General features: G+C 43.4%; 2 protein-coding genes and 10 non-coding genes across 13 annotated transcripts in view; all 12 read left to right on the top strand.

Moving 5' to 3' along the window:
* LOC139414869 (C-type natriuretic peptide 4-like) overlaps positions 1-3821 on the top strand; it is a 4971-nt gene extending 1150 nt beyond the window's left edge. Inside the window, exons 2-3 of the mRNA XM_071162462.1 lie at positions 520-812; positions 3444-3821. Coding sequence (XP_071018563.1) covers positions 520-789 — 270 coding nt within the window. The 3' untranslated portion in view covers positions 790-812; positions 3444-3821. The remainder of the gene's footprint in view (positions 1-519; positions 813-3443) is intronic.
* Positions 3822-39553: 35732 nt separating this feature from the next.
* On the top strand, positions 39554-46784 carry LOC139417062 (nucleolin). Of its 2 annotated transcripts, none has more exons than XM_071166408.1 (16): positions 39554-39690; positions 40714-40809; positions 40897-41011; positions 41203-41316; positions 41692-41787; positions 42065-42217; positions 42655-42738; positions 42923-43049; positions 43392-43528; positions 43878-44004; positions 44119-44255; positions 44450-44582; positions 44930-45075; positions 45286-45415; positions 45748-46040; positions 46245-46784. In XM_071166408.1, the coding sequence occupies exons 1-16, from the start codon at positions 39673-39675 to the stop codon at positions 46304-46306; spliced, it is 1968 nt and encodes a 655-aa protein (XP_071022509.1). In that variant the 5' UTR covers positions 39554-39672; the 3' UTR covers positions 46307-46784. The 2 variants fall into 2 exon arrangements, with proteins under 2 accessions (XP_071022509.1, XP_071022446.1); XM_071166345.1 differs by having other exon boundaries at positions 41686-41787.
* LOC139418363 (small nucleolar RNA SNORA57) lies at positions 41458-41594 on the top strand. The gene has a single exon (XR_011635312.1). It is a non-coding gene; the product is annotated as a small nucleolar RNA SNORA57 (small nucleolar RNA).
* Positions 41914-41986, top strand: LOC139418341 (small nucleolar RNA SNORD82). The gene has a single exon (XR_011635307.1). It is a non-coding gene; the product is annotated as a small nucleolar RNA SNORD82 (small nucleolar RNA).
* LOC139418353 (small nucleolar RNA SNORD82) lies at positions 42787-42859 on the top strand. Its single transcript, XR_011635310.1, has one exon. It is a non-coding gene; the product is annotated as a small nucleolar RNA SNORD82 (small nucleolar RNA).
* On the top strand, positions 43184-43320 carry LOC139418375 (small nucleolar RNA SNORA57). Its single transcript, XR_011635314.1, has one exon. It is a non-coding gene; the product is annotated as a small nucleolar RNA SNORA57 (small nucleolar RNA).
* On the top strand, positions 44720-44851 carry LOC139418330 (small nucleolar RNA SNORA75). Its single transcript, XR_011635304.1, has one exon. It is a non-coding gene; the product is annotated as a small nucleolar RNA SNORA75 (small nucleolar RNA).
* On the top strand, positions 45452-45587 carry LOC139418335 (small nucleolar RNA SNORA75). Its single transcript, XR_011635306.1, has one exon. It is a non-coding gene; the product is annotated as a small nucleolar RNA SNORA75 (small nucleolar RNA).
* A 1175-nt stretch (positions 46785-47959) lies between the features above and the next one.
* LOC139418381 (small nucleolar RNA SNORA57) lies at positions 47960-48096 on the top strand. The gene has a single exon (XR_011635315.1). It is a non-coding gene; the product is annotated as a small nucleolar RNA SNORA57 (small nucleolar RNA).
* Positions 48097-48734: 638 nt separating this feature from the next.
* On the top strand, positions 48735-48807 carry LOC139418344 (small nucleolar RNA SNORD82). The gene has a single exon (XR_011635308.1). It is a non-coding gene; the product is annotated as a small nucleolar RNA SNORD82 (small nucleolar RNA).
* Positions 48808-49522: 715 nt separating this feature from the next.
* Positions 49523-49595, top strand: LOC139418348 (small nucleolar RNA SNORD82). Its single transcript, XR_011635309.1, has one exon. It is a non-coding gene; the product is annotated as a small nucleolar RNA SNORD82 (small nucleolar RNA).
* Positions 49596-49913: 318 nt separating this feature from the next.
* LOC139418369 (small nucleolar RNA SNORA57) lies at positions 49914-50050 on the top strand. Its single transcript, XR_011635313.1, has one exon. It is a non-coding gene; the product is annotated as a small nucleolar RNA SNORA57 (small nucleolar RNA).
* Positions 50051-72089: the final 22039 nt, after the last annotated feature.

Here is a 72089-nt window from a genome sequence, read left to right as displayed (position 1 = left end):
TTTCTGACCAGTGTTTATCGCTTTATTCAACGAATGTGCAATTAGAAAGGCTATACACACCGTTTCCCATGTGTTAAAGCCCAACTGTAGCCCATGACCACACATACATTCAGGATTTGGTTTCAAAGGACGGGCCAATTAATTGCAGCATTTTATGTGAGTTCTATTCAGTAGCTAATTTAGGTCAGAACTCGTCGTGTAGCTACTGTCTTTTGGTTCTTCCCTACGCGAGTCAAGTGTAGACAGCACTGACATTCCTAGATGTAGCCTATAATTGAGCAAAGGTTTCTTATGGAACACAAATACATTTACAAGGCCAGTTGAAAACAAAGTGTTGGGAAAAGTGCAGGATAGTGAGTTTACTGCTTGCCGAAGTAGGCAATTGATGTCCCGAATACGCATATTTGTCGTTAATCAGAATCATTCCCAGATGCGCAATCTGCTGACAGGTGCTTACACAAGTCGTTTCCATAGAGAATGTATTATCTAAAGCGGGTGTCTCTTGTTTCTGTATCCCAGTCTCTCAGAAGTTTGCTGGGGGAGGAACTGTCGGAGTTCATGGCGTCGGACGAGAGAGAGCAGAGGATGGAAAAAGTGCGCTCCCGGGTACGCTTGCTGCGAGACCTGCGCATGGACACTCGCGCCAAGGCCATGTGGGCGCGACTGCTGAACGACCAGCCCAGCGCACGGAGACACAAATCAAACACCAAGAAAGGGTCCGCGGCCCGGAGCGGCTGCTTCGGACACAAAATGGACAGGATAGGCACCATTAGCGGCATGGGCTGTTAGAGAAAGCATATCAAGACTTGTTGGTAAGTAACCTAACCTCTCACGCGATCTCCCTTTCTCCATGCGCAATTACACATCATGTGATTAAATCAGGAGGAACGTACATCACCACCACTTTAGGATGGGAGACAAAAAGGCGAATGATATATATATTTTATAGACCATTGGAAAACAACCTAATTTGAGGACCGTTCTATGGGCCTACTACAAAATCCCCAATATAAATCCTGTGAGAATTTCAGATGAGTCACCCATAGACTGTAAAAGCGTTGAACAGTTTGCAGTAAATACCCATGTTTTTATTTATTTTTTTATTTAACATTTATTTAAGAATAAATGTATGCTCGTGGAGGTGATGATGTGGCCCCCTGTGAGCACGTCAGACTGGCAACATGTTGCAATTTCTCAACCTGGGGGCAGGTCCTCAAAATAAAATGAAAATACGTTCATCATTCATATCTCGATATTCATAAAACTCAAGCTAGCTCACTAGCAGAGTTACATTCATCAACATCAATGACCGCTGATAGCCCACCCTCTTGCCGATGTAAAAAATCATGCGTTTAGGAGGCACTGTAACTACCGTGCATTTGTGAGGGAGTGTGTTGCGGAAATAAATAGGCCTATGCTCAAAAATGTTAGAATGTTGTGACTTATCTTCAATGCTCTCAAATGGTTAAATAACGACTTCATAATATAGCCTAGTATTCATGCTATTTTAACTCATAGTGAGTGGCTTGTTAGGTAGAGTCCAGACTACCTGTGCTGCCGCTGCTGCACTGACACATGTGCAACTCCTGACAGAAGGGATGGAGTTGGATGGGAAGGTCGTAGATGCAGCGGCTCCTCTTTGTCTTTCTGCCTCTCTCTGTGTCGCGTAGCAGCCAACCAGATCCAATATTGATGATTATGTAAATCAAGTGCTGTTCATTGTCAATCAAATGTTATGCTGCTGTGGCAGTATTGTTGATATTTAAACTAAGTAGCTAGCTACACACGATCGACCGGTCACCGCATCTCAAGCCATGCATGTTTGGATTCTGAGCATGCGAGCTCCGTACTCGGCAGGCCACCAACGGACGGGTATGGGTGGCAAACTTGACGACGTCACGACTAATTGCGGGCAGAGCAACAGACAAAACTGAATACAAAAACTCTTATCTGTGCTTATCTGTGTAGACTCTTATCTGTGCAAGACACATGCCTGACCTCAAAATTCAGAGTAGGGATAAATCCTACAGACTAATCCTTTTGGTTTAGGCCTACTGACTAATACAAACACATCTGATTAAGACTGCATTAGGAAGAAGGATAGGGAGAGACCTACAAATGCAACTGCTTCTTGATTGAAATCATGAACAATCCACTCCAAATTGACTTTTACAAGCAGTCCATCTATGTGCTATCTGCATTTCCTGTGTGGGACAGTGGGAGAGGGCATAACGATGTGTCCCACTGATGCTGTAACAGAACATTGTGTTGACTTGTGTTGAGGACAAAAGCCCCGTAGAATGAGATCACAAATCCCATCTTGAAATGTTCCAAGTCTGTGAGAAGCGATCAAATTGGCCTTAGGAAGTCCATACACATTGTAGGACATCGTCATAAGTAATCATAGCTGTTGGCTGAAGGCCTAATGGGACATATGTGAACACGATGAGGACATAATCAATGACTTCATAATTGTCCCACACTCCAGTCTGCTTTATCAATGGCCTTTGGCCTGACAATAAGATCTACAGTAGATCTCAGTGTCAGGCCAAAGGCCGTTTGGTAATGCAGAATGGATTATGGGACAATTATGAGGTCATCGACCAGTCTCTAGTAGGTAGGAAGAGGAACACCTACAGAGAGAGAGCAGGTTCCTCTCTTTGTAGATGGACAACACTCACAGAAAACATGTAACACACACACACAGCACCCTAGGAGGAATGTTCCAGGAAACACTTCCTTTTTGCTCAGAAAAAAAAGCAGAACATTAAAGGGGCGGTATGCAGGATGAGGTAATGGGGAAACCAGGTGAAACGCGCTAAGGGGTGCTTGGCCTTCATGTGGTAGTGTGTGGCTAACAGTGAAATCCTGCCGGGGGGGGGGGGGGGGGGCTGGTGTGGTGCCTTGCGTACGCTGTGGCTCACAGACTGTCTATACAGTATGTGACTAAGTGTGTATGTTTCTTGGGCAAACACCTCTCTTCCTCCTTTTACCAACTTTAATGTGAGAAGTGAGAGATGAGCGGAGTATTGGGCAGTCAATTAAGGATTGTGTGAGAGACAAGGTCTGGACAGTGGTTGGTCGGAGCAGAGGTGTGCATTGAGACTGTTTAGTTAGATAGTTTGTTTTAGTGAGACTGACAGGTGATCGGCTATAATTTGTGTCCATATCTATTTAGAGGTTTCTGTGAACAGGTCCATCTATTTAGAGGTGTCTGTGAACAGGTCCATCTATTTAGAGGTTTCTGTGAACAGGTCCATCTATTTAGAGGTTTCTGTGAACAGGTCCATCTATTTAGAGGTTTCTGTGAACAGGTCCATCTATTTAGAGGTGTCTGTGAACAGGTCCATCTATTTAGAGGTTTCTGTGAACAAATCCATCTATTTAGAGGTTTCTGTGAACAAATCCATCTAACCAGGTCTTTTCTTATTCTTTCTTCCCAGAGCATTCAGACGATGGGTTCGGACAACTTGGGTTAAGTTGGTCCTCGCCTGAGGAAAATGACCTAAAAAGTGACCGATTTTTGGTACGAAAAGCCACCACGACCAACATATTCAAGGACTGAGACAACAATGATAAACACCAATCCATATGTATAACATAAAGACCAACACACATTACAAAATGGCGGATAAGGGTGGAAAAACTAGAAACCGCAAAGCTGTATATTGTCGCTGCTGCTGTACATTCGTGTACTTTCATTCCTGCATAAATGTATTTATGTTTTAAAAACTATTTATATGTTTATAAAAAGAGATATTTATAAATATGAGTTTTATTTATGCAACATTTTGAAATGGATGCAAACTGCAGGTCAATTCTGTTTGTAACCTTTTTTTTTTTTTGTCCTAAACAGTTGTAAATGTTTTCAAAATGATTAAAAAAAAAACATTCCATGCACTTATGAGTCTCCTTTCAGTGTCTGTATTTGAGGAAACTGTCTCTAGGGCTCTATTCAGTGGGAGTCTGAGGCTGAGGCTTTGTTCCGTGATAGTGAACCGCTTACATAGGCCAACAAATCTCTTCATTGAGTGCTGTTGTAAATTCTCTTTTTATTATTAATGAGGGGGGCAAGTGAATGGACAGAGAGATGCAAGAACACAAACTGTTAGGCAAGACCAAATGGCAAATATAGATACTGTATACATAACTTGCTTCCTCTCGACAGTTTCATCATCGGCGTCAACTGTTGTTTCTTAAGCTGCAACAGCTTTTAACATGTCAGGCTGGAGTGCTTGGATATCCTCATTAATCCTCATGTAGGGTCACGTATGTATGCAGGTTGAGCTCCTTTTTACAATCATGTGAATGTGTGTATTCATTGGAACAACTACAGCAGAGGTATCCTTAATCACCTGGATGTTGAGCATTAAGGCACACGACACCTAACGTTTTGCAATGTTTTTACAGTGGAAAATAAGCATTTCTTATTGGAGAAGGCCAGGAAGTCCCTATTTCAATCCGTTCTCTTCCATTTGGTACTTATTGAACACAACCCTGTGTAACAGTATAATTTTAGACCGTCCCCTCGCCCATACTCGGGCGCGAACCAGGGACCTTCTGCACACATCAACAGTCACCCTCGAAGCATCGTTACCCATCGCTCCACAAAAGCCGCGGCCCTTGCAGAGCAAGGGGAACTACTACTTCAAGGTCTCAGAGCAAGTGACATCACTGATTGAAACGCTATTTAGCGCCCACGCTAACTAAGCTAGCCGTTTCACATCCGTTACACCTGCAACCAGCTCTTGATAAACACAACAATTTTTGAACAAAGGCAAGTGTTCAGCAGTGTGATATATAAACACAAGAGGGCAGCAGTGAGCAAATAAATGTGGAATTCTCCCAACTGTGCAGGTGCATGAGCTGTATGCCAGTGAGCCTGAGCTAAGGCAATCAGAGACCACTGGAAATGGATAACTAACTCCCTGCAACGTCGTTAGCACAGAAGTGATTTCAGAATAGGAAGCCCATGCGGTAGCCGGAAGACAGGGTATTCATTTCAAATCAAATCAAATCAAATTTATTTATATAGCCCTTCGTACATCAGCTGATATCTCAAAGTGCTGTACAGAAACCCAGCCTAAAACCCCAAACAGCAAGCAATGCAGGTGTAGAAGCACGGTGGCTAGGAAAAACTACCTAGAAAGGCCAAAACCTAGGAAGAAACCTAGAGAGGAACCAGGCTATGTGGGGTGGCCAGTCCTCTTCTGGCTGTGCCGGGTGGAGATTATAACAAAACATGGTCAAGATGTTCAAATGTTCATAGATGACCAGCATGGTCGAATAATAATAAGGCAGAATAGTTGAAACTGGAGCAGCATTTGACAGAAACATCTTAAGGGTATGATATAGAACATGTAAAAATGGACAGCCCTTCAAAGAATATATAGCAATACATGTGATCAATTTACTGTATTTACCATAATGCTTGATGTAATCAACACCATCCGCCCATCTCATCATGGTCTCTCATCTCATGGTCCATTTATTTTAGTTACAGACTACATAGGAATCCATGTGTTGCAGAGAAGTCACTATGAAAAGACAGGAGCGTGGAGGTTCTGTGTAAGAGTGACGCTCTCCCCAAATTTGATTTGTTCCTATCTTAGAGGAAAGGGGATACATGGGGAAAGGGACATCATATTCTTGTTTAATGAGCTGCTCCTCAGTCTTTGCCATGGTCTTGTTTCTAGGGCGGTATTGGAAATTGTAAGACCTAATGCATTTAATTTCTCCACTCATAATAATATGTTGGTGGATGATCATGGGGGTTGTGTAATATACACCTAGGACACCAGTTTACTTTTATTCTAATCAGCCATCTGTTCTTTATGAGTAGTTTCTAGGGCAAGAACAACCTAATTGTGACTCAGCCTAATTGTGACTCAGCCCAATTGTGACTCAGACTAATTGTGACTCATAAGACTTGTCTGTAATGACACCTTATTCCAGTTTCCAGTTTTATTGTCACGTGCACAAGTACATTGAAATGCCTCTTTTGCAAGCTCTAAACCCAACAATGTAGTAATCAATACCAGTAATACAAATATTACACTACAAAGTAGAACAAAAACACACAAGAAATTGAAATAAGAAGAACACAAGAAAGTACGTACAGTGCCTTCGGAAATAATTCAGACCCCTTGACTCTTTCCACATTTTGTTACGTTACAGCCTTATTCTAAATTTGATTAAATAAATAAAAATCCTCAGCAATCTGCACACAAATACCCCATAATGATAAAGCAAAAACATTATTTTTATTTTTTTTATTTTAGTAAATCTATTAGATACAGTATAATAAACAAATACTTGTTCTGGCCCCTGTATTTGGGGTTGAGTTCCTTTAGGCGATCATGTAATTCCAATTTTTGACCACTTGGGGGCCACTGTCCTGTGTCGAGGTGTGTTGTTCGTTTAATGTGCTGAACCTTGTAGAAGAAGAATTGTTTACGTTCCGAAATGGTGAAAGTCACTCTGTGGAGCTGCAGACGTTATTAAACTCCATCCTTCTTGCTATCATTTTGTAGAAGCATTGTCTGTAAGTAAAATTAATCATAACATATTTAACATTCAATTCATGATGATATTTTGTACAGTTTATTGTTTTAATGAGATTTATGAATCTTGATAGCCACATGGATATATGTTCAGTGCATTTGATCTTGTCATGTTTTGGAGAATTATTTACTTCCAATTTAATGCATAATGCTGCATATTTCTGTGTTTATGAACATGTATACAAATACAATGAAGCCTAACATTCAGTCATACGCATTGTTATTTTCATTCTATATTTCAGTTTTACTCATTTCAGTCACTATTACCGTACCTACGAAGCAGTGGCAATAAGCTATCCTTCAACACAACAGTAGCTGTACCGGTTTTATCAATCTGCTAAGTTTAAGAAGGGGACTCTTTTGCAAGGGTAGAATAAATAGACAGGGTTGTGTCGAGGCACAGATCTGGGAAAGGGTACTAAAACATTTCTGCAGCATTGAAGGTCCCCAAGAACACAGTGGCCTCCATCGTTCTTAAATGGAAAAAGTTTGGAACCACCAAGGTTCTTCCTAGAGCTGGCCGCCCGGCCAAACTGAGCAATTGGGGGAGAAGGGCCTTGGTTAGGGAGGTGACCAAGAAAACGATGGTCACTCTGACAGAGCTCTAGAGTTTCTCTGTGGAGATGGGAGAAACTTCCAGAAGGACAACCATCTCTGCAGCACCAATTAGGCCTTTATGGTAGTGGCCAGACGGAAGCCACTCCTCAGTAAAACGCACATGTTTTAAGTTTGCCAAAACGCACCTAAAGGACTCTCAGACCATGAGAAACAAGATTCTCTGGTCTGATGAAACCAAGATTGAACTCTTTGGCCTGAATGCCAAACATCACATCTGGAGGAAACCTGGCACCATCCCTTCGGTGAAGCATGGTGGTGGTAGCATCATGCTATGGGGATGTTTTTTAGTGGCAGGCACTGGGAGACTAATCAGGATCGGAGCAAAGTACAGAGAGATCCTTGATGAAAACCTGCTCCAGAGCGCTCAGGACTTCAGACTAGGGCGAAGGTTCACCTTCCAACAGGAAAACAACCCTAAGCACACAGCCAAGACAATGCATGAGTGGCTTTGGGACAAGTCTCTGAATGCCCTTGAGTGACCCAGCCAAAGCCCGGACTTGAACCCAATCAAACATCTCTGGAGAGACCTGAAAATAGCTGTACACCAACGCTCCCCATCCAATCTGACAGAGCTTGAGGGGATCTGCAGAGAAGAATGGGAGAAACTCCCCAAATACAGGTGTGCCAAGCTTGTAGCGTCTTGCCCAAGAAGACTCGAGGCTGTAATTGCTGCCAAAGGTGCTTCAACAAAGTACTGAGTAAAGGGTTTGAATACTTATGTAAATGCGATATTTCTTAATTTTTTTTCATTTGCTAAAATGTTTAAAATATATTTTTGCATTGGTAGTATGTGTTGATTGATGAGGATTTTTTAAATTATTATTATTATTATTATTTTTCTTAACCCCTTTTTCTCACCAATTTTGTGGTATCCAATTGGTAGTTACAGTCCTGTCCCATCGCTGCAACTCTTGTACGGACTCAGGAGAGGCGAAGTTCAAGAGCAACCCAGCCAAGCTGCACTGCTCAGGGATGCAAATTAGACCGTTTTGAATCCAAAATAGGTGACCGACGTGATTCGTGTAGATCCAATGAGAAAGGTTTGGAGAGGGAGGTTGGATCACTACTGGCTATAAGTGAACGAGTGATGCGCATTTGGAGCAATACTGGCTGTATCCAAGGCTCAGCCAATCGTTGACATAACAACAGAATGCAGCGTAGCACGCAACTGAAGAGAGAAGAGACAACCAACTTACTAGATACAGCATCAGCGAGAGCTCTGGAAAGGCAGCTTGCCAGTTACAGCAGCGCGTCCCCTGAACGATAGTGAAGAGGTAACGTTAGGTGAGAAGCCTGACCACGGAGACGGGGGTGAGAAGGTGATGAAGCGTACTTCATGAGCTGTAACCGAAAAACAACTGGCATTTAGAAAGTTTTAGGTGAGGGCGAAAGTGGTGGAACAAGTATTAGCATTGTTATGTATCTTGCTAGCTGGATCGAATTCTCCGTTAGCTCACCAGAGAAATGTTGAGCAACATTAGCCAACTCATCTGATCAAATAATTTAGTTTATGGTGTGAAAATTAGCTTGCTAATAAAGTCAGACAGCTAAAGTTACAACATCAGATGAGCTGACATTAGTAACCTAACCAATTCGCTACAGTATCAACTGGTATACGACTCCTTGCCGTTCCTCAAGTTATAACGCGTCAGTTGCTTACTGGACCCTGGCAATCTGTGGGAAATGTTAACTAGCTAACGAACTAACCACTATCTGTTAAGTAATGTTTTCACTCTACAGTATGTGGTTAATTTTCAGAATGAGAGAATCAGGTGAAAATTATACTTATTATAATACTTATTTTCCACCATAATTTGCAAATAAATTCATAAAAAATCCTACAATGTGATTTTCTACATTTTTTCTAATTTTGTCTGTCATAGTTGAAGTGTACCTATGATGAAAATTACAGGCCTCTCTCATCTTTTTAAGTGGGAGAACTTGCACAATCGGTGGCTGACTAAATACTTTTTTGCCCCACTGTACTTGTATGCTTGTATGCTCAGGCAGATTATATGCAACGCAGGACATGCTAGATAATATCTAGTAATATCATCAACCATGTGTAGTTAACTAGATTATGATTGATTGTTTTTTATAAGATACATTTAATGCTAGCTAGAAACTTATCTTGGCTTACTGCATTCGCGTAACAGGCAGTCTCCTTGTGGAGTGCAACGAGAGAGAGGCAGGTCGTTATTGCGTTGGACTAGTTAACTGTATGGTTGCAAGTATGGATCCCCCGAGCTAACAAGGTGAAAATCTGTCGTTCTGCCCTTGAACGAGGCAGTTAACCCACCGTTCCTAGGCCGTCATTGAAAATAAGAATGTGGTCTTAACTGATTTGCCTAGTTAAATAAAGGTATAAAAAAAAATATAGAAAAAAACAAATCAGCGTCCAAAAATACAGATTTCCGATTGTTATGAAAACTTGAAATCGGCCCTAATTAATCGGCTATTCCGATTAATCGGTCGACCTCTAGAACATATGTCCACAGGCAGAAAGTGTACAATGTAATAATGTGCAGTGTCGCCCAAAGATATTGTTTTTGTTGTGTTGAACCTGACTGTAACACGTGTGTGTGTGTGTGTGTGTGTGTGTGTGTGTGTGTGTGTGAGTGAGGGGGTGTTGTAATTTTTTTTTTACTCATTGAATGTTATTTTTGCACACATGTAGCCTTGTGCACTTGATAGATGTCTATAGTGGCCACTATAATAGAGCAACAGTAGAATGCCTGTTTGTTTAATTATATTTCTACTTTAAGATGTTTTTTTTTCCCCAAATGCAATATTTATGTTTGTGGTCACAAGCGTTCTATTATAAAGGCTGTCATGGCTAACTGCAATATTAGTGTATTGTTTTTTTTTCTCAAGACTTGAGTGTCATGTGCAGTAAAGTCAAGGCAACACATAGCATTGGATTGCTTTCTTTAACATTTTTTTAGCTGTGAGTCAGGTTCACATTAACCTCTTTTTATTTTACACACAGAGACGGATCATGTAGATCATATTCTTTGTTTAATTAGTTAAAACCTGCATTTCCCTCTAGGGGTATGTCTATAAACTTGGGCACATGTAGCCACAGGGATTTTTGCCCATTCTTCAAGCAAAACTGCTCCAGCTCCTTCAAGTTGGATGGGTTCCGCTGGTGTACAGCAAACTTTAAGTCATACAACAGATCTTGGATCTTGGATTGAGGTCTGGGCTTTGACTTGGCCATTCCAAGACATTTAGGGTCATTGTCCTGCTAGAAGGTGAACCTCCATCCCAGTCTCAAATCTCTGGAAGACTGAAACGGGTTTCCCTCAAGAATTTCCCTGTATTTAGCGCTATCCATCATTCCTTCAATTCTGACCAGTTTCCCAGTCCCTGCCGATGGAAAAACATGATGGGGTTTTAGGCTGGGTTTCTGTACAGCACTTTGAGATATCAGCTGATGTACGAAGGGCTATATAAATACATTTGATTTGATTTGATGTTGTTCTCAGGGTGATGTGAGGTGTTGGGTTTGCGCCAGACATAGCGTTTTCCTTGATGGCCAAAAAGCTGCATTTTGGTCTCATCTGACCAGAGTACCTTCTTCCATATGTTTGGGGAGTCTCCCACATGTCTTCTGGAGAACACCAAACGTGTTTGCTTATTTTTTTCTTTAACCAATGGCTTTTTTTCTGGCCACTCTTCCGTAAAGCCCAGCTCTGTGGAGTATACGGCTCAAAGTGGTCCCATGGACAGATACTCCAATCTCCTCCGTGGAGCTTTGCAGCTCCTTTGGTCTCTTTGTTGCCTCTCTGATTAATGCCCTCCTTGCCTGGTCTGTGAGTTTTGGTGGGCGGCCCTCTCTTGGCAGGTTTGTTGTGGTGCCATATTCTTTCAATTTTTTAATAATGGATTTAAAGGTGATCTGTGGGATATTCAAAGTTTCTGATATTTTTTATAGCTCAATCCAGATCTGTACTTCTCCACAACTTTTTCCCTGACTTGTTTGGAGAGCTCCTTGGTCTTCATGGTGCCGCTTGCTTAGTGGTGTTGCAGACTCTGGGGGCCTTTCAGAACAGATGTGTATATATACTGAGATCATGTGACACTTAGATTGCACACAGGTGGACTTTATTTAACTAATTATGTGACTTCTGAAGGTACTTGGTTGCACCAGATCTTATTTATGGGCTTCATAGCAAAGAGGTGAATACATATACACGCACCACTTTTCCGTTTTGAATTTTTTGTAAGTCATTTTTTTAAATATCACTTCACCAATTTAGACTATTTTGTGTATGTCCATTACATGAAATCCAAATAAATATCAATTTTAAATTACAGGTTGTAATGCAACAAAATAGGAAAAACACCAAGGTGGATGAATACTTCTGCTGGGCATTGTATATACTAGGCGGCCCCAAAAAAATGTCAAAGTCTCCAGTCACCAAGGTCATAGACTGTTCTCTCTGCTACCGCACGGCAAGCTCTACTAGAGCGCCAAGTCTAGGACCAAAAGGCTCCTTAACAGCTTCTACCCCCAGGTCATAGACTGTTCTCTCTCGCACGGCAAGCTGTACTGCAAAACAGCTTCTACCCCCAAGTCATAGACTGTTCTCTCTGCTACCGCACGGCAAGCTGTACCGGAGCGCCAAGTCTAGAACCAAAAGGCTCCTTAACAGCTTTTACCGCCAAGCCATAAGACTGTTGAACAATGAATCAAATGGCCACACAGACTATTTGCATTAACTCCACCCTCCCCCATTTGTTTTTACACTGCTGCTACTCGCTGTTTATTACCTATACCTAGTCACTTTACCCCTACCTACATGTACAAATGACTTGGACTAACCTGTACCCAGGTCCTGGAGTGTGAACCCAAAGCATTGAGGTCAGCCTACATCATCCTCAGTAAATACAGAAGGCCCTGGAGTGTGAACCCAAAGCATTGAGGTTAGCCTACATCATCCTCAGTAAATACAGAAGGCCCTGGAGTGTGAACCCAAAGCATTGAGGTTAGCCTACATCATCATCAGTAAATACAGAAGGCCCTGGAGTGTGAACCCAAAGCATTGAAGTTAGCCTACATCATCCTCAGTAAATACAGAAGGCCCTGGAGTATGAACGCAAAGCATTGAGGTTAGCCTACATCATCCTCAGTAAATACAGAAGGCCCTGGAGTGTGAACCCAAAGCATTGAGGTTAGCCTACATCGTCCTCAGTAAATACAGAAGGCCCTGGAGTGTGAACCCAAAGCATTGAGGTTAGCCTACATCATCCTCAGTAAATACAGAAGGCCCTGGAGTATGAACCCAAAGCATTGAGGTTAGCCTACATCATCCTCAGTAAATACAGAAGGCCCTGGAGTGTGAACCCAAAGCATTGAGGTTAGCCTACATCGTCCTCAGTAAATACAGAAGGCCCTGGAGTGTGAACCCAAAGCATTGAGGTTAGCCTACATCGTCCTCAGTAAATACAGAAGGCCCTGGAGTGTGAACCCAAAGCATTGAGGTTAGCCTACATCATCCTCAGTAAATACAGAAGGCAGAAGTACCTGGAGTGTGAACCCAAAGCATTGAGGTTAGCCTACATCATCCTCGCTCTTAGTGATGCAGAACCTCTTTGACATGTAAACATTTTGATAGAACCAAGTGTTGCGTCTGATCTTTTAAGATATTTTCTGAGCGATGCAATGCCTTTGGAGGTAGCCGTGCTGCCATCTAGACATAACAGGAGAGGTTCGCTCAGGAGAACCTTGAAGACGTTCAAACATGTTTTCACATGTTGTTGGGGACCTTGACAAGGAGTTTCCTAGGAACGCGAAGCGAAGCGAGGCGAAGTACCAATCTGATTCCACACTCCAAGACTGCTTCCATCACGTGGACTGGGATATGTTTCGTATTGCGTCAGACAACAACATTGACGAATACGCTGATTCGGTGAGCGAGTTCATTAGAACGTGCGTTGAAAATGTTGTTCCCATAGCAATGATTAAAACATTCCCAAACCAGAAACCGTGGATTGATGGCAGCATTCGCATGAAACTGAAAGCCCGAACCACTGCTTTTAATCAGGGCAAGGTGACCGGAAGCATGACCAAATACAAACAGTGTAGCTATTCCCTCCGAAAGGCAATCAAACAAGCTAAGCGTCAGTATAGAGACAAAGTAGAATCTCAATTCAACGGCTCAGACACAAGAGGTATGTGGCAGGGTCTACAGTCAATCACGGATTACAAAAAGAAAACCAGCCCCGTCACGGACCAGGATGTCTTGCTCCCAGGCAGACTAAATAACTTTTTTGCCCGCTTTGAGGACAATACAGTGCCACTGACGAGGCCCGCAACTAAAACATGTGGACTCTCCTTCACTGCAGCCAACGTGAGGAAAACATTTAAACGTGTCAACCCTCGCAAGGCTGCAGGCCCAGACGGCATCCCCAGCCGCGCCCTCAGAGCATGCGCAGACCAGCTGGCTGGTGTGTTTACGGACATATTCAATCAATCCCTATCCCAGTCTGCTGTTCCCACATGCTTCAGGAGGGCCACCATTGTTCCTGTTCCCAAGAAAGCTAAGGTAACTGAGCTAAACGACTACCGCCCCGTAGCACTCACTTCCGTCATCATGAAGTGTTTTGAGAGACTAGTCAAGGACCATATCACCTCCACCCTACCTGACACCCTAGACCCACTCCAATTTGCTTACCGCCCAAATAGGTCCACAGACGATGCAATCTCATCCACACTGCACACTGCCCTAACCCATCCTGACAAAAGGAATACCTATGTAAGAATGCTGTTCATCGACTACAGCTCGGCATTTAACACCATAGTTCCCTCCAAGCTCGTCATCAAGCTCGAGACCCTGGGTCTCGACCCCGCCCTGTGCAACTGGGTACTGGACTTCCTGACGGGCCTCCCCAAGGTGGTGAGGGTAGGCAACAACATTTCCACCCCGCTGATCTTCAACACTGGTGCCCCACAAGGGTGAGTTCTGAGCCCTCTCCTGTACTCCCTGTTCACCCACGACTGCGTGGCCACACACGCCTCCAACTCAATCATCAAGTTTGCGGATGACACAACAGTGGTAGGCTTGATTACCAACAACGACGAGACGGCCTACAGGGAGGAGGTGAGGGCCCGCGGAGTGTGGTGTCAGGAAAATAACCTCACACTCAACGTCAACAAAACTAAGGAGACGATTGTGGACTTCAGGAAACAGCAGAGGGAACACCCCCCTATCCACATCGATGGAACAGTAGTGGAGAGGGTAGTAAGTTTTAAGTTCCTCTGCGTACACATCACAGACAAACTGAATTGGTCCACCCACACAGACAGCATCGTGAAGAAGGCGCAGCAGCGCCTCTTCAACCTCAGGAGGCTGAAGAAATTCGGCTTGTCACCAAAAGCACTCACAAACTTCTACAGATGCACAATCGAGAGCATCCTGTCGGGCTGTATCACCGCCTGGTACGGCAACTGCTCCGCCCACAACCGTAAGGCTCTCCAGAGGGTAGTGAGGTCTGTACAACGCATCCCCGGGGGCAAACTACCTGCCCTCCAGGACACCTACACCACCCGATGTCACTGGAAGGCCATAAAGATCATCAAGGACAACAACCACTGCCTGTTCACCCCACTATCATCCAGAAGGCGAGGTCAGTACAGGTGCATCAAAGCTGGGACTGAGAGACTGAAAAAAAGCTTCTATCTCAAGGCCATCAGACTGATAAACAGCCACCACTAACATTGAGTGGCTGCTGCCAACACACTGACTCAACTCCAGCCCCTTTAATAATGGGAATTGATGGGAAATTATGTAAAATATATCACTAGCCACTTTAAACAATGCTGCCTAATATAATGTTTACATACCCTACATTATTCATCTCATATGTATATGTATATACTGTACTCTATATCATCTACTGCATCTTTATGTAATACATGTATCACTAGCCACTTTAACTATGCCACTTTGTTTACATACTCATCTCATATGTATATACTGCACTCAATACCATCTACTGTATCTTGCCTATGCCGCTCTGTACCATCACTCATTCATATATCTTTATGTACATATTCTTTATCCCCTTACACTTGTGTCTATAAGGTAGTAGTTTTGGAATTGTTAGCTAGATTACTTGTTGATTATTACTGCATTGTCGGAACTAGAAGCACAAACATTTCGCTACACTCGCATTAACATCTGCTAACCATGTGTATGTGACAAATAAAATTTGATTTTGATTTGATTTGATTTGAGATGTCCTTCAGCTGAGACAGAACACAGAACCTACAAACCGATGACCTCCATGGAGGCGGCAGAGAGGAGGAAGGCTCATAATAATGGCTGGAATGGAGTCAATGGACTGGTATCAACCACATGGAAACCACGTGTTTTAATGTGTTTGATAGCATTCCATTGACTCCATTCCAGCCATTATTATGAGCCGTCCTCCTCTCAGAAGCCTCCACTGGTTGACCTCCACGTACACATCAGATACTTTGCTACTGTGGAGAAGCATGGTGCATTTCTTGGCACCAGAGCTCAAACGCTTGCCACTTATACGCATACAGCCCTCTTGTAGAGGGCACCCTTGCAGACTGAATGGTAGCAATAACATTCAGAGGTTAACCTCAAGCCATCAGATTGGCCCTCCTAGGGGCCAGGCCCATAGGAACCAAATCTCTGGCCTCACTTAACAAACCTGCCTGTGCGCCTTGGACAACAGGACCCTGCGCAACAGGGTTGCCGCTGGTTGCTGCTGGTCCCCGCCTAAAATTCGAATGATCTTCGCGAACCAATGCTGCAGGGGTCAACGAGGAGCCACCTTCTCCAACGTGGGCTGAACCAGTACCACTGACAGAAATGCGGAAAGGAGGGTCCAAGACCACTGGTGTGCCACAGCGTCCGTTCCCAACGGGGCACTCAGGTCCCTCATTGAGAAAAATAGATGACACTAGGCTTTTTCTCACGATGCACGTCGGCCCTCCCGAAAATGCACCATACCTGGGAGTCCACCCGGGGGGTGTAGCCTCCACTCCTGAAAGAGAGGGCACCACCTGAATAAAAGATCTGCACCCGAGTTGAGGCAAGCGGCGACATGCGCCGCCCAAAGAGAGCAAGCCAAGGTTAGGACGGAGAGAGACAGAGTTTTGTCGGTTCTGACCAGCACAAGCCGGCCTGACAAAAGCAGGGGGAAGTGGCTGAGGGCCCGATACACCATTAGTAGTTCCGGGTAATTGATATGCAGTGCTCTTTGTACCTATGTCCATACCCCCCGAATCGAGTTGCCTTCGTACAGTGTACCCCTACCCTCGGAGGGATGTATCTGTCATGAGGGGCGGCAGGGTAGTCTAGTGGTTAGAGCGTTGGACTAGTAACCGAAAGGTTGCAAGTTCAAATCCCCGAGCTGACAAGGTACAAATCTGTCGTTCTGCCCTTGAACAGGCAGTTAACCCACTGTTCCTAGGCTGTCATTGAAAATAATAATTTGTTCTTAACTGACTTGCCTAGTTAAATAAAGGTAAAATAAATAAAAAATGATCACCTTGTGGGATACAACTCCCATCACATGGCCATGGCCCATAGACCTGACAGGGACATCCGAAGCAACTGACTTAGGCTGTGAGATGCCCTGAAGTGCCATCTGTAGGGGTGGGATGCCACCTTGTGGATTGGTTATTTTTCCATTTTCACCACTCTATGTGTGTCTGAACGTGGAGAAGGGACACTTTTCATCCAACTCACATGCGGGAGAAACAACATTTTTGACACTCGTGAACACTGTGGAACTTGGGGTAGAAAAAAAAAAGTGTTTGTGTTACAAGGTTTGCCTAAAGCCCGTCCCACTTTGGGTACAAGGGCTCTGGCGATCAGTGATGGCAGTGCCACCTGGGGGTACTGTTGTCGAAATGAGCCTCACTTGGTTTAAGAGGTTTATTTTTATTTCACCTTTATTTAACCAGGTAGGCTAGTTGAGAACAAGTCCTCATTTGGAACTGCGACCTGGCCAAGATAAAGCAAAGCAGTTTGACACAAACAACAACACAGGAGGTAAGAGGTAAGATGAGTTCCGGTAACCCCCTGGCACCCAGCACTGGACTACACTTGTTTTTTTTTAATAACTTTGCAAAAATATATAAAAACCTGTTTTTGCTTTGTCATTATGGGGTATTGTGATGTCATTATGGGGTATTGTGATGTCATTATGGGGTATTGTGATGTCATTATGGGGTATTGTGATGTCATTATGGGGAATTATTTAATCCATTTTAGAATGAGGCTGTAACGTAACAAAATGTGGAAAAAGTCAAGGGGTCTGAATATTTTTCCAATGCACTGTATCTTTATACTCCAGACTCCGGCATTGCTCGTCCTAATATTCCTATATTTCTTCATTCCCATTCTTTTACTTTTAGATTAGTGTGTATTGTTAGATATTACTGCACCGTTGGAGCTAGGAACACAAGCATTTTGCTACACCTGCAATTACATCTGTTAAATATGTGTTTCTGCGACCAATACAATTGGATTGGATGTTCACCTGTAAAATGAAAAAGTGTACATTAGACTGGTATGTGTTTTGTTCAGTGACTCAGAATCATTGATGGGGCCTTGAGATGAGCTGTTGGCGAAGGTGTGAAAAGGTTGAGGGGGGGCCTTGACCTGTAGACAGTCTAGTTTATTGTTGTCTTAAGAAGACAAGTACTGCCAACAATAGTGTACTAACTAACAGCACCTCTCCATCATGCCAAAGAACTGACTGCAAGGGTGTGATAAGTTTGAGGAGCACTGAGCTTTGTAGACAGTTAAGTGTATTGGTGATTTCGTTTTTTTTTTTTTCTCTCAAGAGGGTATTGCACTTTTTACAAATACCTTTGGCTGTCCTAACTTGTTTCCGAGTCAGATGATGTTGAGCTTCAGCTTATTCCAGGCTGAAAGCTTTCATCCAATGGGTGTACAGGCTCTGTATTACTAAAGCGGGGTTCAAGATCATCGTCAAATCATACTTTATTTGTCACGTGCCGAATACAACATGTAGACCTTACCGTGAAATGCTTACTTACAAGCCCTTGACCAACGGGGAGGTTCAAAATAAGATTTAAGAAATCATTTCCAAATAAACTAAAGTAAAAAAAATAATAAAAAAGTAACACAATAAAATAACAATAACAAGGATATATACAGGGGGTACCGGTACCGAGTTAATGTGGAGGCTATATACAGGGGGTACCGGTACCGAGCAAATGTGTGGGGTTACAGGTTAGTCGAGGTAATTTGTACATGTAGGAAGGGGTGAAGTGACTTATGAATAGATAATAAACCGTGAGTAGCAGCAGTGTAAAAAACAAATGGAGGGAGGGGGGGGGGGGGGGGTGTCAATGTAAATAGTCCGGTGGCCATTTGATTGATTGTTCAGCAGTCTTATGGCTTGGGGGTAGAAGCTGTTAAGGAGCCTTTTGGTCCTAGACTTGGCGCTCCGGTACAGCTTGCCGTGCCGTAGCAGAGAAAATAATCTATGACTTGGGTGAGCCTGTCCTAGACTTGGCGCTCCGGTACAGCTTGCCGTGCCGTAGCAGAGAAAATAATCTATGACTTGGGTGACTGGAGTCTTTGGCAATTATTTGGGCTTTCCTCTGACACCGCCTGGTATATAGGTCCTGGATGGCAGGAAGCTTGGCCTCAGTGATGTACTGGGCCGCACGCACTACCCTCTGTAGCGCCTTATGTTCAGATGCCGAGCAGTTGCCATACCAGGCGGTGATGCAACTGGTCAAGATGCTCTCAATGGTGCAGCTGTATAACTTTTTGAGGATCTGGGAACACATGCCCAATCTTTTCAGTCTCCTGAGGGGGAAAAGGTGTTGTCGTGCCCGCTTGACGATTGTCTTGGTGTGTTTTTTGGACAATGATAGTACGTTAGTGATGTGGACACCAAGGAACTTGAAACTCTCGACCCAGCGAGCAGCAGCAGCAGGATTAGTCTGTAGGACATACACTAATCAGTGATTTGCCAACATTTTACTACTTTGTTCCCATCAATACACACTCAAACAAGGTATTTTTGTAATTCAGCTACTCTTCCTGAGGTTCAAACATATTAAAGCATTACATTACATATAAATCAAAAGATAAAACAGTCATATAACATTACACTACTACAGTTGAAGTCAGAAGTTTACATACACCTAGGTTGGAGTCATTAAAACTTGTTTTTCAACCACTCCACAAATTTTTATTAACAAACTATAGTTTTGGCAAGTCGGTTAGGACATCTACTTTGTGCAAGACACAAGTCATTTTTACAATAATTGTTTACAGACAGATTATTTCACTTACAATTCAATGTATCACAATTCCAGTGGGTCAGAAGTTTACATACACTAAGTTGACTGTGCCTTTAAACAGCTTGGAAAATTCCAGAAAATTATGTCATGACTTTAGAAGCTTCTGATAGGCTAATTGATATCATTTTAGTCAATTGGAGGTGTACCTGTGGATATATTTCAAGGCCTAGCTTCAAACTCAGTGCCTCTTTGCTTGACATCATGGGAAAAATCTAAAGAAATCAGCCAAGACCTCAGAAAAATATTACGCAAGTATATACACCATGAGACCACGCAGCCGTCATACCTCACAGGAAGGAGACGCCTTCTGTCTCCTATAGATGAACATACTTTGGTGCGACATAACCTGAAAGGCCGCTCAGCAAGGAAGAAGCCACTGCTCCAAAGCAGCCATAAAAAAGACAGACTACGGTTTGTAACTGCACATGGGGATGAAGATGGTACTTTTTGGAGAAATGTCCTCTGGTCTGATGAAACAAAAATAGAACTGTTTGGCCACAATGACCGTCGTTATGTTTGGAGGAAAAAGGGGGAGGCTTGCAAGCCGAAGAACACCATCCCAACCATGAAGCATGGCGGTGGCGGCATCATGTTGTGGGGGTGCTTTGCTGCAGGAGCACTTCACAAAATAGATGGCATCTTGAGGAAGGAATATTATGTGGATATATTGAAGCAACATCTCAAGACATCAGACAGGAAGTTAAAGCTTGGTCGCAAATGGGTCTTCCAAATGGAACAATGACCCCAAGCATACTTCCAAAGTTGTGGCAAAATGGCTTCAGGACAACAAAGTCAAGGTATTGGAGTGGCCATCACAAATCCCTGATCGCAATCCCATAGAACATTTGTGGGCAGAACTGAAGAAGCGTGTGCGAGCAAGGAGGCCTACAAACCTGACTCAGTTACACCAGCTCTGTGCTCTTAGGAGGAATGGGCCAAAATTCACCCAATTTATTGTGGAAAGCTACCCGAAACGGTTGACCCAAGTTAAACAATTTAAAGGCAATGCTACCAAGTACTAATTGAGTGTATGTAAACTTCTGACCCACTGGGAATGTGATGAAATAAATAAAAGCTGAAATAAATAATTCTCTCTACTATTATTCACATTCTTAAAATATTCACATTTCACATTCTTAAAATAAAGCGGTGATCCTAACTGACCAAAGACAGGGAATTTTTACTATAAAATTAAATGTCAGGAATTGTGAAAAACTGAGTTTAAATGTATTTGGCTAAGGTGTATGTAAACTTCCAACTTCAAATGGATATACAATACAACATGTTTGATACCACTATACAACAATATCACAAGCCGTATATGCATGTGTCTGTACCTTTGTGTGTGTCTCTTCACAGTCCCCGTTGTACCATCAGCTGTCCGGGTGGCTGGTCTCAGACAATGCCGCAGGTGAAGAAACCGGATGTGGAGGTCCTGGTTACACCTAGTCTGTGGTTGTGAGAGAAATTAACATTAAATTTATCTGGCAACAGCTCTGGTGGACATTTCTGCAGTCAGCATGCCAATTGCACGCTCCCTCAAATCTTTAGAATGGCCTTTTATTGTCCCCAGCACAAGGTGCACCAGTGTAACGATCATGCTGTTTGAACAGCTTTTTGAGATGCTGTATCTATCTTGGCAAAGGAAGAATGCTCACTAACGGAGACACTATTGTTTTTGTGATATGGAACATTTCTGGTATCTTTTATTTCAGCTCATGAAACATGGGACCAACACTTTACACATTGCTTTTATATTTTTGCTCAGTGTAGTTGGTTAGCTAAGTAACACGAACTGCATTACCTCAGCTCAACTTCAACTTATTTGTCATGTCCTGACCTTAGTTCCTTTTTTATGTCACTATTTTGGTTTGGTCAGGGCGTGAGTTGGGGTGGGCATTCTATGTTTTGTTCTGTGTGTTGTATTTCTATGTGCTTGGCCTGGTATGGTTCCCAATCAGAGGCAGCTGTCAATCGTTGTCTCTTATTGAGAACCGTACTTAGGTAGCTCTTGCCCACATGGGATTTGTGGGTAGTTTCTTTCTGTTTATGTGTCTGCACCAGACAGAACCGTTTCGGTTGTGCTCGTCGTTGTTTTGTTAATCAGTGTTCAGTTCCATTATTAAAATGACGAACAAGTACCACGCTGCGCTTTGGTCCTCACCTTCTTCCACCAACGGCCGTTACATTATTGTTTTCAATTTTGGAAAATTGATGGAAAATTGATTTTCAACATACCTGGCAACCCCATCAGTTGAGACTTCAGATCCGTTTTGAAATCCTCTGGCTGAAAGTGCTGGCTACAAATACAGACATTTTGCTATTTCTCCATCAACTGAATCCATGTCCAACGGGGCGGTACTACGTCCTGAAAAACGCTATGAATTCTGGATATTGTAGTTTGCTGACAAGTATGCGCTACCTTCTGATGGACAACCAAGCTGACAGACAACATAGAATCCGCAGACAATTATGACATCATTGGAGTGCATGGACATCGTCACAAACGTTTTGTGCAACAACAAAAACAACAACAACGTTAGAGCAGTGGTTCTCTACCTGGGGGGGGGGGGGGGCTTTTATTAGTCCTCTTTAGATTCACCAACGCATTCTCTAGTCAATAAGTAGACAAGCCTCAGCAATGTAGGAACATGGCTGAGCTGGGACATGTTAGTATAAGTTAACACTAACTACCGATAAAGGGTCAAATATTTGTTCACCCGCCTAATAGGTCATCTGATCCTAGACCTGTGTTTAAGACAACCTCTTTCTTGAGCCGATTTGTAACATTTTTGTGTTTTCAACTACGCAAAGTCAACAAAATCCATAGCTTAGATATTCATAACAGTGTAGGGCTATCGGCCATTTTTTATCCACTGTAAATCATTCACCAACACTCCCCACAAACAACAGAAGCACTATAGCAGTTTGTCAAGGCTGACACCCATTCAATTGCAGAGCTCCTATTTCAGGAGACTTTACGTTTGACCAATATGCATGCAACCCACCTTTCCACAAGCCTGAAAAAGAAAATTCTCCCTTTTCTTATTTTTTTGTCACAGTATGGCACCATAACATCCACAGACCTTGTCATACAGGCAGGGTAGCCTAGTGGTTAGAGCATTGGACTAATAACCGAAAGGTTGCAAGTTCAAATCCCCGAGCTGACAAGGTACAAAATCTGTCGTTCTGCCCCTGAACAGGCAGTTAACCCCACTGTTTCTAGGCCGTCATTGAAAATAAGAATTTGTTCTTAACTGACTTGCCTGAAAAAATAAATACAGAGCCCCTTTTACATGAAACCTCTGCGTTCACCAAGATCTAAAAACCCAGGCGTCCCTAAACATTTTTGCCCCAAATATAGTACGCCCAGGCATGTTTGCAAAGCATTTTAAATTTTATTTTTTAACCTTTTTTTAACTATGCAATAAGAACAAATTCTTATTTTCGATGACTGCCAAATAACAGTGCATTAACTGCCTTGTTCAGGGGCAGAACTGACAGATTTTTACCTTGTCAGCCTAGGGATTCAATCTTGCAAACTTTCGGTTACAAGTCCAATGCTCTAACAACTAGGCTACATGCACGCCTCCTGCTGTGGTGCATGGAGTCCCTATTCTTTTACCCCAGTAGGATGCGTTCAGGATAAAATACACTTAAGCAATCTAAAATGGCACAATTCCACAAGAGGAACCAAACCGTGCGTTTGAAAGAAACAGGAACCAACACGAACTAGCCTTGTTGATTCTTGGTTGTTTTTCCCAATTGCTGTGGAACTGGAAACAGGATTGGGTTTAATTTGCGGGGTGAAAACTGCTAGGGGCTATTTTAAGACGGCAACATTCGACAGCGATATTGTTGTGATCTTCGGTGACTGGCATTAAGTGTGGAGAAGGGAGATGTGCTGGTAAGAGTCAGCCGAGCAAATTTGTGCCATCCTTCTTTCATTGGTGGGCAGCAATGGAGACTGAACAGACTATAGAGGAGGAGAAGAAATACACAGCGTACAATCGTGCGAGAAAAGGGTTGCTTCATCCGGTTGAAAGAGACATGGAAAGAGAAGCTCCATCTTGTCTTCATGAATTGTTCAAAACGTATTTTGAAAAGAGGACAGTTGCTTTGCGATAAGGGTCAGTCCTGCAATACGGTATTACTCTGCAGTATGCTGGTGTGATATACATTGTTCTATGTTTAGCAAGCTAAACTACATCATGTTTATCTTTTGTTTTAAGTTAGATCCAGTACATACCTAGGCCTAACGTTACATCATACATGACATACTGCATGAGTAATATTGCAGACTGCATCATTTGCATGTGTAATAGCTAGCTATTCTCATTCAACACTTCAAGAGTACTTTAGCTGAGCATTGTTATTGTTCGAAACACTTCCTGACCTAGTCAGATGATAATGAATCAACTATGTTTTATCTCCACCTGTTCTATGGTGAGTTGATGTGTGTCCATTCATTGACTGGAGTGGCCAGTTTACATTCTATTGATTCCCTGGGTCCAGACTGTCTGATCAGGAGAGGCCATCTGGATGGTCACTGTGATTGCTCTCAGGAGCTCTGTGGGTGGGGGTGGGATAAAGTACTAACCGCAGACAAAATACTATTACAATACCATGAAGCTATAGAAACGATCTGTAATATATATGTGTTTCAGATCTATCACGTTGCCGAACCGCAGGCGACCGACCGCCCACTGTCTGGACCCTGTTGCACAATTTTCAGACCCACAGTGGATTGATAACTCCTGCATGTCGGCAGAGACTTTCCAGGTCCTCTGCAAAAGGGCTGAGTACTATTTGTGGGAGAGACATGATGCATTGTTCCACCTTTGTGTCCCTCTCCGAATGCGAATGCGGCATTTCAGCAGCCTGCAGTGCCACTTCCAGAGAGGATGGGAGCTATAATGTAAACACAGTGTGTGATGGACTCCTGCAACACTTCAACAACTAGGTACATCAGAGTGGATTACACAGGATTGCTATTGCTAAAACGAAGGTTGGTGCTCTCTGGTGTGTCGTTAGGCAACATAAAGAGAAAATGACCACAAAACAGTATTTATTAACATATTTCCTCTTTTCACTTTCTCAGTGATTTTTCTCCCTCCTCTCACAGACACCCAGCTCCACCATCGCCCTTTGGACAACAAAACGCCTGGACCAACAACAGAACGACTAGCACGACAAACCAAGCCTTGTCCTTTAGCTCAGTGGTGAGCCATGGGTATTAATACAGTACTGCTATATAATGCCCCTGTCACATGACTGTATCCTTGGGGATTAATACAGTACTGCTATATAATGCCCCTGTCACATGACTGTATCCTTGGGGATTAATACAGTACTGCTATATAATGCCCCTGTCACATGACTGTATCCTTGGGGATTAATACAGTACTGCTATATAATGCCCCTGTCACATGACTGTATCCTTGAGGATTAATACAGTACTGCTATATAATGCCCCTGTCACATGACTGTATCCTTGGGGATTAATACAGTACTGCTATATAATGCCCCTGTCACATGACTGTATCCTTGGGGATTAATACAGTACTGCTATATAATGCCCCTGTCACATGACTGTATCCTTGAGGATTAATACAGTACTGCTATATAATGCCCCTGTCACATGACTGTATCCTTGGGGATTAATACAGTACTGCTATATAATGCCCCTGTCACATGACTGTATCCTTGGGGATTAATACAGTACTGCTATATAATGCCCCTGTCACATGACTGTATCCTTGGGGATTAATACATTACTGCTATATAATGCCCCTGACACATTTATTTATTTTATTTAACTAGGCAAGTCAGTTAAGAACAGATTCTTATTTCCAATGACGGCCTACCAAAAGGCAAAAGGCCTCCTGCGGGGACGGGGCTGAGATTTTTAAAAAAAATAAATATATATATATATATATATATAGGACAAAACTTACACCACGACAAGGGCGACACCAAAACACTACATAAAGAGAGACCTAAGACAACAACATAGCATGATAGCAACACCACACGACAACAACATGGTAGCAATACAAAGGCAAGAAGGTAGAGACAACAATACATCACAACAAGCAGCCACAACTGTCAGTAAGAGTCTATGATTGAGTCTTTGAATGAAGAGATGGAGATAAAACTGTCCAGTTTGAGTGTTCCAGTCGCTAGCTTCAGCGAACTGAAAAGAGGAGTGACCCAGGGATGTGTGTGCTTTGGGGACCTTTAACAGAATCAAATCAAATGTATTTATACACCAGCTGATATCTCAAAGTGCTGTACAGTGCTGTACAGAAACCCAGCCTAAAACCCCAAACAACAAGCAATGCAGGTGTAGGTTACCATCCTGAGACAAGGCAGAGTATAGCTCACAAAGATCTCCGCCACGGCACAACCCAAGGGGGGGCGCCAACCCAGACAGGAAGATCACGTCAGTGACTCAATCCACTCAATGTGACTGGCAGAACGGGTGTTGTATGTGGAGGATGAGGGCTGCAGTAGATATCTCAGATAGGAGGGAGTGAAGACTTAAGGGTTTTATAAATAAGCATCAACCAGTGGGTCTACAGAGATGTACAGGTATACAGAGATGACCAGTTTACAGAGGAGTATAGAGTTTAGTGAAGCATTGGTGGCAAATCTGATGGCCGAATGGTGAAGAACATCTAGCAGCTCGAGAGCACCCTAACCTGCCGATCTAGAAATTGCATCTCCGTAATTTAGCATTGGTAGGATGGTCATCTGAATCAGGGTTCGTTTGGCAGCTGGGGTGAAAGAGGAGTGATTACGATAGAGGAAACCAAGTCTAGATGTATCTTTAGCCTGCAGCTTGGATATGTGCTGAGAAAAGGACAGTGTACTGTCTATCCATACTCCCAAGTACTTGTATGAGGTGACTAACTCAAGCTCTAAACCCTCAGAAGTAGTAATCACACCGGTGGGGAGAGGGGCATTCTTCCTACCAAACCACATCACCTTAGTTTTGGAGGTGTTCAGGATCGAGCCTTGGGGTATTCCCTTGGTGACAGGCAGTGTGACAGACAGCAGATGCCTTCAAGAATGGAATGGTCTACTGTATCAAAAGCTTTAGCCAAGTCAGTTAAAATAGCAGCACAACATTGCTTAGAATCAATGCCAACTGTGACATAATTTAGGACCTTTAAAGTTGCAGTGACACATCCATAACCTGAGTGGAAACCAGATTGCAGACCAGAGAGAATACTATAGTCATCAAGAACACTTTTGATAAACAGGGCAAAATAGAAATTGGGCTATAACAGTTAAGATCAACTTGATCTCCCCCTTTAAATAAAAGGACAAACCCTGGCTGCCTTCCAAGCAATGGGAACCTCCCCAGAGAGGGGAGAGAGGTTAAAAAAGGTCAGGGATAGGCTTGGTGATGATACGGGCTGCAACTTTGAATAATAAATTATCTAAACCATCTGACTGATGGCTTTTTGGGGTCAAGTCAGGAGCTCCTTTAGCACATCTGACTCAGTGACTGCTTGCAGGGAGAACCTTTGTAGCGGGGCATAGGAGAAAGATGGAGGAGCATTGGGGCTAGTCATATTAGAAGGGGTGGGAAATAAGGAAATGTTGGACGGGCAATGAGGCATGGCTGAGTCGAATAGGAATCCTGACTTAATGAAGTGGTGATTACAGAGCTCAGCCATGTGCTCCTTGTCAGTAACAACCACATCATCAACATTAAGGGACATGGGCAGCTGTGAGGAGGAGGGCTTATTCTACAGGTTTTTAAAACCATTTTCCAGAACTTCTTGGGGTTAGACCCAAAGAGAGAGAACTGCTCCTTAAAATAACTAACTTTGGCCTTCCAGACAGCCTGAGTGCACTTATTTCTCATTTGCTTGAACGAGAGCCAGTCAGCCTGAGTATGTGTGTGCCGAGCCTTTCACCAAATGGAATTCTTGAGGTGGAGTAACTCTGCCAGATTACGGTTGAACCAGGGACTGAACCTGTTTTTAATTCTAATTTTCTTCATGGGGGCATGTTTGTTAACAAAACCACTGAAAATATAAAAGTCCAAGTGTCTTCGACAGAGGGGATCAAGCTGATTCTATACCAGAGACCAGGTCATGAAGGAAGGCTTGCTCATTCAAGTTTTCTAGCAAGTGTCTATGACAAATCAGGACAGGTCGTTTCACTGAGCAGCCATTACGAACACAGGCTCTAAAACAGTGATCACTGAGCTCATTACAGAAAACACCAGTAACTTCCAAAACTGCCTATAGAATTAAACTGACAGGCCATCGGGGCCAAGTGATTTCCCTTTTTTCATTGAATTCAGAGTCTCTAATTTCTTCGATTGACTGAAGTGAATTGCAAACTGAATGGAAATCATCCTTTCCGTTTCTTTTTATCCTAAACAAAACTCCCTAGTCCTTGCCGATGACAAGTAAACCTATAACATGATGCAGCCATGTCAATCATACCCATAACATGATGCAGCCACCAACATGCTTGAAAATATGAAGAGTGGTACTCAGTGATGTGTTGTGTTGGATTTGACCCAAACATGACGCTTTGAATTCAGGACATACAAATAATTTATTTGTCACATTCTTTGCAGTTGTTGATCCATCCTCAGTTTTCTCCTACCACAACTATTAAACTCTGCAACTGTTGAAAGTCATGGTGAAATCCCTGAGTGGTTTCCTTCCTCTCTGGCATCTGAGTTAGGAAGGACGCCTGTATCTTTATAGTGACTGGATGTATTGATACACCATCCAAAGACTAACCACCAACCTCAAAGGGATATTCAATGTCTGTTTTTTTTTACCAATTTACTGTACCAATAGGTCTTCTTTGCGAGGGATTGTAAATTATCCCTGGTCTTTGTGGTTCAATCTGTGTTTCAAATTAACTGCTCGACTGAGGGACCTTACAGATGTTGGGGGGGGGGGGGGGGGTACAGAGATGAGGTGGTCATGAAAAAATTATGTTAAACACACAGAGTGAGTCAATGCAATTTATTATGTGACTTATTAAGCACATTTTTACTCTTGAGCTTATTTAGGCTTGCCATAACAAATGGGTTGATTACTTATTGACTCAAGACATTTCAGCTTTTCATTTTTAATTAACTTGAAAACATAATTCCACTTTGGCATTGTGGGATATTATGTGTAGGCCAGTGATACAAAATCTACATTTACTACATTTTAAATTCAGGCTGTAACACAACAAAATGTTTAAAAATGTCATACGATGCTGTCACTGTCATACGATGCCACCTTTCCAACAAGTCAGTTTATCAAATTTCTGCCCTGCTGAAATAAATGATCCCAGACATTTTACAAATGCACAAAAAGCTTACTTCTCTCAAATTGTGTGCACAAATTTGTTTACATCCCTATTATTGAGCATTTATCCTTTGCCAAGAAAATCCATCTACCTGACAGGTGTGGCATATCAAGAAACTGATTAAACAGCATGATCATTACATAGGTGCACCTTGTGCCGGGGACAATAAAAGGCCGCTCTAAAATGTGAAGTTTGTCACACAACTCAATGCCACAGATGTGTCAAGTTTTGAAGGAACATGCAATTGGCATGCTGACTGCAGGCATGTTTACCAAAGCTGTTGCAAGATCATTTAATGTTAATTTCTTTACCATAAGCCACCTCCAACATCATTTAAGAGAATTTGGCAGTACATCCAACCGGCCTCAAGAGATGGCACCGACAGACATAGCAGATCTGCTTCTATTTCCTAAGCAACTTTGCAGTATTTTGTTTTTTTTGTGTGTTATTTCTTACATTATTATAGCCCAGAATGTTTTTGTGTTATTACATGCAGCTGGAAGGAACTTTTGTATATCAGAGCGGTGGTAACTCACCAGCTGGGTTCTCAGTTCATCACGCAGACAGGAATAAAGAACTCTCTGGGAAGAAGAAAGTTTGCGGTGTATGTTTTGTGTGATTGTGATAACATACAAAAACTCAAGACCTTTTGTTCACCTGACCTAGAATACCTCACAATCAAATGCAGACCGTATTACCTCCCAAGATAATTTTATTTGGTTATAGTCACAGCCGTGTGTATTGACCCCTGAACCCGATACCACGACGGCCCTCAAGGAACTACAATGGACTTTATGCAAACTGGAAACAACATATCATGAGGCCATATTTATTGTAGCTGGGGATTTTAACAAAGCAAATATGAGGAAACCGCTACCAAAGATCTATCAGGGGGTAGCAGGTAGCAACAGGTAGCCTAGTGGTTAGAGGTTTGGTCTTGCAAGATCAAATCCCCGAGCCGACAAGGTAAAAAGCTGTCAATCTTCCCCTGAACAAGGCAGTTAACCCACTGTTCCTAGGCAATCATTGAAATTAAGAATTTGTTCTTAACTGACTTGCCTAGTTAAATAAAGGTCAAATAAAAAAATTAACACATAAACTGTAGTACTCGCTTAGGAAAAACCCTTGACCACTGCAATTAGCATTTTCGAGATGCCTTCAAGGCCCTACCCCGCCCTCCCTTCGGTAAATCAGATCACGACTCCATTTTGCTCCTCCCTTCCTATAGGCAGAAACTCAAACAGAATGTACCCATGCCAAGGTCTATTCAACACTGGTCTGACCAATCGGAATCCATGCTTCAAGATTGTTTTGATCACGCGGACTGGGTTATGTTCCGGGTAGCCTCTGAGAATAACACTGACGTTTACACAGACACAAGGTGACTGAGTTCATCAGGAAGTGGATAAGGGATGTTGTTCACACGGTGACTATTAAAACCTACCCAAACCAGAAACCGTGAATAGAAGGCACTATTTGCGCAAAACTGAAAGCGTGAACCACCGCATTAACTATGGCAAGGTGACTGGGAATATGGTTGAAAACAAGCATTGTAGTTATTCCCTCTGTAAGGCAATCAAACAGGCAAAACGTCAGTACAGAGTCGAAATTGAACAACTCAGACACGAGACGTACGTGGCAGGGTCTACAGACAATCACGGATTACAAAGGGAAAACCAGCCATGTCACGGACACCGTCTTGCTCCCGGACAAGCTAAACACCTTCTTCGCCCGCTTTGAGGATAACACAGTGCTACCAATGTGGCTCGCTCCCAAGGTCTATGTGCTCTCCTTCTCCGTGGCTGACGTGAGTAAGACATTTAAAAGTGTTAACCCTCGCAAGGCTGCCGGTCCAGACGGCATCCCTAGCCGCGTCCTCAGAGCATGTGCAGACCAGCTGGCTGGAGTGTTTACGGACATATTCAATCTCTCCCTATTCCAGTCTGCTGTCCCCTCTTACTTCAAGATGTCCACCATTGTTCCTGTACCCAAGAAAGCAAAGGTAACTGAACTAAATTACTACTGCCCCGTAGCACTCACTTCTGTCATCATGAAGTGCTTTGAGAGGCTAGTTAAGGATCATATCACCTCTACCTTACCCAATACCCTAGACCCACTTCAATTTGCTTACCACCCCCAATAGGTCCACAGGCGATGTAATCGCCATCGCACTGCACACGGCCTTATCCCATCTAGACAAGAGGATTACCTACGTCAGAATGCTGTTCGTTGACTACAGCTCAGCCTTCAACACCATAGTACCCTCCAAGCTCATCATGAAGCTCGGGCCCTGGGTCTCAACCCCACGCTGTGCAACTGGGTCCTGGACTTCCTGACGGACCCACCCGAGGTGGTGAATGTAGAAAACATCACCTCCACTTCGCTGATCCTCAACACAGGGGCACCACAAGGGTGCGTGCTCAGCCCCTTCCTGTATTCCCTATTCACCCATGACTGCGTGGCCACTCATGCCTCCAATTCAATCATCAAGTTTGCAGAAGACACAACAGTAGTAGGCCAGATTACCAACAATGACGAGACAGCCTACAGGGAGGAGGTGAGGATCCTGGCAGAGTGGTGCCAGGAAAATAACCTCTCCCTCAATGTCAACAAAACGAAGGAGCTGATCGTGGACTTCAGGAAACAGCAGAGGGAGCACGCTCCTATCCACATCAACGGGATGTGGTGGAGATTGTGGAAAGTTTCAAGTTTCTATGTGTACACATCACTGACAATCTGAAATGGTCCACCCACACAGACAGTGTGGTGAAGAAGGTGCAACATCGCCTCTTCAACCTCAGGAGGCTGAATAAATTTGGTTTGGCCCCTAAGACCCTCACAAACTTTTACAGATGCACAATTGAGAGCATCCTGCCGGGCTGAATCACCACCTGGTACGGCAACTGCACCGCCCGCAGCCGCGCAGGGCTCTCCAGAGGGTGGTGCGGTCTGCCCAACACATCACCAGGGGCACACTGCCTGCCCTCCAGGACACCTACAGCACCCGATGTCAAGGAAGGACAAAAAGATCATCAAGGACATCAACCACCAGAGCCACGGCCTGTTCACCCTCGCCTGTTCTAGAAGGCAAGGTCAGTACAGGTGCATCAAAGCTGGGACCAAGACACTGAAAAGTAGCTTCTATCTCAAGGCCATCAGACTGTTAAATAGCCATTGCTAGCCGGCTACCACCTGGTTACTCAACCCTGCACCGTAGAGGCTGCTGCCCTATATACATAGACATGGAATCACTGGCCACTTTAATAATGGAACACCGGTCCCTTTAATAATGTTTACATACTGCTTTACTCATCTCATTTGTATAAACTGTATTCTATTCTACTGTGTTTTAGTCAACGCCACTCCGACATTGCTCGTCCTAATATTTATACAGTATATTTCTTAATTCCATTCTTTTACTTTTAGATTTGTGTATTGTTGTGAATTCTTAAATACTACTGCACTGTTGGAGCTAGGACACAATAATTTCGCTACACCCGCAATAAAATATGCTAAATATATGTATGTGACCAATTCAATTTTATTAGATTTGACTTAAAAACCACAGACCAAGCGTAAGCGCGCCAGCCCAGGACCTCCACATCTGGCTTTTTCACCTGAGACCAGCCACCTGGACAGCTGATGAAACTGTGGGTTTGCACAACCAAAGAATTTCTGCACAAACTGTCAGAAACCGTCTCAGGGAAGCTGATCTGCGTGCTCGTTGTCCTCACCAGGATCATGACCTGATTGCAATTTCAAATAGATTTATAGTTCAAATAAATGCGGTAAATCAGTCAAATAAAATGAATTTGTTAGGCCCTAATCTATGGATATCCCGACTGGGAATACATATATGCATCTGTTGATCACAGATACCTTTTTTTTTTAAATGTAGAGGCGTGGATCCAATAACCAGTCAGTATCTGGTGTGACCACAATTTGCCTAATGCAGTCTGACATGTCTCCTTCGCATAGAGCTGATCAGGCTGTTGATTGTGGCTTATGGAATGTTGTCCCACTCCTCTTCAATGGCTGTGCAAAGTTGCTGGATATTGGCAGGAACTGGAACACGTTGTCATGCAAGTTGATCCAGAGCATCCCAAACATGCTCAATGGGTGACATGTCTAGTGAGTATGCCGGCCATGGAAGAACTGGGACATTCCAGGAATTGTTGCATATTGCGTTTATATTTTTGTTCAGTGTACTTTTTACTTTTCTAATTACATTATTGAACAATTTATAATAGCAATAGGACGCGACAGAGATTTGTGGTTTATGGCCAATATACCACGGCTATGGGTTCTGTCCTAATAAACCTACCACAGCTACTCTGTCCTTATTTCTTAATCCTAGCAGTCAAACAAGTTAAATTGACATTCATTGATGGAAAATGATCTGGCAAGTTTAATAAGGGTGAATTATCTTTTCTCCTGGGACATTTTCTTAAACTCGCAAAAATTATTGTTTTTGATGGAAAAACAAATTTGGCTTCTTAGCCTATGCCGTTACAAATGACGTCGATATTCGCTCGATAACGTTATGGAAAAAGGGTTTTATTGGATAAATGTGCCAACATTTTTGGGATCCTAGTTTTCAGGCCTTGTGGGTGGGTTTTGAGAGGTCTTTTGACTAGAATTTTTAGCTAGACCTGGCAACACTGCTGTTATATTTACAAATGCGACCTGCAAGACAAGTATGGTTTCCACTAGATGACCCATAACTCAGCCACAAAGTCAAAATTAGCTATAGAGTAAAAATATATGAAAACATTTGCTTTTTGGTCTTAATTTAAGGTTAGGCATAAGTTTAGCAGTGTGGTTAAGGTTAGGGTTAAAGATAAAATCTGATTTGAAAGCAAACTCTAAGAAGATAAATTGTAGAAGTAGTGACGACCCAAGTGTTTCCCTCCAAAGTCTGTTACCAAGGATCAAGCCTGCTCCGATTCGCTGATCTTTATCAGGCCTGAAAACTAGGATCCCAAAATTCTAAAATGGTGACGACAGAGATGGTTGCCTCGCTTCGCGTTCTTAGGAAACTATGCAGTATTTTGTTTTTTTAATGTATTATTTCTACATTGTTACCCCAGGAAATCTTAAGTCTTATTACATTCAGCTGGGAGGAACTATTATAAGAACAACGTCAACTTACCAACATTACGACCAGGAATACGACTTTCACGAAGCAGATCCTCTGTTCGGACCACCACTCAGGACAAGGGATCTAGTCCCAGCAGCCGACCCAAGACAACGGCGCCGCAGAAGGGGCAGACGGAGCGGCCTCCTGGTCAAGCTCCATAGACGTGCACATCGCCCACCGCTCCCGAGTATATTACTCGCCAATGTCCTGTCTCCTGACAACAAGGTAGACGAAATTCGAGCAAGGGTTGTCTTCCAGAGGGACATCAGAGATTATAACATCCTCTGTTGCACGGAAACATGGCTCTCTCTGGATATGTTGTCGGAATCGGTTCAGCCACCGGGCTTCTCCATGCATCGTGCTGACAGAGATAAACACCTCTCTGGGAAGAGGAAGGGCAGGGGTGTGTGCTTTATGATTAACAACTCATGGTGTGATCATAACAACACACAGGAACTCAAGTCCTTCTGCTCACCCGACCTAGAATTCCTTACAATCAAATGCCATTCTACCTACCAAGAGAATTCTCGTCAATTATAGTCACAGCTGTGTACATCCCCCCCTCAAGCGAACACCAAGACAGCCCTCAAGGAACTTCACTGAACTATGTAAACTGGAAACTTTATTCCTGGATGCTGCATTTATTGTAGCTGGGGATTTTAACAAAGCTAATTTGAGATCAATGTTACCTAAATTGTATTAGCATATTGATTGACGACACGTAGGGCTAATACTCTTGACCACTGCTACTCTAACTTCCGCGATGTATACAAAGCCCTCCCTTTGGCAAATCCTACCACGACGCCATCTTGCTCGTCCCGGTTTATAGGCAGAAACTCAAACAGGATGTACCAGTGACGAGAACCATTCAACGCTGCTCTGACCAATCGGAAGCCACGCTCCAAGATTGTTTTGATCATGCGGACTGGAATATGTTCCGGTCAACCTCAGAGAACAATATTGATCTATACACTGACTCGGTGAGTGTGTTTATAAATAAGCGCATTGGAGATGTCGTACCCAAAGTGACTATTAAAACCTACCCTAACCATAAACCGTGAATGGATGGCCGGCATTTGCGAAAAACTGAAAGCGCGATCAACCGCATTTTACCATGGAAAGAGGTCTGGTGATATGGCTGAATATAAACAGTGTAGTTATTCCCTCCTCAAGGCAATCAAGCATGCAAAATTACGGTACAGGGACAAGGTGGAGTTGCAATTCAATGGCTCAGACACAAGACGTATGTGGCAGGGTCTGCAGGAAATCACTGACTACAAAAACAAAAACAGCCACGTCACGGATACCGACGTCACGCTTCCAGACAAATTAAACACCTTTGCCCGCTTTGAGGATAATACAGTGCCACAATCGCGGCTCGCTAACAAAGACTGTTCCCCCCCTCTCCTTCTCAGTGGCTGACATGTGTAAAACATTTAAACGTGATAATCCTCGCAAGGCTGCTGGCCCAGATGGGATCCCTAGCCGCGTCCTCAGAGCTTTCCCAGACCAGCTGGCTGGTGTGTTTACGGACATATTAAATCGCTCCCTATCCCATTCTGTTGTCCCCATATGCTTTAAGATGGCCACCATTGTTCCTGTACCCAAGAAGGCAAAAATAACTGAACTAAATTACTACTGCCCCGTAGCACTCACTTCTGTCATCATGAAGGGCTTTGAGAGGCTAGTCAAGGATCATATCACCGCCACCTTACCGGCCACCCTAGACCCACTTCAGTTTGTATACCACCCCAACAGGTCCACAGATGACACAATCAGCTATCGCACTGCACACTGCCCTATCCCATCTGGACAAAAAGAATGCCTATGTAAGAATGCTGTTCATTGACTATAGCTCAGCATTCAACACCATAGTACCCTCCAAGCTCATCATCAAGCTGGAGGCCCTGGGTCTCAACCCCTCCCTGTGCAACTGTGTCCTGGACTTTCTGACGGGCCGCCCCCAGGTGGTGAAGGTAGGAAACAACATCTCCACTTCGCTGATCCTCAACACAGAGGCCCCACAAGGGTGTGTGCTCAGCCCTCTCCTGTACTTCCTGTTCACCCGCGACTGCATGGCCATGCACGCCTCCAACTCAGTCATTAAGTTTGCAGATGACACAACAGTAGTGGGCTTGATCACCAACAATGACGAGACGGCCTACAGGGAGGAGCACTCGGGCACTCGGAGTGTGGTGTAGGGAAAACAACCTCTCACTCAACGTCAATAAAACAAAGGAGATGATTGTGGACTTCAGGAAACAGCAGAGGGAGCACCCCCCTATCCATATCTAAGGGACAGCAGTGGAGAAGGTGGAAAGTTTTCATCCTGTCGGGCTGTATCACCGCCTGGTACGGCAACTGCTCCGCCCACAACCGTAAGGCTCTCCAGAGGGTAGTGAGGTCTGCACAATGCATCACCGGGGGCAAACTACCTGCCATCTAGGACACCTACAACATCTGACGTCACAGGAAGGCCAAAAAGATCATCAAGGACAACAACCACCCGAGCAACTGCCTGTTCACACCACTATCATCCAGAAGGCGAGGTCAGTACAGGTTCCTCAAAGCTGGGACCGAGAGATTGAGAAAGAGCTTCTATCTTAAGGTCATCAGACTGCTAAACAGCAAACACTAACCCAGAGAGGCTGCAGCCTACATTGAGACCTAATCACTGGACACTTTTAATAAATGGATCACTGGTCACTTTAAATAATGGCACTTTAATAATGTCTACATATCTTACATTACTCATATCACATGTACATACTGTATTTTATACCATCTACTGCACCTTGCCGATGTCGCTCGGCCATCGCTCATCCATATACTTATATGTCCATGTTCTCATTTAATCCTTTAGATTTGTGTGTATTAGGTAGTTGTTGGGGAATTGTTAAATTACTTGTTAGATATTACTGCACTGTTGGAACTAGAAGCACAAGCATTTCGCTACACTCGCATTAACATCTGCCAGCCATGTGTTTGTGACCAATAAACTTTGATTTGAGGGAGAGTATATAACCTCTTTATCAAATTATAGACCTGTCATTGTTTTGCTGTATGACATCGAGTTGATATGGATCAGATAATTAGCGCAACGCTGTCCAGATTAGTCAAGAAGCACGTGGTTGATATCAGTGGAGGCTGGTGGGAGGAGCTATGGGAGGACTCATGCCGTGATGGGAGTTGTGCCGTGGGGGAGATCTTCGTGGGCTATACTCAGCCTTGTTTCGTTGTAGAAAGTTGGTGGTTGAAGATATCCCTCTTGTGGTGTGTGTGTGCGGGGGGGGCTGTGCTTTGGCAAAGTGGGTGGGGTTATATCCTGCCTGGTTGGCCCTGTCCGGGGGTATCGTCGAACAGGGCCACAGTATCTCCCGATCAATCCTGTCTCAGCCTACAGTATTTATGCTGCCATAGTTTATACGTCGGGGGGCTAGGGTCAGTCTGTTATACCTGGAGTATTTATCCTGTCTTATCCGGTGTCCTGTGTGAATTTAAGTATGCTCCCTCTAATTCTCTCAACACACGGCCAGGTCTCTGACCTCCCTAAAGGCTGCCTCTTCGTAGCCGGTGATCAGGACTACCACTGTTGTGTCATCAGCAAACTTCTACATCTGCATTGCTTGCTGTTTGGTGTTTTAGGCTGGGTTTCTATACAGCATTTTGTGACATCGGCTGATGCAAAAAGGGCTTTATTAATACATTTGATTGATTGACAGGCTCATTGTTATGGGTGTCAAACATGGTTTCCATATGTTTTTGTTTAAAACCATTCCATTAATTCCATTTCAGCATTTACATTGAGCCCATCCTCCTATAGCTCCTCCCACCAGCCTCCACTGGTTGATATGCAGCTGGAGGAGATGTGGTTCAAATCCAAACAGCTATGTATGAATACAAAGGGTAATTTCAATCTAGAATTTTTTAACCACCTTTGAGCAATTTATTGAGCATTCTGGTACATTATTTAGACATATCAACACATATTGCAATTATAGCTGTCCAGTTGGGTGGAATGTACAAATATATACATCATTACATTAATATATGTATAGGCATGGTGGACTAAGGACGCCATTGTAGGCCTACATTGGACATGCTCTAGCCCAAGTCCCAAGGGTATTATTTTTGCAGTTATGTAATTATTCAATGTTTTTAAATAGATGGTGAACCTGTATGATGAACAAAGAAATGACATGTAAATATCAAACGTGTGATTCACTATGTCGATTAATTCGAGTAACTGCTTTTGGGTTGTTTTTCTTGTCAATCGCAAACCTCGTGCATGTGAAGAACATACGCAGACAATATGCAAATGTTTGATCTGTGAGTGGAGGAGATTGTAATGTGGGCGGAGTACAGTGCACGCACAGAGCAGGAAGGTAAATTTGTGTGGCCTAAAAAAAAAGTTTGTTCAGAAGGCTCAAGCAAAGTCAGTAATAAATAGTATGAAGATTGGCAGAAGCTGCTTCTACAATAGAAATCCCCCGATCACGCTTGTAAGGCGACGTCGGCTATGTAAACTCATGAGCAGAATACGTCATCTGGTCTAAACGGTCGTCACGCTCCGATATTAAAGTAGTTTTTGAAGAAAATGAAAACGTGTCAGTTTGTCACTTCCAATAGATTGGAGTAATAACATGTTCAACTGCGTAAGAATTTGGCTCGAATCTGGGTTGTGCCTTTAGATGTCGATAAAATGACCAGCTAAGGAGGAATTGTTCACTTCTAGCATTGACTTCCTTAAACCCTAAAACCCGGTCTGCTTCACATGCGGTTCTGAAAGTCGTGATGTTGCGCCTCTGGGTTTATAAACTCTTGTGGCTCAAAGCCTGCGCAGATTCCCTGATCTGAAGCGTATAATGTCTTCATCATTATACCAGTCACAGTTCTGTTGTATAACGTAGAGTTGATGTGGATCAGATAATTAGCGCAGTGCTGAACATCAGCACACCATAGTCGAAGAAGAAGCACGTGGTTGATAGGCAGCTGGAGGAGACCACGTGGCTCAAATCGAAACAGCTGTGTATCAATACAAAGTGTCATTTCAATCGAAAAATGTTAACAAATTCCAGCAATTTATTGAGCATTATAGTGTATTTTTGGACAAATCGACATGTAATGACATTTTAGCTGTCTAATAGCTAGGTGGCATGTACAAACATACATAATGGCTTCAAAATATGTGTAGGTATGGTGGACCAAGGACGCTTGTAGGCTTACATTGGACATGCATAAGCATAGCCCAAGACTCAAGGATATCATTTTTTCGCAGTTATATAATTAGTCAAATGTGAACAAAGAAATATAATTTGAAATAACCAAGCGTGTGATTCAACGATAACCGATTCGTTTAAATTCACATTCGAGTAACTGCTTTTTTTTGGTGGTTGGGGGGGGCCTTGTTTTAAAATCAAGTGCAAAATCCGCGTGCACGTGAAAGCCCCATACGCAGACACTATGCAAATGTTTGCTCTGTGAGTGGAGGAGATTTGTAATGTGGGCGGGGTACAGTGTACGCGCAGAGCAGGAAAGTAACCCGCGCGTCTCTCTACGTATCTGTCTTTCTTCCTCGGTGTTCGAAAGAGTAGGTTGGGCCACGTGCAGCGAACAGTAATCCTTTTTTTGTTGAGCTTTAACATTCTACACGTCCAAAATCGTCCTAACCCAACACAACCATGGTGAAATTAGCTAAGGTAAGACAACTTCGTATACTCTTATGTTCCGTGACTTAAATCGTGTGGTTTGTCAATGCGGGTGTTTTATTTTTTTACATCCAAAATGAAGTATCCTCTATTGCAATAGACGACAGCCCGACATTAGAAAATGGCAGAGACACGCATTAATGTTGGCTTGCCCATTTCATTCTACTACTTAGCAACAAAAATATATATTTATTTGGTGTTAAGTCTGATACAATCGTTGTTTTGTGGCCTTTAATTTTTTTTTTATTGGAGGTTAAGCAGTTAACGTTCATCTCGACCCAGATTTGATCAGCCATGTTTTCTCTGTTCTTACAGTTCTGCCTAAAATGGCCATACATGCGCGTTCGCGAATCAAGCGTGCTCTTTCGTACCCTGGCTCGCTCGTACGTTAACTAGTTAACAACTTATTTCTGTAATTTTAATAGTAGTTGATTTTTTTTATGGCGTTATGACAAATATTTTATTAGTTCAATCTAAGTTGGATTTTGACTTCCGTAGGCAATGTGCTGGTTTAGCTAGCTAATGCTAACTAGCTGCCCAGCGCAAATGTTTTAAGGTCTGTCGTGTACCATGATCGTTATTTATGAGCTGAATGTTTCTTCAACCGGGCATATTGCTAGTTAAACGTGGCGACAATACTTTGAGATACGCTAATTTGGTATACAACTAAATAATTAACATTAGCATCTAGCTAGCGCCGTACTTGTGCTCTCCACGTGGGTTGTGCGCCAGCCCCCAAATGCCACACACGAGGTGCGAGCCCCAAAGTCGGCAAGTTACAAGCATGTCTGGTTTGTCAAGCATGAATGGTTTGTCACATTCGTTCGAAATTGCCTCAAATTAAATAGGTTAGTTACTGGCTGTCCTAAAATATATTTTTGCCCATATGTTCATAGCAAGTCTCTTTTGCGTTCAGGTAAATGGCTAGCAAGTAAAACCACTAAACACATTCTAGATTTGATTTGTTGTCCATAACTTTGTATAATGCTGAACCCAATTTTTCAATTTTCACAGGCAGCAAAGAAACAGGCTAACCCCAAGAAAAAGGCCCCACCACCTCCTAAAGAGGTGGAAGAGGAATCCAGCGAAGAAGAAAGCGATGAGGAAGAGGTAAAACTAACCACTCATGTGGTAACATTCTCTCCACAGAAAAATAAACGTTGTTTTTAATGTGTTGACTATGTTCACATGTTCCAGGCTCCACCAAAAGCAGTAGCAAAGAAGGCTGTCACACCAGCCAAGCCAGCACCGAAAGCAGCTAAGAATGGGAAAGCAGCAAAAAAAGCAGAAAGTGAAGAGGACGATGACTCTGGTAAGAACCGTGTCATTTTCTGTACTTCGTCAATGGAGATATTTGAATCAGGCGCTCAATCGGCAGCATTCATTTCAAAGGAGCTATTTACACTTCCCTTTGCGGTTCTGTTTAGTGAAATTACAGACCATCAACGATTGTAGTTTTGGTGAATTGAATTACACTGCCCTGACACTTGTTGCCCCTTTCAGAGGAAGAGTCTGAGGAGGAGGCCCCCCCACCCAAAAAGACCCCAGCAAAAGCCACACCTGCAAAGAAGGCTCCAGCTAAGACAGAAGAGTCAGATGATGATGATGATGATGATGGTATGAATATCTCACCATACGTACTTTTTATATTTCTATTGGATACACAGTGACAGTGTCAGGACAATTAATGAGGCTTGGACACTAGTCTCAGTGGTTTATGGTTTGAATGATTTATGTGCCTACTAGTAACCAGGATCCCCTCCATTTCTTGGCACACCTGTAGTTGCTCAGTACTCACGTGTGATTGTACGGAGGTAGAATAAAGCCAGTGCTATGTCTTCGGTACCAGTGTGTGTTATCGTCTGCTGGTCCTATCCTCAATCGCTGGCACACTTGAAGCCCAATTGATGAGTTCTAGATGCACCTTTAGGTGGTTTTACGGACTAAGCTGGACATGAGGATGTTTAACGTTACTCTCTTCTGTAGATGAAGAATCCGAGGAGGAGGCCCCACCCCCAAAGAAGGCTGCTGCCAAGCCCTCAGTGAAGGTCACTGCAGCCAAGGAGGAGTCAGATGACGATGATGAGGGTAAGGATGGGTCTTGCTGTCTATCTTGGACATTACACATAGTGCTTGTTGGTCAAAATAATGGGTGGTAGTTCAATGTGGTACGGGCCACACTGGCAGATCGATATAGGGGGTCAGCTGAGCACAAGCACACTTGATGAACAACAAGGGACTTAATACTGAATGTATTTGATGTCACTACTTATTTTATCTGATGTGCCCAACCCCTGGTCAGTAAATGGTCTGTAGTTGATGGTTTGGGTCTAGTGAGACTAAAGCCACCTCTCATGCCTTCCAGACTCTGAGGAAGAGGAGATGGATACCACCCCGGCACCCGCAGCAAAGAAAGCAGGCATGGTCAAGGCTAAGGAGGAGTCTGACGACGACGATGAGGATGATGACGAAGAAGACGATGACGAGGAGGAAGATGATGACGATGAGGATGAAGATGGTAAGTAAAATTTTGATTTAAGGTTTATTTCTATTACCCATTTGTGAAAGGGTGGCTTGGTCTCCGGCAGTCATCACAGCTGGGTATTATTGCCCCATATGCCACGTTCACATGTTGGTCAGTACTCTGAAATGTCCAACTTGCTAATATGTTGTAGGTAAACATGTCACATTCAACCAGTTATCAAGTTGGGCATTTCAGTTTCCTAGTTGTGACTGGCAGGTGAACATGACATTAGCCCCTGCCTCCACCTTTTGGTGTTGGCACATCTGCGGAAGAACGGGCTTGGACTGAAATGCATCCGGGCTGTAGGTTCTTCCTGACACTGCGAGGATTTCAAAGATGGTCAAGTACAGAGCTGGTCTATACAAAAGCTCCCCTCTCACCTCTGTTATTTGAAGGTTTTTGGGTCCTAAGCAGGCTGTTTTGTTCCACAGAGGCCCCAGCGACTCCTGCAAAGAGGAAGGCCGACAACAAAAAGGAGACCCCGCCTGCCAAGAAGGCCAAGTCCGAAAGTGATGGTAAGTTATGGTTCAGCCCTTTCAACACCTGCTCCCACACTGAACCATAATACGCATGATGAACAGCAAGGGACTTAATACTGATTCATTTGATGTCACCTTCATGTTATTCTGACGGTGTTCGTAGGTTGCCGTTGATGACGATCATTTAAAGCGTAACCTAATTGATCGTTTCCCCCCTCAGATACGTTCTGTCTATTTATCGGCAACCTGAACTCAAACAAGGACTTTGATGAAATCAAAGAAGCCCTGGCAGCTTTCTTCTCAAAGAAGAACCTTGAAGTTCAGGACGTCAGACTTGGCGCATCAAAGTAAGTGGCGGTGGATTCCTATGTTATGATGCTCCACTCGGGACTTCTGATCGTTCCTACTTTTTAATTGGCCAGACCAAACTGGTGTTCTTGATGGGAGAGGGTAGTTGATTTGACTTTATTGACCAGGATTCCCTCCATTTCTTGGCACACCTGTAGTTGCTCAGTACTCACGTGTGATTGTACGGAGGTAGAACAAAGCCAGTGCTATGTCTTCGGTACCAGTGTGTGTTATCGTCTGCTGGTCCTATCCTCAATCGCTGGCACACTTGAAAAAGACAATGAAGCCTAGTTGATGGGTTTTATATGCAGTCTTCTAATGCACATTGTCTTGCGCACCAGGAAGTTTGGCTACGTAGAATTTGCCTCAGCGGAGGACATGCAGACGGCCATGGAGCTGAACGGCAAGAAGTGCATGGGACAGGAGTTGAAGATGGACAAGGCCCGTAGCAAAGGAAACTCCCAGGAGGAGAAGAAAGGTATGGGGGGGGGGGGGGTGTTTCCTTGCAGAAAGGTTTGCGCTCTTGGCTGAAGTGAGAAAGCCATAGAGATCTGTGCTTGTTCAACAGCCTAGTTTTAAATTTGTTACTTCTGAACACATCAACTTGGAATTGTTTTGATTCTTGCTTGAACAGATGCTAAGATTGTATTTGTTTGAACTTTTGCATAGTAACTATTTTGGGGTGCAGCTGAATGCTCATTGTCTGTATTTTAAGAACTCAACTCGTGCACATCGCCCTCTTGTGTCAGTTTTTTTGTAAACACATGAAGCGGTCTGTACTGTACCATCACAATGGGAATATTCATGCTCTCCGTCTCATTTAACAGATAGGGACGCGCGGACCTTATTTGTGAAAAACCTTCCCTTCTCGGCCACGGAAGACGACTTGAAGGAAGTGTTTGCGGATGCTGTTGAAATCAGGATACCCCCAGGCCAGGACGGTTCCAATAGAGGGTGAGGACCTGTCTTTGTTTCCTGGTTAACGTATTTGCATATTGTATCTTCTCTTAAGGCCTGATTTATAGTAGTACATTTAACCAAGCTGCCCCCCCCCCCCCCCCCCAACAGCATTGCCTACATTGCGTTCAAGACTGAGGCCATGGCGGACAAGATGCTAACAGAGGCCCAGGGTGCCGATGTCCAGGGACGCTCGATCATGGTCGACTACACAGGCATCAAGAGCCAGAAGGGAGGCAGACCACCAGGTACGCACCACCAACTACGGGGGCATTTTAGTTCTTCAATCAGGACCAGGTCGTGATGAAAAATGTTCCTTCCTGACACTCTGTGATGATTTCAAAGATAGTCAAGTACTGAAATACTGGTCTGTTGCGATGTATACTTCCGTGGTGCCGATGCACGCCAACATCCACCTTGATCATCTTGTTCCTTCTCTTAGCTCAGGCAGCGGCTGAAAGCAAGACCCTCATCGTTAACAACCTGTCCTACAGTGCTACAGAAGACTCCCTTCAGAGTGCATTCGAGGGGGCTGTTTCCATCAGGGTACCACAGAACAACGGCAGGCCCAAAGGGTGAGTGGGGGGGGGGGGGGGGGTTTCCTGCAGCATCACTAGTTTCCTGACTTAGTTTGGGGGGTTTTGGTAAACCGGCAGTGCCTACTGCTCTGTTTGATGTGACCTCGTGGGATGTGTCAGACCAGAACCCCCAGGGCTTCTCATGAGCTCCTCTCTGCCGATCAGTGGCGTTGTATGGATTCGCACGAGAAGTAGAGACTAATCACAAATTGAACAGGCACCCCCTAATCTCAACAGGTGTTGCCCATGTCTGCTGTGAAACAATTTTAAGGTCTCATCAACCCTCCCCCCTCCCTCCCCATCAAAGGTTCAGGAACTTAAACCCGTTTGTCTCTCCTGTGCAGGTTTGCTTTTGTGGAGTTTGAGAGTGCAGAGGCAGCCAAGGAGGCGCTGGACAACCTTAATGGAACAGAGATTGAGGGCAGGCAAATCCGGCTAGAGTACAGCCAGAACAGTGGAAGCAGAGACGCCGGAGGCAGAGGAGGATCCGGTAGGTTTTTTACTTTACTCCCATTGTTGTCGGTCTGCAGTTGTGTAGACTGTTGTCAGTTAGAAAGGAAGGTGGCTTCTTGGCTCCCGTGTGCGTGGTTGGCTCATCCAGCTACCTGTATGCGTCAATAGTAAGTTGCTCTGGATAAGAACGTCTTTTAAATGTAGCATTGATAAGTTCTCTCTCTTCCCCCCCCCCCCTCGTTGCCAGGAGGTCCCACAAAAACCCTGTTTGTCAGAGGGCTTTCTGGAGACACCACAGACCAGTCACTCAGAGACGCCTTCGACAGTGCCACTGGGGCCAGAGTGGTGACGGACCGTGACACGGGCAACTCTAAATGGTAAATGATGTTGTAACTGCTATATGGCCTTGGGACTTCTTCTCATGAGCTCCTCCTGTCCCACACCGTGACAGTGAATGGATTCGCACGAGAAGTAGAGCCAAATCACAGTCAAAACAGGCACCTACCTTGAACTCCGTGGCAGTTTGCCCATGTCTGATGTGAAACAAAATGACGAGATGGTAGCAATGTGCCTCTAGTTATTACTGAAGGGCTGCTGCATTTGCATTGCAAATCAATTGTGCTTGTGAGATGTCACCACTTCCTGTTCCCTTCTGCAGACGTGCATTTCTCTTTCCTCCCTTCATTTGTCACCTTCCTTCCCCCTCCAGCTTTGGATTTGTCGACTTTGACAGCGAGAGCGACTGTAAGGCGGCCAAAGAGGCCATGGAGGGCGGCGAAATTGACGGCAGCAGCGTGAACCTGGACTACGCCAAGCCCAAGGGCGACAGCGGTGGATTCCGTGGGGGTCGCGGAGGCTTCGGCGGCGGTGGCAGGGGAGGTCGCGGTGGTGGATTCGGCCGTGGCGGCGGCGGTGGTTTCGGCGGTGGCAGGGGAGGACGTGGCGGTGGCTTCAGGGGGGGCAGAGGGGGTGACCGCGGCGGTGGACGTGGTGGATTCAGAGGTAACGGTTCAGAGTTTGGCTCTTGTGTTGCGTAGACCAGAGATGATGGATACTTTTCACTCTGATATCTTGTGATGAATCTCATAGATAGTAGGTACTGATCTGGTCCATTGAACTGCTGAAGCAGTCTCCTAACTTAGACCCTCGTGTTAATGTGCTTCTTTCAAAGGAACAGACCGTGACTTTCTGTCTTTTTTTTTCTAGGTGGAAGAGGCGGTGGATTCGGAGACAAGCCCCAGGGCAAGAAGATCAAATTTGATGATTAAAATCCCTGTCTATTTTACTGTTTTGAAAAGACTCTGTTTTCATCACCGTACCCATACGCTGGCAGAGCCTTTTGGACATTCCAGAAAGCTTCATTGATATATAACTGTAATGGGCTCTCTAGCGCCCCCTGCACCAACCTTTTCACCCTCTCAGCTTGAGAGCTGCCTGTCAGTTTTGAATTGTCCTTCCTGCATCATCCACATGAGTTTTTTGTTTTTTCCCAAAAGAGTTAATGGAATGTCTGGCAACCCTGTTTGCTGTGAAAAAGCCCTGTTTGTTCAGGTACATATTGTACATTCAACAATTTGTATTTCATTTTACCTTTTTTTTGTAAGAAAGTCCTGTATCCTTTAATATCCTTGTTTTGTTCTAGTTTGCTCTAGGTGAGACTGTATAACGGTAAAATGTGCAAGGCATATTGTAATGGATGGAAGATTAAATCAGCCCATGTCTGTTGGGCGTTTAGAATCTCGTAAATCGGTGTTTTGTCATGTTTTGGGTGGGGTACAGTCAATGTCTTTAGAAGTCAAGAGGTACTAGAGAGGCCTCGAATAACATTATACAAAAAAAAATGTATCATGATATTTGTAGTGCATTGACTAAATCTTGCTGTTTGTAAAGGTTTTCACAAGTGTGATAATTGAATAAACCGACGTGGCGATTTTTTTAAAGTATTTTGACCTATCCTTTCATAATACTCTGGAACTTTCCAAATAATCATTTGTTCTTTTCCTGTTATGGCCCTTGATTTAATTTGAAGGGGAACTTAATCAGACATGAGTACATTGACTAAAGACTAGCATTCGGTGAAGCTAGATGACTCTTTTAGATAAGGATAACCCGGTTGTGCCCAGGATCTCATTCTCATGGCTGCCCTGATAACGGTAAAGGTAAAGCAGAAAAATGCACCATTTAGGCTAAGCTGTCACTCTCTCCTTATTTGAAATGAGCCACCCAGAGAAACAGGTTAACCCCCAAGAAAAGGCCCCGCCACCTAAAGCGGTGGAAGAGGCGGAAAGTGATGCGGAGGAGGTAAGACCTCTCAAGTGGACACGTTCTCTCCAGAAACGCACCTTGATCTTAATGTGTTAACAATGTTCCAGGCCCCACCAAAAGCAGTAGCAAAGGAGGCTGTCGCACCAGCCAAGCCAGCACCGAAAGCAGCTGAAAGTGAGGGTGACTTGGGTAAGAACCTTGCTGTTTTCTGTATTTTCCCCCCCATAAAGTTAATTAATGGTAGATATTGAATTAAGCTCTCAATGGACAGCATTGATTTCAAAGGAACTGTTTAAACACTTCCCTTCAAGGTTCTGTTTATTGAAATAGGAGTGTTTGCTAAGGCTACTTGTACTGACCAGCAATGCTTTTTGGCTAAGTAAATGACACTGCCCTGACACTTGTTGCCCTTTCAGAGGAAGAGTCTGAGGAAGCCCTCGTCCCCGTCCCCCCCACCACCCAAAAAGGCCGAAGCCACACACGCAAAAGCTCCAGCCAATGCAGAAGTCAGATGATTACGGTATGAATATCTCCCCATAGATACTTTTCATATTTCTATTGGATACACGGTGAAAGTGTCAGGACACGAGGCTTGCACACTAGTCTCAGTGGTTTATGGTTTGAACGATTTACGTGACTACTAGTAACCCGGATCCCCTCCATTTCTTGGCACACCTGTAGTTGCTCAGTACTCACGTGTGATTGTACGGAGGTAAAACAAAGCCAGTGCTATGTCTTCGGTACCAGTGTGTGTTATCGTCTGCTGGTCCTATCCTCAATCGCTGGCACACTTACAAATATGGAACGGGGCCTCATTAAATGGGCTCTATGCAACACTCTTAAACGATTTTAAGGGTATAGTATATCTTAAAGGGAGATTAATATGTAGACTTTAAAAAAAAAATCCCAACACCACATCAGCATGTAAGAACGGTGTCTTTCTATGTTTCGTAGCAGAGGAAGATGTTTGTAGGCAATGCCTACTCGCTATTGGTCAATCACTCAATGCACACCGATGTCATTGGGAACACGATTGTTATTATTTGTTACTACGAACATGCACCATTTTCACATGCTTGGTACTGGATAAGTGTACTTTTTTTTAAAGGTGGTAGACCCTTAGAATGTTTAATTCTACTGGGGCCCTCGTGTTTAAGTGGTTTTACCAACTAGACTGCAAACGCTGATGTTTAATGTTACTCTATTGTCTTTAGATGAAGAATCAGAGGAGGAGGCCCCACCCCCAGAGAAGGCTGAAGGTCACGGCTGCCAAGGAGGAGTCTGACGACGATGATGATGAGGGTAAGGATGGGGCCCGCTGCTGCCTATCTTGGACGTTACACGTAGGGCTTATTGGTCGAAAGAATGGGTGGTTGTTCAATGTGGTACAGGCCACACTGGCAGATTGATATAGGGGGTCAGCTGAGCACAAGCACTCTTGATGAACAACAAGGGACTTAATACTGAATGTATTTGATGTCACTACTTATTTTATCTGATGTGCCAAACCCCTGGTCAGTAAATGGTCTGTAGTTGATGGTTTGGGTCTAGTGAGACTAAAGCCATCTGTCGTGCCTTCCAGACTCTGAGGAAGAGGGGACGGACACCACCCCGGCACCCGCAGCAAAGAAAGCAGGCATGGTCAAGGCTAAGGAGGAGTCTGACGATGATGATGGTAAGTAATATTTTGATTACGGTTTATTACTCATTTGGTGAAAGGGTGGCTTGGTCTCCGGCAGTCATCACAGCTGGGTATTATTGCCCCATATGCCACATTCACATGTTAGTCAGTACTCTGAAATGTCCAACTTGCTAATATGTTGTAGGTAAACATGTCACATTCAACCAGTTATCAAGTTGGACATTTCAGGTTCCTAGTTGTGACTGGCAGGTTGAACACGACATTAGCCCCTGCCTCCACCTTTTGGTGTTGGCACATCTACGGGAGAACGTGCTTGGACTGAAATGCATCCGGGCTGTAGGTTCTTCCTGACACTGCGAGGATTTCAAAGATGGTCAGCTACAGAGCTGGTCTATACAAAAGCTCCCCTCTCACCTCTGTTATTTGAAGGTTTTTGGGTCCTAAGCAGGCTGTTTTGTTCCACAGAGGCCCCAGCGACTCCTGCAAAAGAGGAAGGCCGACAGCAAGAAAGCCAAGTCTGAAAGCGATGGTAAGTTAAGGTTCAGCCCTTTCAACACCTGCTCCCACACTGAACCATAATACGCATGATGAACAGCAAGGGACTTAATACTGATTCATTTGATGTCACCTTCATGTTATTCTGACGGTGTTCGTAGGTTGCCGTTGATGACGATCATTTAAAGCGTAACCTAATTGATCGTTTTCCCCCTCAGATGCGTTCTATTCGTCGGCAACCTGACCTCAAACAAGGACTTTGATAAAATCAGAGGCTTTGGCAGCTTTCTTCTCAAAGAAGAACCTTGAAGTTCAGGACGTCAGACTTGGCGCATCAAAGTAAGTGGCGGTGGATTCCTATGTTATGATGCTCCACTCGGGACTTCTGATCGTTCCTACTTTTTAATTGGCCAGACCAAACTGGTGTTCTTGATGGGAGAGGGTAGTTGATTTGACTTTATTGACCAGGATTCCCTCCATTTCTTGGCACACCTGTAGTTGCTCAGTACTCACGTGTGATTGTACGGAGGTAGAACAAAGCCAGTGCTATGTCTTCGGTACCAGTGTGTGTTATCGTCTGCTGGTCCTATCCTCAATCGCTGGCACACTTGAAGTCAATGAAGCTTAATTGATTTGTGTTTTATATGGAGTCTTCTAATGCACATTGTCTTGCACACCAGGAAGTTTGGCTACGTAGAATTTGCCTCAGCGGAGGACATGCAAGACGGCCTTGGAGCTGAACGGCAAGAAGTGCATGGGACAGGAGTTGAAGATGGGTAAGGCTCGCAGCAAAGGGAACTCCCAGGGGGACAAAGGTACATTTATATTACTGTTGCTATTTGTAGTGCATTGACTAAATCTTGCTGTTTGAAACTAAGGTTTTCACAAATGTGATAATTGAATAAACTGAAGTGGTGATTTAAAGTCTTGGTCTTTCCTTTCACAACACTCTGGAGCTTCCAATGATTGTGTACATTATTTTTTCCTGTGATGTAACTTTTTGAAGTGGTTATGAGACATGAGTAAGTTGCCTAATGACGACAAGCCATTAGCTGAAGCTAGCTAATTATTTTTGGTATTTAGAGAACCCGTTGAGCCCAGGGTCTCGTGATCACAGTAATCCAATGTTTAAAAAAATACAACACAATTTAAGGAAAATTCGGGTCCTTAATCCACACTTGAAATTGATCATCCACTTTTTGTAACTTGCTCCAGCAGTGAGGTGTGTTAAATAAAGCCTGATTTACAGTGGCTTCAGAAACTATTCATACCCCTTGCTTTATTCGTGTTGTGTTAAAGCCTAAAATCAATTAAGATTACATTGATCTTGTTTACGCCCATCTACAAAGGATACCCCGTAACGACAGAAGGCAGGTTTTTTTTTGCACATTTATTGAAACAAATGAATTGCTTGTATGAATACTGCATTTTACACCCTTGAGTCAATGCATGTTAGAATCACCGTTGGCAGTGATTGCAGCTGTCTTTCAGGGTGAGTAAGCTTTGTGCAAATATTGTAAAAAAAAAAACATGTGCGCAACTAAGACAGTTTAAGAACAAATTCGTATTTACAATGATGGCCTACCCCGGCCAGACTCTTAACAACACCGAGCCAACCTATGGGACTCCCAATCATGACCGGTTGTGATAGAGACCCGGGTCTGTAGGGACGCCTCTAGCACTGAGATTCAGTGCCGTAGACCGCTGTCCATCGTTTCTATGCACACATTTTCAGGTTTTAGCATAGACATTCAAGCTGATTTAAATAAATTAACTGGGCCACTCAGGAACTTCCACTGTCTTGGAAAGCAACTCTAGTGTAGTTTTAAGTTATTGTCCTGCTGAAAGGTGAATTCATCACCCAGTGTCTGGTGTAAACCAGATTTTCCGCTTGGATTTTACTTGTTTTAACTATTCCGTTTCTTGATTTATCTGTAAACGCTACCCAGTCCTTAATGATTACAAGAATACCTGTCACATGATGCAGCCACCTCTCTGCTTGAATTGGTGGAGTGTGGTACTAAGTAATGTGTTCTATTAGATTTGCCCCAAACTCAATGTATTCAGGGCAAGAAACCTCCCTGGTCTTTGTGGTTAAATCTGTATTTCAAATTCACTGCTCAACTGAGGGACCTTTTAAAGAGAATAGATTTTATGTGTGGGGTAGAGAGATCAGGAAGTCTCACACAATTTTTTTGAACACTTATTCACTTATTGCACACAGTGAGTCCACACCGAGCAGTTTGTCGTGGCCTTCGCTGAATTTGTACTTTGGCTCAAATGTGCAAATAAGCCATAAATGTTAACATCTATATGTGCTCATTTGCTGAGAATATATTTTCCCAAAATAAATGCATGATTATTGACTTAAATCACACCATTTAGTTGTGTGCCTCGGTCTCCCTTCAACCCAGTTGTGCCAACAAACCCCCCCCCCATAAAAATAGTGTACTTATCCGGCGACATACAAGTCTTCTGAACAACATGGTGTTAAGACAGGCAAGTTATCAATCTTTTATATCTATATTTCATAGATTTTTGTTAGATTGGGTTTAACTCTTGTTACATTAAATAAACTACTACTTACTAAAACTTTTATTTTTTCAATAAAAAAATAAATAAATAATGCAATTTCTTGCATGCCATGTGGTCTCCAGTTCTTCGCCGGAGTGGTGGCCATTTTGTGCCCAAAAACTAAACCCTGTCACGCTACTTGTTTTTGTTTGATCGGCAGCATAGCCTTGTGGTTAGAGGCATCGTTAGAGCATTGGACTAGTAACCGAAAGGTTGCAAAATCGAATCCCCAAGCTGACAAGGTACAAAATCTGTCGATATGCACCTGAACAAGGCAGTTAACCCACTGTTCCTAGGCCGTCATTGAAAATAAGTTGTTCTTAACTGACTTGTCTAGTTAAATAACGGTCAAATAAGTAAATAAGAGTTGAGACTGACAGCTATCCAATTATTCAAATTAATAATATTTATCTTCATTCTTATAACCAGATGCGTATGTTGACTGTAATACTGTCCATGTTAAGATGATGTACAGTGGTCCATTAGTGACTCCACTGGAGGTCATTCTATTCTTGTCAATCAATTTTTTTGCTTTGATTTTTCACAGTAAATTGCCCCGATAATCTTTTGTATAGGCTCCTGAGGGGAGCACAGCTCATAATAATGGCTGGAGCGAATGGAATGTAGTCAAAACCACGAGTTTAAAGTCTTTAATACTGTTCCGCCCCTGCCATTACCACGAGCACGTCCTCCCAAAAGTTAGTTGTCACCATGCGATATAATGGTGTCAGCTTGAGCTCAACACCAGAAGCCAACTCTACTGTAAGTGCTTCAACACGTGGGTATTTCCATCTCAGCAAGAAGGTGCACCACTGCCAGTCATTGAAGGAAACTCACAGCCATGGAAGGAAATGAGGAAGTGGGGGAAGTCCAAGGCTGCTTTGGGCAGTGGTGTAGTCTCCGATACAATGAAGACCGACAGTGTGTATCCAGGCATCATCACATATGAAAACACATGTCTGGGTGAAGTGTATACATCTGGGTCGGATCAAACGACTACTTCTGGTCTGCTCGTGTTGACATCCACTGGTATCGGTTTGTTGTCCTTTAAATATTTCCACCACCACTGCCTGTGATATCTTGCCACGTAAAGATCTTGAACAAGAGGTGTGGGCCAGACTTTCAGGGTGAACACCATGAGGCAGACACACGCGCACACACAACCTGACTGTATTGACCTACCTGTGAAACCAGCTCCATGCTGCGCACACACACACACACACACACAGAACATAGCTCAATGCCACAGCCTGACAACAGGAAGTGTACCCAGTGAGAACCCAGCCTGTAGTGTTTCTTCAGGTCTTTCCATTCCTCCAGTAGCTGTTGAGTGTAGAAGATGGTTGTGATGACGTAGGTGTTGTAACAGTAGTTCTGGGAGCCTACATTACTTTGAAAAGGTCATAATGTTCACACACTTTTATTATTCTGATGACCTGTTCGGTAAGCTGACCTGTTCTGTTGACCGGTTCTCATGACCTGCTCTGATGACCGGTTCTCATGACCTGCTCTGATGACCGGTTCTCGTGACCTGCTCTGATGACCGGTTCTCATGACCTGCTCTGATGACCGGTTCTCGTGACCTGCTCTGATGACCGGTTCTCATGACCTGCTCTGATGACCGGTTCTCGTGACCTGTTCAATGTTAATGTCTGCTATGTTTTTGTTTAGTGTCTTGCCGCAGTTGGGTTAATAAAGCTCTTTAGTTCAAATGATGTTGTCATTACATGGTTATACCTATGAAATACAATTTTTATAACCAATAACCAATTTATATGGAAACCATATGCATCTCTTTATCCCCGTTACCCTAGTAACGTGAGAATTTTGTGATAACATTTTGGAAGGTTTGTGAAATATTAATTTAATGTTTTGTGTAACTCATTTTAAAATGTTTAAAGACATTATGTGAATATTCATTTTAGTTCAAATTTGGAATTGAAACCATACTTTAGATTTTTTTTAATTGAGGCCGCTGACAGATTTTATATTTGGAGTAATTTAATTGGTTTGAGGGACACAGGATTAATATGGAAATTTTGATTTAATTACATATCCTAATCAGACAACTTCCATAGTGTCCACAACGGGGTTGAAGACAAATGGTGTCCATCAGGAAAAATGGCCCATGATAATAGGGCTTTGATGCCCAAGATGGGAAATATGTTTTCTTTGAAGTTATATGTGTCGTGTGGTGTTCAGAATAGTTTTGCATTTTTTTGGTATAAAATCACCAAATGTCAGACCTAATCCTACCGGTTTGGTGTGATAACCCAATTCCACTTTGACATTATGGGCTTTTATGAGTTGGCCAGTTTAAAAAAATAAATATAAAAAAATAAAGAAAATCGAAATTGAATCAATTAAAAAAATCAAACTGTAACTATGGATTTAAATTAATGACAAAATTATACAAGCATGTAAAGTATAACTTGCACACGTAAAATATGAGTTGCACCTGTGAGTTTTTTATGAATAAATAAAACAGAAACTCATAACCTGATGTGTGATTAAATACAACACTTGCAAACATGTAAATTAAGATGTGAATAAATTCAATAAGATTTGCAAGCATGCAACTACATTTTGAGAATTAATCCAACTAATTTACTAAACTTGTGACACGTGAGTATTCTTCTGCGAATCAAAACCAAATTTGTCGATGTCGAATCTGTGGGCCCATAGCTTTCTTTGGCACTCATTTTGTGACTAAACTATTCCAAAAAATGTAGCAGATTAGAAATCTACAAGCAAGCAGCACAGAAACACGAGCTCTGGTGGACAGGGCTTTTTATTCTGACAAATCAGGGGAGGTGGTGTCATTCTGTAATGTGCAGGACATGTGTTTCACTCTAGTTCAGTGGTTTCACCTTGGAGACAGGTGAAAGCATAGCTCGGTGAAATCCACCTCAGGTGAGTTTTTGACATTAATCCGCTTAGTTAGTTGGAATATGACTAATGCATGTGTAAAGCAGCACAGGAAGATTGTGAATAAAAGCAACATTAACGATAGTGTAAAGTATTCATAGGTTAAACCTCCGCGCAAATAGCAATCAAAGTTATCGTTGGCGAGCTAAAAATCCGGTGTTCTCCCCTCAATCTAAGCTAGCTGAGCTAAACATCCGGTGTTCTCCCCTCAATCTAAGCTAGCTGAGCTAAACAGATCTAAGCTAGCTGAGCTAAACATCCGGTGTTCTCCCCTCAATCTAAGCTAGCTGAGCTAAACATCCGGTGTTCTCCCCTCGATCTAAGCTAGCTGAGCTAAACATCCGGTGTTCTCCCCTCGATCTAAGCTAGCTGAGCTAAACATCCGGTGTTCTCCCCTCAATCTAAGCTAGCTAACGTTATACTGCATCTGAAGTCGATCTCCATGGCGACACAAAATGACGACAAAAGGTTTTCCTACTAGTCATTTACACCCTGTGGAAATATTGTATATCCAATCCACTTTAATGCAATTTTGATGTTCATCAGTGCTGTCTGACAATGCATTATTGTGACAATGTGCAACCATGACAAGCTTTTGGGGCTAGCTAGTATAGCTGTGTGACTGTGCTGCACATGAGAGCAATGGACATTCAGACTGCGTGATTCATCTTTTACATGGGACTAGTTTGGCCTTTCTTAATATTGGTTTGAATTAAATTCTCAATTAATCCCTGTCACTGCCAGGACATCTTTCAGTTGCCCAGCAGGGCTCATTTGGACTCATGCTGCCAAGAATGTTAGTGATTCACCTAAACGGCTGCACCAGGGGGTCCATGAGCTGTTGTTGCGTCTACTAGGGCTGTTGCCACTGCTTGCTTTATTTAGTACAGATGCACAGAGATACATTTGGCTCCGAGCATGAATCAGTGAAGTTAGCTTGGAACTACTCCAAACATTCACCTTAACTAATAAGAAAAACAAACAAACAAAAAAAATAGTCTTCATTCAGGATTTGCTGCTATAAATCGTGTTGGAGAGGCTCAAATTTAACTTGACGCAATTGCTAGAGGGACCTCGACTTCTTGGAGTTCATATGCTCCCAGGAGTTTGTAGTGCTCAGTTCCGTTGCAAACCAAATCCAGATTCCCCTGGAAGTGGTCGAACGCCTTTAGTAAGCTACATCGTTTGGTCACTAATTTATATCAAGATGCAGAAGCACACACTGATGTGGAATTTGAGGAGGGGATGACTGGATGTCCAAGCATAAGCATTCATGAAGACTATACCCCGACTCCTTTGCTTGCTCTTCCTCTCATGTATTGCAAAGCTGTTTGGGGGGGGGGGCGGGATATCTATAAGAACAGTAAACAGGTGCATGACAGATAATCGGTAATGGCATTGTATAGCCCATTGTCAGAGGAAGAGCTGGATACATTGGTGTCAGGGATCAATACATGTACCGTGGTGCTGCCACAAACAGTCTCACCTCAACCTCCCTGGCCTTTGTTTTCCACAAAGGTAAATTACAATGTATCGAGTAAAACTTCCACCAACTTTGTTTTTCAACCATATTTGCCTTGGAGATGGGCAAGCTACAGCATATTTCTGGTGGGAGACCGCTCACCTTGAAATCTTTGTCATCAGGAAACGGCAGTGGTATATGGGCAGAGGGCTACTATTGACTTGACAGCATTTGTTATAGTTTTCTATGAAATGTTAAGGAACCAGTAAACATTTTCTACTTTTATTATTGTATATTATTAGTGTGTTTGCTGAATTCCAATATACTTATTATTTTCAGACCTTGTGAAATTCATGTGAAAATCTTTAGAACTAGTCACGCCATTGGCAGGCTCCCTGCCAAGTAAAGACCTGCAGAATCGTACAGTATATGACCTTTTTGTTTTTAGTGTTGTTCATGTTACAGGACTTGGGAACATCCCACACGTAAATTGGGACAGCAGTGGTCTACGGCCCGATGACACAAACACTAGCGTCCAGGTGCCTGAAACTGAGTGCAGGTGCCTGAAACACTAGCGTCCAGGTGCCTGAAGCTGAGTGCAGGTGCCTGAAGCTGAGTGCAGGTGCCTGAAGCTGAGTGCAGGTGCCTGAAGCTGAGTGCAGGTGCCTGAAGCTGAGTGCAGGTGCCTGAAACTGAGTGCAGAAGTTGTTGCGGGACTGATGGCAGCGGTTGACTCAATGGGACCATGGCAGACTTTTGGCAGTGACATTTATGTTGCTGCACTGCAGTACGGACAGGGGATGGGGCTGTGGGAGAACGGACAGGGGATGGGGCTGTGGGAGAACGGGCTGTGGGAGAACGGACAGGGGATGGGGCTGTGGGAGAACGGGCAGGGGATGGGGCTGTGGGAGAACGGGCAGGGGATGGGGCTGTGGGAGAACGGGCAGGGGATGGGGCTGTGGGAGAACGGGCAGGGGATGGGGCTGTGGGAGAACGGACAGGGGATGGGGCTGTGGGAGAACGGGCAGGGGATGGAGAATGTAAAGATAAATCCTGCGATCCTGTCTCCTCCATTGGCTGCCTCGTCACCTATGACAGCCTGGCAAATGATGCCTGTCACCAATGTGAGTCATACTTTCTCTAACCTTGCACACAGGATGTTTGCTTTGTTTTTAGAACTCCAGCGATTTCAGTTACCACTGAAGGATTTGAAATGTGGCCATCTGTAAGTGAATTTCATGCAACTCTACACGGTTTTCCACATTGTTAATCAACTGTTTGTATGCATGTCTTCATTTCATATTGGGTTGAGTTGTGGTCAGTTTAAGGCCGGGTGCACAGTAGTAATGTGTGGGTCAGCTGTTTGTTCACCCACACCTGCCTGCAATTGCTAATAACCCAGTCGCAAACACCTGACAATATGTGATAAAGTGTAAATCTGAGACCCATACCCGACGTTAATATACACTGAGTGTACAAAACATTATGAATGGCTCTTTCCATGACACACTGAAAGCTATGATCCCTTATTGATGTCATTTTTTTGTGTGTATTTTACCCCCCTAGTTCTCCCCAATTTTGATCTTGTCTCATCGCTACAACTCCCCAACGGGCTCGGGAGAGTAAGGTCGAGTCATGCATCCAAAATATGACCTGCCAAATCGAGTATCTTAACACCCGCCAGCTGCACCAATGTGTCAGAGGAAACACTGTTCAACTGACGACCGAGGTCAAGCCTGCAGGCACCCGGCCCGCCACAATGTCACTTTTTAAATCCACTTCAATCATTGTAGATGAAGGAGAGGAGACCGGTTTAAAAATGATTTTTAAACCTTGAGACAAGGATTGTGTATGTGTGCCATTCAGAGGGTAATTGGGTGCCTTTGAACTAGGTGTTGTAGTAGATGCCAGATGCACAGGTCTGTGTCAAGAACTGCAATGCTGCTGGGTTTTTTTTCACAGTCAACAATGGTCCACCAAGGAAAGGACATCCAGCCAACTTGACACAACTGTTGGAGTCAACATGTGCGAGCATCCCTATGGAACGCTTTCGACACCTTGTAGATAATGTTTGGGGCTGTTTTTCATGGTTCGGGCTAGGCCCCTTGGTTCCAGTGAAGGGAAATCTTAACACTACAGCAAACAATTACATTCTAAACGGTTCTGTGCTTCCAATTTAGTGGAAACAGTTTGAACGTCCTTTCCTGTTTCAGCATGACAATGCCCCCATCCAAAAGTGAGGTCCGTACAAAAATGGTTTGTCAAGATTGGTGTGTAAGAACTAGACTGACCCTGACCAGTTAATGGGGTTGAGCCCTGACCTCAATCCCATTGAACACCTTTGGGATGAATTGGAATGCTGACTGCGAGCCAGGCCTAATCACCCAAAATCAGTGCCTGACCTCACTAATTACTCTTGTGGCTGAATGGAAGCAAGTCCCCGCAGCAATGTTCCAACATCTAGTGGAAAGCCTTCCCAGAAGAGTGGAGGCTGTTATAGCAGCGAAGGTGGGACAAACTCAATATTAATGCCCATAATTTTGGAATGAGATGTTCAACGAGCAGGTGTCCACATACTTTTGGTCATGTAGTGTATTTAGTCTTGCCCACGTTATCTACAAGTTTTAACCAATCAAAAGAGAGCTATCACGCTCTCCCAGAAGCTTGGCTGGTGCATAAAAAAACCATTTCAGACCAACCGGTGTAATGGGTTGGCACTCCAAAAAATGTTGCACAAATAATACTTCCTTATTTAATAAAATAATATATATATATATATTTTTTTTTACTGCATCGGGGATAGCATACACAGACATTTCAGCTTTACAGCTTTCTTCAATGTGTGGTTACAATTTTTGTTTAATTCAAAACAGCGTTTGTAAAGAACAACCGATGAGCAGAAGGTGCCTCTATTCAGGGTTGCCACACATCTGCCAATCAGGGATGTGGCTTTTCTGCACTGTAACATTGCAATAAGATTTATATTGGAAAAATATCCCGAGCCTTGAAAGTACGCCTTTGAGAACATAACTCTACTTTTTATAGAATTTTTTTTAAATTACATTAATGAATTGCGTTGCGTCAAGGCAACAAAGTCTTGGAACTCTTAACAATGCCTGGTCTACAGTTGGGACAATGGTATCGTCTGCATACAGATGAGTATTACACATTTTAACAGATAGACCAGTATTATTTATAACATATCCACGAAACTAGATTTAATACCATCTTAACACCACTAAGCTGATTAATGATTAACCTGTCCATGCCTGGTTATTGATTAATCTCTTGATTAGTCTCATTATTCATACAGAGCAGGTCATACTTACATACAAGTCAAACAAGCTGTATATTAGACTTTAGAGTTCTGGAAATATTTGTTAACTTTTTTTTCCCCCAGTTCATGATTTTCCAAGGGGGAGAATCCCCCGGACAGGTTTACCAGATAAATTCTGAGGCTCCGTAGCCTGGGACTGCAAATTTGTGCAGTATTTTGCAGGAACTTGGACTTAGCTTTATGTGACATTACTACTGTCTTTTTGGCATTTAATAACTATGGGGGACAATCTGACCTGCATTAAGCACCTGTAAATATTCATGCACTTTTCTCTTTACTTTGAATTTAAGCATGAGAATAGTATGCTATTCACCCCGTTATTAATTTTGGATGGAAATGTAAGATATAAGGTGTGCAGAAAGTGTGTACAGGTAAACCATATTCTGACTTTGACTTAATTCCCTGATAATTCCACCACCTTTACCCACGAGGAAACCACGAATAAGGTTGAGCAAACCTGCCGGTTCCAAGTGGAAAAAAAACATCTTTCTTTTTTCAGATGTCATCTCCATGCACTGTAATTTATAAATTGTATAAGAGCCATTGATAAGCACTAGGTAATTTAATAATTTGTTTGGAGAAGGGGATTGTAAATACACATAGCGATGGTTTAAATTATTATTATTTTTTTTAACTTATTATCCCTGTAGACAAATGTGAAACCAATCACATTTCGGAAGCAAACTGAAAATCATATCAACGTGACAAGTAATTGCAGCCCCTTTTCCACAGTGAAGTAGGCTATAAATAGCTGTGCCATTATTCCACATTTTTAATGTATGCCCTCATAATTTGCAGGGATACATTTTGGAGACAGCTTTTCTCAGTTATATTTTACAATTGGTATCATGTGAAATAGTCGCCACCGTCAGTAATATCTACATAAAAATGTCACTGATGTTAGTTTCCTTCAATTCCATTCAGTTTTTTTTATTTAATTGACTTTGTCACGGAGTTGTTCCTGAGGGTTGCTAGCAATAGAGGATCATATTAGCCTAACGTTATGCAATAATCTGGGACATGTAGCCTATTTGAATCTTTATGGAACTCAGACCACACGTGACAGTTTAAATTGGAGCCTGGCGCACATTTCATGACAGCTGGACCGTTGTCATACAGTTCCATGATTAGACAGGATTAGGGTAGATTGTTCAATGAATGCAAACTCCACAATAACATCTGTTGGCCAGCAAGTGGGAGGGTTTTTCGGTTGTCGATTTTCTCTTGGCGTTTTTATTCAACAGGGTACATTTATCTTAAGCCATCCCTTTAAATACGGTGTACCATCTTGTAGTTTGAATTTTGTCGACGGGCAATTTAAATTCTGCATAATGGCACAGTAGTTAAATAAAGGTAAAAAAATAATAATAATAATAATCTACAAAAAAAAAAAAGTTGATATGCTTCAGTTTCCTGCCATATGACTCGTTTCACATTTAGTCTCCAATGGTTACAATGTAAAAATATATCTAAAAACAAGTGTCAAACGGATTTACCTAGCTCTTATCAAGCTGTAAATTACAGTGCGTGTTGAACGTTGTTATTTCATTGGTTGAAACAAATGAATAAAGGAGATGCTTTTTTTTCTACTTGGAACTGGTAAATTGACCTTATTCGTGGTTTCCTGGTGTATAAAAGTGGTGAAATAATTAAGGTTTTAGGTCAAATTCAGAATATGGGTTATCTGTAGACACACCTCTGTAGACACACCTCTGCCAAATTTATTCAATCTCCCCCCAAACGAATAGTGGGTGAATTGCATGCTATTCTCACGCTTAAAGAGCAACGCCGCCATTTTTCAACCTCCTATTCATTTTCTCCAGCACCATACCAGTGTTTACATATGTGAAAACGGTGTGTTTCTATGATCTGTGGTTAAAAAGATGAGGGGGTAGGATTTTAAAAGTAAGGATAAAACCAGTGATTTTTTTTTCAAAAGCTCTATTGAGTTTCTAGCCAGAGGAAGGGTATTGCCTTGCTCCCCACATCACCGCGAATGTCTTAGTGTTTTGAATATCACTGTTTTTAAAATGTTCAAACTTTAAATGATGTCACGGGGAAACCTTTTTTTATATATTTTTTGTAATGGTTTCTGTATGTTCTGTTACAGGAAAGCACAGCAAGACACACAATTTACAATCCACGACGTAGTCCTTAACATTTTAAGACGGAGGATAATATTGACGGGATTAGCGAACCAATAATCAAGATGTAACGAGAAGAGATTTAGAAGGATGCCCATTCGAGACTAGTTTATCCCTAGACTCTTGGAAAAGAGTCTAATCCTTAGGCCCAATCGACTGCACATCTATCATTTTTTCTTCTTTTTGGAGATCAACAGTTTTTTAATTAAAGATTTTTTTTTTTAAGCAAAAAAAGGCAGAATAGACATTGTATTATAGCAATTGCATTGCCAGTGCATGTCCAACTTATTCAATAATACAATGCATTCATACATAGTACATACACATACCTACCAAGCAACAATATGCAGTCACCATTACTACCGGTCACAAGCAGCACTAACCTAATTTAGATAAAATGAATTACAATACAAGGATACATATTGTGATAATGATTCCAGACAGGAAAAGTAGCCAATATAAGAAACATATTTTATTGCTCTTTTTCTTTTTTTTGCACAACAGTATCTCTACTTGCACATCATCATCTTCGGCACATCTATCACTCCAGTGTTAATGCTGAATTATAATTATTTCGCCTCCATGACCTATTTATCGCCTTACCCTCCCTACTCTTCTCCATTTACACACACTTTACATAGATTTTTCTATTGTTTTTATTGACTGTACGTTTGTTTGTTTAACTCTGTGTTGTTGTTTTTGCCGCACTGCTCTGCTTTATCTTGGCCAGGTCGCAGTTGTAATTGAGGAACTTGTTCTCAACTGGCCTACCTGGTTAAGTAAAGATTTGTTTTTTTTTGTTGCAGAAGACGACAGTGCCTATTATTTCCAGCAGGGGGCACTAACATCTTTGGTTTGGTTTGTTGTTGTAATAACTGAAGTTGGGCAACTCAGGCAAAACCAAAGTTTGTCTTCTTCAATGCAGCCTCCATCCAATGGCCTGTGAACTATGGAAAAACTACGGGGCATATTTACATCTTCCAGTTAGATACTCAGAAATGAGTGAGGTTGCTGGAGTTTGTACCAGGAATAAGGTTGTTGCTCAAAGGGCTGTCCTTTGAGTATGTAACTACAATGAACAACCATAGAAATGCAGCACGCAACAATTTCAACACATTTACAGTTAGTTTATATAAAGAAATCAGTCAATTGAAATAAATTAGGCCCTAATCTAATGGATTTCACTTGACTTGGCAGGGGCACAGCCATGGGTGGGCCTGGGAGGGTCTGGCCAGGCCCATGGGTGGGTCTGGCCAATCCGAATGAGTTTTTCCCCACAAAAGGGATTTATTACGGACAGAAATACTCCTCAGTTTCATCAGTTGTCCGGGTGGCTGGTCTCGGATGATCCCACATTCGAAGAAGCCGGATCTGGAGGACCTGGGTTGATGTGGTTACATGTGGTCTGCGGTTGTGAGGCCGGTTGGACGTACTACCAAATTCTCAAAACGATGTTGGAGGCGGCTTATGGTAGAGAATTGAACATTCAATTATCTGACAGGACCTCTGGTGGACATTCCTGTAATCAGCATGCCAATTGCACGCTCCCTCAAAACTTGAGACATCTGTGGCATTGTGTTGACAAAACTGCACAGTTTAGAGTGGTCTTTTATTGCCCCCAGCACAAGGTGCACCTGTGTAATGATCATGCTGTTTCATCAGCGTCTTGATATGCCACATATCTTGCTACTCGTGCTACTAGGTGACCTAAACTGGGACATGCTTCACACCCCGGCCATCCAACAATCCAATCTTGATGCCCTCAATCTCACACAAACTATCAATGAACCTACCAGGTACAACTCCAAATTCGTAAAAAAGGCACCCCCATAGATGTCATCCTAACTAACTCGCCCTCCAAATACACCTGTTTTCAATCAAGATCTCAGCGATCACTGCCTCATTGCCTGCATCCGTAATGGGTCTGCGACCAAACGACCACCCCTCATCACTGTCAAACGCTCCCTAAAATACTTCTGCGAGCAGGCCTTTCTAATTGACCTGGTCGGGGTATCCTGGAATGACCATGACCTCATCCCGTCAGAAGATGATGCCTGGCTATTCTTTAAAAGTGCCTTCCTCACCATCTTAAATAAGCATGCCCCATTCAAAACATTTTGAACTAGGTAGGAATAGACCCACTCCAGACCTGTCTGCCCTTGACCAGCACAAAAACATCCTATGGCGTTCTGCATTAGCATTGAATAGCCCCCGTGATATGCAACTTTTTAGGGAAGTTAGGAACCAATATGCACAGGCAGTTAGGAAAGCTAAGGCTAGCTTTTCAAACAGAAATATGCATCCTGAAGTACTAACTCAAAAAAGTTCTGGGACACTGTAAAGTCCATGGAGAATAAGAGCTTCTCCTCCCAGCTGCCCACTGCACTGAGGCTAAGAAACACTGTCACCACCAATAAATCCACTATAATTGAGAATTTCAATAAGCATTTCTCTACGGCTGGCCATGCTTTCCACCTGGCTACCCCTACCCCGGTCAACTGCCCGGCACCCTCCACAGCACCCCGCCAAAGCCCCCACCATGTCTCCTTTACCCAAATCCAGATAGCTGATGTTCTGAAAGAGCTGCAAAATCTGGACCCCTACAAATCAGCCGGGCTAGACAATCTGGACCCTCACTTTTCTGAAATTATCTGCCGAAATTGTTGCAACCCCTATTTCTAGCCTGTTCAAACTCTCTTTCGTATCGTCTGAGATTCCCAATGATTGGAGCGCTACCGCGGTCATCCCCCTTTTTAAAGGGGGTGACACTCTAGACCCAAACTGCTACAGACCTATATCTATCCTACCCTGTCTTTCTAAGGTTTTCCAAAGTTAACAAACAGATTACCGACCATTTCGAATCCCACCGTACCTTCTCCTCTATGCAATCTGGTTTCAGAGCTGGCCATGGGTGCACCTCAGCCACGCTCAAGGCCCTAAACGACATCATATCCGCCATCTATAAGAGACATTACTGTGCAGCTGTATTCATCGACCTGGCCAAGGCTTTTGACTCTGTCAATCACCACATTCTTATTGGCAGACTCGACAGCCTTGGTTTCTCAAATGATTGCCTCGCCTGGTTTACCAACTACTTCTCTGATAGAGTTCAGTGTGTCAAATCGGAGGGCCTGTTGTCCGGACCTCTGGCAGTCTGTATGGGGGTGCCACAGGGTTCAATCCTCGGGCCGACTCTCTTCTCTGCATACATCAATAATGTTGCTCTTGCTGCTGGTGATTCTCTGGTACACCTCTACGCAGACGACACCATCCTGTATACTTCTGAACCCTCCTTGGACACTGTGTTAACTAACCTCCAGACAAGCTTCAATGCCATACAACTCTCCTTCCGTGTCCTCCAACTGCTCTTAAACGTAAGTAAATCTAAATGCATGCTATTCAACCAATCACTGCCCGCACCTGCTCGTCCATCCAGCATCACTACTCTGGACGGCTCTGACTTAGAATACATGGATAATTACAAATACCTAGGTGTCTGGTTAGACTATAAACTCTCCTTCCAGACTCACATTAAGCATCTCCAATCCAAAATTAAATCTAGAATCGGCTTCCTATTTCGTAACAAAGCATCCTTCACTCATGCTGCCAAACATACCCTCGTAAAACTGACCATTCTACCAATCCTCGACTTCGGTTATGTCATCTATAAAATAGCCTCCAACACACTACTCAACAAACTGGATGCAGTCTATCACAGTGCCATCTGTTTTGTCACCAAAGCCCCATACACTACCCACCATTGTGACCTGTACGCTCTCGTTGGTTGGCCCTCGCTTCATACTCGTCGCCAAACCCACTGGCTACAGGTTATCTACAAGTCTCTGCTAGGTAAAGCCCCGCCTTATCTCAGCTCACTGGTCACCATAGCAGCACCCACTCGTATCGCGTGCTCCAGCAGGTATATCTCACTGGTCACCTCCAAAGCCAATTCCTCCTTTGGTTGTCTTTCCTTCCAATGACTGGAACGAACTGCAAAAATCTCTGAAGCTGGAGACTCCCTCACTAGCTTTAAGCACAAGCTGTCAGAGCAGCTCACAGATCACTGCACCTGTACATAGCCCATCTGTAAACAGCCCATCTATCTACCTACCTCATCCCCATACAGTATTTATCTATTTATCGTGCTCCTTTGCACCCTAGTATCTCTACTTGGACCCTAGTATCTCTAATTGCTATATTGTAATTACTTCGCCACCATGGCCTATTTATTGCCTTAACGCCCTTATCTTACCTCATTTGCACTCACTGTATTTAGACTTTTTGTTTTCTTTTGTTCTACTGTATTATTGACTGTTTTTTTTTATTCCATGTGTAACTCTGTGTTGTATGTGTCGAATTGCTATGCTTTATCTTGGCCAGGTCGCAGTTGCAAATGAGAACTTGTTCTCAACTAGTCTACCTGGTTAAATAAAGGTGTTCTCAACTAGTCTACCTGGTTAAATAAAGGTGTTCTCAACTAGTCTACCTGGTTAAATAAAGGTGAAATAAATAAAACAACATCTACATATGGTAGTAAAATGTGTCTGATCTGCTGTTGAATCTACACATGGTAGTAAAATGTTTCTGATCTGCTGTTGAATCTACACATGGTAGTAAAATGTGTCTGATCTGCTGTTGAATCTACACATGGTAGTAAAATGTGTCTCTGGTCTGCTGTTGAATCTACACATGGTAGTAAAATGTGTCTGATCTGCTGTTGAATCTACACATGGTAGTAAAATGTGTCTCTGATCTGCTGTTGAATCTACACATGGTAGTAAAATGTGTCTCTGATCTGCTGTTGAATCTACACATGGTAGTAAAATGTGTCTCTGGTCTGCTGTTGAATCTACACATGGTAGTACAATGTGTCTGATCCGCTGTTGAATCTACACATGGTAGTAAAATGTCTCTGATCTGCTGTTGAATCTACACATGGTAGTAAAATGTCTCTGATCTGCTGTTGAATCTACACATGGTAGTAAAATGTGTCTCTGCTGTTGAATCTACACATGGTAGTAAAATGTGTCTCTGATCTGCTGTTGAATCTATCTACACATGGTAGTAAAATGTGTCTCTGGTCTGCTGTTGAATCTACACATGGTAGTAAAATGTGTCTCTGGTCTGCTGTTGAATCTACACATGGTAGTACAATGTGTCTCTGATCTGCTGTTGAATCTACACATGGTAGTAAAATGTGTCTCTGATCTGCTGTTGAATCTACACATGGTAGTAAAATGTGTCTCTGATCTGCTGTTGAATCTACACATGGTAGTACAATGTGTCTCTGATCTGCTGTTGAATCTACACATGGTAGTAAAATGTGTCTCTGATCTGCCGTTGAATCTACACATGGTAGTAAAATGTCTCTGATCTGCTGTTGAATCTACACATGGTAGTAAAATGTGTCTCTGATCTGCTGTTGAATCTACACATGGTAGTAAAATGTCTCTGATCTGCTGTTGAATCTACACATGGGAGTAAAATGTGTCTCTTATCGGTCCACTGTGTCTGCATTGTGACCAGATATCCTGGCCCCTCCCTGTATACAAGTTATTTGGTAAATATTACTTCAAAATAATAGTTATTCATTTTATGACGCATGTTGATGCCGTAAGTCAATAGCATCACTTGTCAATGATTGTAGAGGGTGGGACAATGATGATTTCAATGGTTTCACTGTCCAGATCCGTCTACACTTGTCAGATATACAGACACAATGTGTGTTTGTCTACCTCTGGAGGTGGTTAGAAAAGGTCTGATCACAATCAGACCGCAATGTGGCTTTTAATCACATACACCTGTCAAAAAATGTGTGCATAATCAGAATGTGGATAAGGTCAGAACAAAGGAAGCATGTAAGAACCAGGTATAAACAGGGTTAAAGTATTTACCTAAAGGTTTTCCTTCTTCCTTTTTTAAAACTAGGCCTGAGAAACCATGGGTGTGGACTCACATCTAGACAATCAATAGCAGACAACAGCTGTTTGTCTTTTAGTTGTCACTGTATTAGACGAAGCATAGGGGCGGCAGGTACCATAGTGGTTAAAGCGTGGGGCCAGTAACCGAGAGGTTGCTGGATCGAATCCCTGAGCTGACGAATCCCTGAGCTGTATTCCTTCTGGCGCCGACAAAGATGGCCGCCTCGCTTCGCGTCCCTTGGAAACTATACAGTATTTAGTTTTTTTTACGTGTTATTTTATACATTGGTACACCAAGTAATCTTAGGTTTTATGACATACAGTCGGGAGGAACTACTGGATTTTAGAGCAACGTCAACTCACCATCATTACGACCAGGAATACGACTTTCCCGAAGCGGATCCTGTGTTTTGCCCACCACCCAGGACAATAGATCGGATCCCAGCCGGCGAACCAAAACAACACGCTGTAAAAGGGGTAGACAAAGCGGTCTTCTGGTCAGGCTCCGGAGACGGGCATATCGCGCACCACTCCCGAGCATACTACTCGCCAATGTCCAGTCTCTTGACAAGGTTGATGAAATCCGAGCAAGAGTAGCATTCCAGAGAGATATAAGAGACTGTAACTGTCTTTGCTTCACGGAAACATGGCTCACTCGAGACCAGCCAGCTGGTTTCTTTACGCATCGCGCAGACAGAAACAAGCATAAGAAGAACGTGACGTGGTGTGATCATAACCACATACAGGAATTCAAGTCCTTCTGTTTACCTGTCTTAGAATTCCTCACAATCAAATGTCGACTGCATTATCTACCAAGAGAATTCTCTTCGATTATCATCACAGCTGCATATATTCCTCGCCAAGCAGATACATCGATGGCCCTGAACAAACTTTATTTGACTCTATGTAAACTGGAAACCACATATCCTGAGCCTGCATTCATTGTAGCTGGGGATTTTAACACGGCTAATCTGAAAACAAGACTCCCTAAATTCTATCAGCATATCGATTGTGCTACCAGGGCTGGTAAAACCCTGGATCATTGTTATTCTAACTTCCGCGACGCATATAAGGCCCTTTCTTTCCTTTCGGAAAAGCTGACCACGACTCCATTTTGTTGCTCCCTAAACCAGGAAGCTCCCGCACTCAGGTCTGTTCAACGCTTGTCCGACCAATCTGATTCTACGCTTCAAGATTGTTTCGATCACGTGGATTGGGATATGTTCCGCATTGCGTCAAACAACAACATCAATGTATACGTTGATTCGGTGAGCGAGTTTATTAGCAAGTGCATCGGTGATGTCGTACCCACAGCAACTATTAAAACATTCCCCAACCAGAAACCGTGGATTGATGGCAGCATTCGCACGAAACTGAAAGTGCGAACCACTGCTTTTAACCAGGGCAAGGTGACCGGAAACATGACCGAATACAAACAGTGTAGCTATTCCCTCCGCAAGGCAATCAAACAAGCTAAGCGTCAGTATAGAGACAAAGTAGAGTCGCAATTAAACAGCTCAGACACAAGAGGTATGTGGCAGGGTCTACAGTCAATCACCTCCACCCTACCTGACACCCTAGACCCACTCCAATTTGCTTACCGCCCCAATAGGTCACAGACGACGCAATCGCAACCACACTGCACACTGCCCTAATCCATCTGGACAAGAGGAATACCTATGTGAGAATCGACTACAGCTCAGCATTTAACACCACAGTACCCTCCAAATTCGTTTCGACCTTTCGTTCGACCCTGGGTCTCGACCCCGCCCTGTGCAACTGGGTACTGGACTTCCTGACGGGCCGCCCCCAGGTGGTGAGGGTAGGGAACAACATCTCCACCCCGCTGATCCTCAACACTGGGGCCCCACAAGGGTGCGTACTGTACTCCCTGTTCACCCACGACTGCGTGGCCATGCACGCCTCCAACTCAATCATCAAGTTTGCACACGACACTATAGTGGTAGGCTTGATTACCAACAACGACGGGACGGCCTACAGGGAGGAGGTGAGGGCCCTCGGAGTGTGGTGTCAGGAAAATAACCTCACTCAACGTCAACAAAACAAAGAAGATGATTGTGGACTTCAGGAAACAGCAGAGGGAGCACCCCCCTATCCACATCGATGGGACAGTAGTGGAGAGGATAGTAAGTTTTAAGTTCCTCGGTGTACACATCACGGACAAACTGCACTCACAAACTTCTACAGATGCACAATTGAGAGCATCCTGTCGGGCTGTATCACCGCCTGGTACAACAACTGCTCCGCCCACAACCGTAAGGCTCTCCAGAGGGTAGTGAGGTCTGCACAACGCATCACCGGGGGCAAACTACCTGCTCTCCAGGACACCTACACCACCCGATGTTACAGGAAGGCCATAAAGATCATAAAGGACAACAACCACCCGAGCCACTGCCTGTTCACCCAGCTATCATCCAGAAGGCGAGGTCAGTACAGGTGCATCAAAGCAGGGACCGAGAGACTGAAAAACAGCTTCTATTTCAAGGCCATCAGAATGTTAGAAGCTGTTTATCTCAAGGCCATCAGACTGTTAAACAGCCACCACTAACATTGAGTGGCTGCTGCCAACATACTGACTCAACTCAAGCCACTTCAATATTGGAAAAATTGATGTAAAAAATGTATCCCTAGCCACTTTAAACAATGCCACTTAATATAATGTTTACATACCCTACATTACTCATCTCATATGTAAATACTGTACTCTACACCATCTACTGCATCTTGCCTATGCCGTTCTGTACCATCACTCATTCATATATCTTTATGTACATATTCTTCATCCCTTTACACTTGTGTGTATAATTTAGTAGTTTTGGAATTGTTAGGTTAGATTACTCGTGGGTTATTACTGCATTGTCGGAACTAGAAGCACAAGCATTTCGCTACACTCGCATTAACATCTGCTAACCATGTGTATGTGACAAATAAGATTTGATTTGATTTGAAAAGGTAAAAATCTGTCTTTCTGCCCCTGAACAAGGCAGTTAACCCACTGTTCCCCAGTAGGTTGTTGTTGTAAATTAAGAATGTGTTCTTAACTGACTTGCCCTAGTTAAATAAAGGTGAAATGGTGCTGGAATATTGGAGGCAGCTTCTGTTTTCTTTGCGACTTGCTGATGAATCTCTGTGGTTCTAAATCTAAATGGTACAATAATGTCGGAAATGTCACCAGACAGAGGTTGCTCTCCGGTTTTGTGATGAAACAAATGTGTTTGAATTTATTCTGCCACCATTCCCCAATGATTTTACCCACCCACCTCTACTGATGACCTTAGAGGAATGCTGATGAGTTTGGTGAACTTGTTCCATAGAAGTTGTATGACACACACACACACACACATACACACACAACAGTACAATATTGGTTAGTTGACATTATTGAATGCCGACAACTAGGATTTACATTTCCTGTGACATATCGGAACTTTTTATTCTTTTTGCCCATTAAATTACATTTGTATTGCATATACCTTATGGTTGAATACGTGGATTGAAACTTGGTAAACCTGTTACAGAGAATAGGTCTCAACAATAGCAGTCAGGTCACATTTATTCAATTACACCAACTAGGATTGGCTCACCAACCTTTGTGCCATGGGCACATTTTTTTCTGTGTTTTTGAAGTTTTGAGTATTGACTGCAGTTAAGGTCACTTCCTGGGCTGACACAAACTGCACTCACAAACTTCTACAGATGCACAATTGAGAGCATCCTGTCGGGCTGTATCACCGCCTGGTACAACAACTGCTCCGCCCACAACCGTAAGGCTCTCCAGAGGGTAGTGAGGTCTGCACAACGCATCACCGGGGGCAAACTACCTGCTCTCCAGGACACCTACACCACCCGATGTTACAGGAAGGCCATAAAGATCATAAAGGACAACAACCACCCGAGCCACTGCCTGTTCACCCAGCTATCATCCAGAAGGCGAGGTCAGTACAGGTGCATCAAAGCAGGGACCGAGAGACTGAAAAACAGCTTCTATTTCAAGGCCATCAGAATGTTAGAAGCTGTTTATCTCAAGGCCATCAGACTGTTAAACAGCCACCACTAACATTGAGTGGCTGCTGCCAACATACTGACTCAACTCAAGCCACTTCAATATTGGAAAAATTGATGTAAAAAATGTATCCCTAGCCACTTTAAACAATGCCACTTAATATAATGTTTACATACCCTACATTACTCATCTCATATGTAAATACTGTACTCTACACCATCTACTGCATCTTGCCTATGCCGTTCTGTACCATCACTCA

The sequence above is a fragment of the Oncorhynchus clarkii genome, chromosome 1 (assembly GCF_045791955.1).
Source record: "Oncorhynchus clarkii lewisi isolate Uvic-CL-2024 chromosome 1, UVic_Ocla_1.0, whole genome shotgun sequence".
NCBI lineage: Eukaryota > Metazoa > Chordata > Actinopteri > Salmoniformes > Salmonidae > Oncorhynchus > Oncorhynchus clarkii.
The sequence above is the reverse complement of the archived record's forward strand: the minus strand, read 5'-3'. Positions and strand labels throughout refer to the sequence as shown.

Excerpts from the sequence above, each read along its gene's own strand:
- LOC139417062 (XM_071166345.1), top strand. Across the intron at positions 42,739-42,922 it reads GGCCAAGTCCGAAAGTGATG|ATACGTTCTGTCTATTTATC; the intron begins GTAAGTTATGGT and ends TTCCCCCCTCAG. Across the intron at positions 43,529-43,877 it reads CTCCCAGGAGGAGAAGAAAG|ATAGGGACGCGCGGACCTTA; the intron begins GTATGGGGGGGG and ends CTCATTTAACAG.